A 72,089-nucleotide genomic window follows, 5' to 3' on the forward strand; every position below is an offset into this window, starting at 1 on the left:
GGGGCATCATCAAGCATAACAATATCTGCATCATAGGGTTCATGATGGAAAGGAGAGTGAGCAAAGGATAGAGAACCAGTTTGAAGAAATGCTGGTAGAAAACTTCCCTAACCTGATAAAGGAAAAAGTTATACAAGTTCAGGAGGTACAGGGTTCAGGAAGTACAGGAAGTCCCAACAAAGGTGAACCCAAAGAGACCCAGATGAAGACATGTCATAATTAAGATGACAAAAGTTAAAGACAGAGAGAATCTTAAAGGCGGGGGGAGGGGAGAGAGAGAGAGAGAGAGAGAGAGAGAGAGAGAGAGAGAGTTAGCTACAAGGGAACACTCATAAAGTTGTCAGCTGCTTTCTCAACAGAAATACTTCAGGCCAGAAGGGACTGGCAGGAAATATTTAAAGTGAAGGAAAGCAAGGACCTGCAACCAAGATATTCTAACCAGCAAGGCTGTAATTCAAAACTGAAGGTGAAATGAAGTGCTTCCCATACAAAAAAAATGGCTAAAGGAGTTTATTATCACAAAACCAATATTGCAAGAAATGTTAGAGGGACTGCTTTAAGAAAAAGAAGAAATAGAGAGGCACACATGTACAAATTAAAAATGACAATAACTAAGTACTGATCAATAATAATCTTAATTGTAAATAGATTAAGTACTCTAATAAAAAGATGTAGGGTAGCTGAATGGATAAGGAAACATGACTCATACATACGTTGTCTATAAGAGACCTTCCTACCATAGAACAAAAGATACAAACAGGCTAAAATGAAGGGATGGAAAAAATATTCTATGCAAATGAAAAAAAAAGAGCAACAATGCTCATATCTGACAAAATAGACTTCAAAAATAGCCCATAACAAGCATCATAGAGGGACACTACATAATGATAAAGGGGTTGATCCAACAAGAGGATATAACCCTTGTAAACATATGTACACCCAATATAGAAGCACCTAAATGTATAAAGAAAATTTTGATGGACTTTAAGGGACAGATGGACAACAATACAATCATAGTAGGTGAATTTAACACCCAACTGTCATCAAAGGATAACTCTTCCAGACAAAAAATCAACAAGGCAACAGAAATCTTAAATGACACATTAGATTAGATGGATTTAATGGAACATTTTTATCCCCAAACACCAGAATATACATTGGAATACTACACAGCTATAAAAAGAAAGGAAATCTTACTTTTAGAAAAAACATGGGTGGACCTGGAGATTATTATGCTAAGTGAAATAAACCAGTCAGAGAAAGACAAATACCATATGATCTCAGTTATATGTGGAATCTAATGAACAAAATAAACTGATGAATAAAATAGAAACAGGGATATGAGCACATGGAACAGACTGACAGACATCAGACGGGAGGGGGCAGGGTGAACTGGATTAGGTGAAGGTGAAGGGGTTAGCCAAAAAAAATGTATGCATAACCCATAGACACAGACAACAGAGCAGTGATAGCCAGAGAGAAGGGGAGCAGTGGCTGGGAGGAGGTGGGCAAAGTGGGGGTAAATGGGGACATCATTAATGGTATCAACAATAAAAATAAAGTTAGCAAAGTAGGAGTGGCTTCAAGGAAAAGACTGGGTTTATCCTTGGTGTATCTCCAGTGGTCAGCACTTATTTGTAATTCATAGAAAGATCTCAGTACATGTTTGCTAAAGATGTCCAATTGCCATTTAAATGATACCTTTCAATGGTATCATATTTTCAATATGTATTATGTATTTTTGCTAGCCATATATTAAAGAATACCTTATCTTTTGAAAATACAGCCACACAATCAGTTTCACCTGAAAGGACTTGTGAAGAACAGACTATTCATACTCTATTGAATTTTACTGTAGATACAGCAATGGCAAGCTTCTGACACAGTTTTTGAATACATTCTGTAAGTATTTATGAGACTGTATAAATATGTATCTTCAGAAAATTGCAAAATACAGAATAGAAAACTTTTACGCCTTGAAAACTGTTAGTAAAACTTTTGAGTGAGTGGTATTTAGGAATGATTTGAGAAAACTGTTCTCCACATTGAAAACAGGACATGATTATCATATACCATCTAAGTACACCAAAGGGGGGACAAAGCCACTTCAGTTCTTTCTCTTTTTGTAATTTTTCTGTTTCTTTACTTTAAAAATGAATGTGTACTTTCCATCCAATAGTATTATTGACAGAACAGCATACTCAAGCAAAAAGAAATCAGCTGCCCTTTACAGTTACCATTGCTGACAAATTTCCTCTGGCTGCATTTCCAGATGTTTATTACCATCAGCACAATCCCATTTGGCTAAGATCTTATTAGAGATTATATGTGTTGTGAGACCCAACATCAGCCAGAAGAACTGATTTGGGATACTTTCAGGATTATCTTGTCTTTTGAATACTGAAGAATAAGAGTTTGGGTGACCCAAGGTGCTGGAACTCCTCACTATCCTAGAGCTCACAATCTCAGAGTTTTTGGCTCAGAACCTCTGCCAGAGTGAGGTTGTGGTTCTCTGAGAGATGGGGTCATTGTTATTATTCTCCCATCCTCCAAGGCAAAATACATCGTGTGACCAGCCATGTAGGCAGTGCCAAAAACCACCTGGAAAGGACCCACAGTTGTCACAGGGCCATGTTGAAATGTGAATCATTGAAACTGCTGACCACTAAAAAACCATGACAATTTTCTTTTTTACCCTTAGCCAGATGATGGTTAAATAAAAGGACTGACGAGAAGGCAGTTAGAGGAAGAATTCAACTTGCTAAAAGTGACATTTATTTTCATCTGACTTACTATGGCCCACATGGTGTTATTCTAACTGACCTTTTTAGAAATATTTAAGAGTAATATAACAAGCAGTTGGTGGAGGATTGGTAATTTTCTTAAGCTGGTTCATGCGTCACTCTCCTTTTGTCTGTCCAGCTGCCAGGATAAATTATGATCTGTTGAAGTGGATCTTGCTTGGCACCCTCTGAAGTTGGCTGGAACATTTGGACAGTCACATGTATCTCTTTCTGAGCAAGTGCATCATTCAATGGACTCTTGTAGTTCAGATGATGCACAGATATTCTGTAAGCACAGAGGAAATCACTATTGGTGGGAAAATGTAACAAGAAGAAAGACCAAAGGACATTGGAGTCTGTCCAGTTCTAAATGTTACTCAGTGTGCTAAGACAGTGTGACACCAAGACCTCACTGATGTGCTCAGCCCTCTGGGCTTTCCCAGACAGTCCAACTGAGTCACTTTACTGCCATGTGCCCTACAGACTTTTGCTTATTTCCTCCCTATCAGTTCTTTCCTCCTCCTTTTCTGATGTGAACCTTCTGCAGGATTTGGCACGTGCTCCTCTGGCAGTTGGTCTGAATACGTCATGCAGAGGCTGAGAATGACCCTTATGAACAGCTGTGGAGACTGTCCCTGAGTTACAGTGGTTCCCTTTGACCCTCTTTTTCTCTCCTCTACTTAAATTCACACTCATTAAATTGAAATTTGTTCTATAACTGTTTTTTTATTATTTTCTCAATTATGTACGACAAAGAATATTAAAATATTGTAAGAACATGTGCATTTTTTCCTTTTATCAAGAATCTGGACATTCTCCTTTCTTAACTCCCTTGCCCTCCTGTTTCCCCACTCCCATGGTTTGCTCCCTATTTTCACTGTTCTTGAGCACCAGTAGAAATGCCTTAAATATACTGTGAAGTGTGTGTGTATGTGTATAATGTGTTTTCCACAGGTTACTTCTTTTCATTCACGTAAGAAAACTGTGAGGTAGATTATTAGCCATCTTCTAAAGAGAAAAATTTTTAGGTTTGAAAAAGCTTAGGTAATTTGCAGATAATCCTAGAGCTGGGCAGTGGTGGAGAGGGATGTGTGTTGGAGGGCAGTTGTGTTTCCAGAGTACATGCTGTTCTGCTATATTGCCTACATTTGCCCTCCAGGGTACACTGAAAATGTGTAAAGGAGAGGAGGCTGGACCTGTACACACTTAAAAGAAGAAGACTTATTGTGTGTCTGGTGGCTTACTTCCTACTGTTTTCTGGAAAAGAAAAAAATAAAATTGTCTTTATTACATGGCTTTTCAATTTTTTACTTTTCAGATCTCTGCTCTAGTGTTCCCTAAAAAGTAAGCTTAAGGATGTGACCCTCAGCCAAGAACACAGACGTGAAGGAGATAAGGGATTACTCAGCTGACGTTACACTGTAGTGGGAGTGTGTACCCAGCAAAGCTATTTAATAAACAACTAAAATTCGCAAGAAAAGTGGGTTATGATATGATTTTCCCACCACAATGTTGGGAAATTATTCTTTTTGCTGTAGTCAAAGATAGTCAGAGAGAGAGAAGGCATGTAGTCTTCTGCGCAAGTTTCACTGCACATGTTAAATGGCAGTCACTTAAAAATGGTACCTTTTCTTTAACTTTTTAGGAGTTTACATTATTCACAATTTAAACCTTTTTACATAATATTCTTTCACTTGTGGCATGAAATGTACTTCACATTAAACTATGTCCTTTTTTTTTTACTTTTGTATATCTAATAACTCATCAGCTAAAAGGTATTTATTGATTTCATGTTATCTACAAGTTACTTTTCTAAGTTCTGTGAGGCCACAGATGATGTAGTCCTTGTCCACAAAGGATGTATAATTGTGTGGTAGTTAGAAGATTAATCTACATAAGACAGAGAAAGAATAATAAATCAATTAATCAAATATAGAATAAAATGGTATCAGTTGCATTTACCTCATCAGTTACAGATGAGGTAAATGTTTGCCTTCATCTCATCCCCAAAGGCATTTGAGACCATTTGTGGAAGTAGTCTAGGAGGTTGCAGAGATTTGTGTAGGTGTGATTTTATGACATTGGTGACAGATCCTGAGCAAAGCCATAAAGGCTGGAATGGGTAAGAACATTACGTTATGTGAGGGCAAGCCTAGTGTTAATGAGAAATAGGGATAGATAGTATGATAAAGAAGAATTTATATTCAGTAAGTAAGAGTCTTTTGGAACTTTGAATAAAGCCATAATAAGATGTAAAGGTGTCTATGAAATTCTGAGATGAATGGATTGGTTATATAGCCATTAAGAAAAACTGAAGTCAAATAGTTGGTTAAACATTCATGTGAACATCCCATATCCAAAATGCCTAAGAAGGGGTGATCAAAACTCAAATGGAAAGTGATAAATGAATAGTCCTCTATTCAAAGGAAAATTGGTAGGTTTTGGCTACATTAGGTACTGTACATAAATAGGAGACTAATGGTGACACTAGTAGAGAGAGAAGGTAAAAGACAGTATTTTATGAAGCATGTGATAGTCTATTCTGGTATAGTTGAGTTTGAAGTCATCTAATAGAAGTTAATGCAAGAGTGTGAGGTTAGGATTTGAGTGAGAGGGTCAGTCTGAAGATAAAGACCTGTGGAGAGCTTTCTTAAGGCAGTATGAAAAGGTAAGGGATCCCCAGCCTGGGACTGAAGGCGTACTCAAATTATAAGGTAAAAGGAGAAGGGGGAAGTGGATGAAAGTGTTAGAAAACAATGCTATTCAAAAACTATTTTTAAATAAGCAGACTTATACTAATTTTGTGTCAGGGAATAGTAAACAGGTATAGAAAAAAACTGAAAAGCCTGGAAGGGAAGACATGAGATGCCTCATTTCCAAAATTATCCCTTTCAGAACAGTGAGAAATTAAGGGCACAAGTTTGAAGATTTAACATTTAAGAGAAAGGTAGCTCTTAGTCTAAGAGTAGAAGAGGAGGGAACTAAATTACAGAATGAGCATACACCTTTAAAAAAACAATGTATTTATATAAAAATAAGTGTAAATTCATTTACCCATTTATTCATTTATTCAGACCAAGTTTATTGTTCTATTAGGTAGTATGTCAGCTCAGTGAGAGATCAGGGATGAACAAGAGACAGTCTTCTCCTTACTTTATTGTCTAGTGAAGAAGTATGAAATTAACTAGCAACTCTAGGATACAAGTACCTACAAACTTCTTCTAAGTCAGTGGTTGTCATGGTGTCAGTATCATATGACCTGAAAATATATTAGAAAAGAACATTTATGAGCCTAATTCAGTCCTACTAAATCAGAAAACTGGACCAGCAACCTGTGTTTTAAAAGCCTTTCACGTGCTTCTGATCATGCTCAACTTTGAGAATTGCTGCTCCAAGGAAATTGAGATGATAAGAAGAATTACAAAGGTATTAGAATCCCCAGTCCCTATATGCCTCTGGGGGTAGGATTGGGTTTGGGTGGCCCTTGGGGCAGACTATCTATGCCTTTCAAGGGGTACATAGCAAAATTCATTAGGATATCAGTGTGCTAGTGAGGAAAGAAGACAAAAAAAAGTTTCTTTTAGATATCATAAAATGCATTTTACCATCAGCCTTTTAACACACATGTCTGGCATTTGTTGCCAATTTACTAAGGATTCTAAGTTTGGTCATTTTCCACAAGAAAAAGAGAAGGGGGTCACACCACAGTAGAGAATAGAAATATTAATTGGTAAGTAGAGTCTTCAAATTTCTTCAAAACATACATTATATTCAGTCACCCTATGTGGTTGGAATACCAGCCTTACACAAGGACACCTTTGAATTACTCAAGATATTTATTTTTTAACATGTTAGATTGCATAGTTTATTATATTATGTTTACTTATTTTCACATGAACTTTAAATGCACATAAGCTAGTGTGAAACATAATGTGTATGATCATGGCTGAACCAATGCCACCATGGCTCCTTCCACCATGGCTCCTTCCTCTGGTCTTCATCTTTGTATCTTTCTTTCATCTCATTCTTTTGATTTTCTCCTTTACACTTCCTAACACCTCATGTTTTCCAATGACTATTCTCTAGCCTACATATTTCTCTCTCTGCCATTGTGTCCTTAAATGGCTAGTACACTTTCAAGGATTTCAGTAGCATCTTTATTTTGAAGATTATCTATATTTATTTATAGTCTTCTAAGAATATTTTAAAGGTCTATTGATCATTTTTTGTAATCATTTAGCCTACTAAATCTCATGGGATATAGTCTCTGTTTACTTCCAAATGTACCACCCACTTATATGTAGTAAAATATAACCAGGACCTCAAATAAGAGATTGCATATTTTGGTTTTGTTCACCACCACCCCCAGATTTATTCCCATTTATCCATCTCATTGATACAGACTTTTCAATGTTATGCCTGCTTGTTGAGAACTGCCCTGCCTGGTCTCAGGAAGCTGTAACCCCCCGTGACTTAGGCTGAGTGAAAGACCTCCAGACCAGGAGCCACTGAAGGAGACAAAACTTATTTCCCTGGCATGAATGGCAGTCAGTGGCAGGTAACAATTCTCTTGGATAGAGAATGAACTTAAGATAGATGCGTTCATGAAGGAATGACAGGGCAAGACTCAAGGGGCTGTGGAAATAATGGGGTGATCGACATCAATCACCAATTTTGCCAATACCTGAGTCCTTGAGAAATCCAAGTCTCACAGCTGCCTTTGTCTCCTCTGCCCAACTCAGGCCCATTGGAAGTAACAGGGGCGGTACAGTCCAGACCAGAAATGGCAGACTCCTGGGGTAATCAGTCCTAAAACAATATGAAAGACCCTGTGAAATCTGTTTGCTGGAGGATGCTCTTTAATTAGAACATAAAGTCATGGGGAAGGAAACAGGACTAAGCTTTAAGTCCTGTAGTCTTTTTAAATGATAAACCCCCAAAATCTCTGCCTTAGGATCCCAGTAGGAAATCTGCCAGCACCTTTCAAAAGCTAACTACTTGTAATTTGCAAACTGTATTGGTATTCAAGAATAAAACCCTGCTTGTGCAGGGGGACTAGGCACACTCCCCACGAGGGGGAGTGGCCATGGTGCCCTCCAGGGGAGAGGGTGGCCAAGGCACTCCCCATGTGAGGAGTGGCCCTGCTGTTCCAATTCCCCCACAAGACCTGGTTGTCTCTGTGTATGTTTTTCTCGTGTTTCAACAAACCATCCACAGCATTCTGTGCTCACTGCAGGCAGGTGGGCACACTTCACCTGCTTCCTTGGCTGGACCAGAAGATGCACTAAGATGCTTATTTACATATTAACTAACTCTCTAGTGTTGATTATAGTGAACTGTAGTATATTCCACATCCTGCTCTCATTTACTCCAGCATCATAAATTCTGATCATTACCCAGTTCCCAGTCTCCAAATTTACAGGTTGATATTTCCAATCGGATATCATTTCAAATTCACACATACACACTAAGCTTCTCATTTTACTCCTGCTATGGGATTTTCTTCCCAAATTCTTGGTCAAGAAGATGTTTTTCCAAACTTTCTGGGTTAGAACTTTTGAGGCATTTGGACTTTATTATTGATCTACTTATTAAACCTTATTCCTTGACTATATCTAATCACTCTGTCCCACAGAAGTACTGTCTTTTATTTTTGTCCCATGCCAAATTTCTATTTCCCTCATGTAGAAGGGAAAGGCTCTGTGAAGTCTCTGCTTCTACTTCCATCAATTTTATTCTCAGCCATTCTTTATATTCATTTTATTTTTATTTATTGAAAAGAAACCTGCAATTAAGTTAGTATTTGCAGATTTCTTTCCATTTTAAAATTTCCAGATGACTTTCTTCTACTACATAGTACAGGGATATATTTAGTTATAAATTCCATTTTATAATTTTAAATAATTTAATACATGTCTTATTTCTACCCCAGTATGTAAGAACCTTAAGAGTACAGGCTGCTTGACAATTTTTAATTATTTCTGTTGTTACCTTTAGTGATCAACAAAGAATTGAAAATTGATGTAGTTTAGGTTCTTGCTTTTCACGACTTTGAATGCTTCTTGCCAGCCCCTTCTTGCCTGTAAGGTTTCCTTTGAGAAATCAGTTGATAGTCTTATGGGAACTCCTTTGTAGGTAATGGTCTCCTTTTCTCTTGCTGCTTTTAAGATTATCTCCTTATCTTTAATCTTGGGTAATGTAATTATGATGCACCTTGGTAATTATGTGTGCTTCCTTGGGTCCAACTTCTTTGGGACTCTCTGAGCTTCATGGATTTCCTGGAAGTTATTTCCTTTGTCAGATTGGGGAAGTTCTTCTTCATTATTTTTTCAAGATTACTCTATCCAGCAAAGCTATCATTTAGAATGGAAGGACAGATAAAGTGTTTCCCAGATAAAGTTAAAGGAGTTCATCATCACCAAGCACTTATTATATGAAATGCTAAAGGCATTTCATATAATGCCTTTTACCTAAGAAAAAGATGATAAAAAATATCAATAGTAAAATGACAACAAACTCACAACTATCAACAATTAAACCTAAAAACAAAAACAAAAACAAAAACAAACTAAGCAAACAACTAGAACAGGAACAGAATCACAGAAATGGAGGTCACACGGAGAACTATTAGCAGGGAGGCAGAGGGGGAGAATGGGAAGGAAGGTACAGGGAATAAGAAGCATAAATGGTAGGTACAAAACAGACAGGGGGAAGTTAAGAATAGTATGGGAAATGGACAAGTCAAAGAACTTGTATGTATGGCCCACATACATGAACTAAGGGGTTGGGGGGGAATGCTGGTGGGAGGAGGTATGTGGGACAGAGGGGAATAAAGGGGAAAAAATGGGACAATTGTAATAGCATAATCAGTAAAATATATTTTAAAAAAGAATTGAAAATTGAGTATCTGATAATTGTTTAAAAATTAATAATTTATTTATAGGAAGCTCACTTTGCTCTAGAATGATAGTATACTATATGAACTAGAGATTGGGCTTCCCCCTCAAAAAGATAAAGGTTTGTATCCTTTGAACATTTTCCAGCTTTGTGAACTTGACTAAATTGCCTAATCTTGTTAAACCTCAGTTTTCTTAGCAGTAGAAACTTTTTGTAGGTTATAGGTGGTCATGAGGATTAAATTTTATCTTAGAAGAGTTCCTATTATAGGAATTCTCAATATGTCATGGAAATTATTATTTGCCATTATTAAAAATATTGGGTGATATTTAAAATTAATTTAATAAATGAATAAGAGCAATACTAAATGAAAGGTAAAATCATGGCCAGCAAAAGCACAAATAGACCAGGGATATATAACCAGAAGCATACACAGATATGCAGCCATAGAGTCAGTGATGGGCACTGAAATTGACTATCAGAGTTTTGTTAATCCAGGCAGAAGGAAACAATCAATTATAAGTTTTTCAGTGGTCATAAAGGACAAACATACCAATTCTGCCATGGAAATGAAGATCATACTTTGCTGAGACTTATAGTGGAAACACTAATTGGTGTGGTTGACAATGTCCTTAACAGTATCCCTGGAATTACTGAGGCACAGTACCAAAACACAAGTCAGTGAAAGTGGTACTGGAGCAGGCTCAAAGAAATGTAGCTCTCTCGACATATGGTTTCATACAGAGATAACACCAAGACAATCTAGATAGATCCTCCAAATAATCCTTTAGAAGTATTGATACTCTGTTGGAAAGTTTATAAATTACCATCCAAGACTGTTCCAAAAATGTTCGGCTCCTTTCTTTTCTCTAATCTTCTCCCAAAGCCCTCACTCTGTTAGGTAGTTGAATTGGGGAGCACACATATCCTTAAATTTGTCAAACAAGGAATTCTCAGATGCTCATTGGTTAACTCTATGTGTTTTAGGTAAATGCTAAAGTTCAGCATTTCTCCTCCAACCTCCTACCCAAGATGATATCAAGGGTAGAGGAAATCTTGGATGATTTCATAAGGGTAGAATTTTTTTAAAGATTTTATTTATTTATTTTTAGAGAGGGAAGGGCGGGAGGGAGTGGGAAAGAGAGAGAGAGAGAGAGAGAGAGAGAGAGAGAGAGAGAGAGACATCAGTGTGCAGTTGCTGGGGGTCATGGCCTGCAACCCAGGCATGTACCCTGACTGGGAATTGAACCTGCGACACTTTGGTTCGCAGCCCGCGCTCAGTCCACTGAGCTATGCCAGCCAGGGCTGGGTAGAATTTTTAAATTATGTTTGTCTTTATGTCCCCTTGATCCTAATTTGCTTAAGTGTCAAAGTCTCCTCTATGCCTGGTAGCTGGGCCTTATATTAATAACTGTTCTTGAAACTGTATTAAGTGAAACTTGCATCCACCATGTAGGACAGTCCAAGTCCAATGGTCCTCCTGTTACAGAACAGACCCAGGGTGGGAGGGAGCGAATGATATACTATTACAGAATGGACCCACTCTTGTGCTCCAGGGGTCCCCCCTCCTATACTAGGTTTGCCTTGCCTGTTGCTAGGGAAAGACATCTCTCCATGCCAGAGATTGGTGAGAAGGAAAGGGATTACTTATTTAAAATGTTATACAGACTTAGAGTAATGACTTAACGTCTTCATTAAAAATACTAAAGTCCTTTAGAATACCCCCAAATGCACAGTCCTTCCTTCTCCCCTTTTCCAAGACTGGGGTACCGTATCTTAGGAAAAGAAGTAGAAGTCTGTGGTTCAGGCAGCCTCTTAGTTCTGGCACCATCAGTTGTGTTGCCGCTGTGATCTCCAGTTACTCCAAAACCATGTAGCACCTTCTCATGGCCCACCATCAAGAATCCTTTCACCCCTTTCCCTCCAAGCAAAGTCTCTCTTACTTCCTAAGCCACATAGCAAAAAGGGAGCACCTAAAGCTGCATGGTCCCAACTTTCACCAAAACCACATGGCCCAAAAAAAAGCCCAGCATGGCTGCCACGCCTGAGTTTGAATTCCAGTGCCAATCTTCCTCCACAGCCCTGTTTCTGACTCCTCCCACAATCAGTTACACCTGCCAGCATTCCTGTATTCTTCCAGCTCTACCGGGCTGCCAAAGTGAGTTTGGGCAGGCATGGCCCCATGGCATGGAGCCAATCATCTGCAAGCTTTCATGCAGGCACTGTAACCAGGCGGAGTTGCCTCCCAGTTGCATCATGGGTTGAAGTCACTTCCATCCCCCTGGCTCAAAGCATGGCCACAGCTATTTGACATATCTATGAAACCAGTTAAAGGTTATAGATATGTTAAATGCCCATTCTAGAGGTTATCTGCAAAACTTGCTATTCAAAACAAGCCTCAATGACCCAGCTCCTTTTGTCCCATCCCCCAGCTCAGACTTGTGTGAGTGAGAACATCCTAAATATATATATGTATTTTCTAATATTTCTGGGACACCCTGAGTTCTGGATCCCATTACAAATTCCCATTTAGGGCTCCCCCTCGGCTGCACAATATTACACTCCCTTGCTGATTTGCCCTCAATTCTCTAATTAGCTCTAATTGTCACCATAGGTCTTTTGAATTTCAACCAGGTTATTCTTTCCCACTTTTCACTTTGGCTCTCCACCTCCACCCACCTGCAGTTTCTGTTATAAGGTTATGTCATTCTTCATTATTGTTGCTCCTCTGAGCCCCAACACTCTCTGTCACTGGAGCATGCTGACAATTGCTTTCTATGATACTTGTGATCAGAGGGAGATTTATCAAATGCTACATTTGCTCTTCTCTCTGCTGAAATATGGCATGGTCATGTGTTGGTACGGGGACCCTGCAATGTGCTCTCCTCCTAAATGCCCAAACTAGAAGTGAGTCAAAGCCTTCCTACTTTTGGCTTTCTGCTTTGTATACATAAAGTGCTTATCTTTTGACATCATGTTTTATTTCCCAGGATTGTGACTTGGAGTGATGATTTAGGCTGTTGCATCTCTTCCTATTTGTCTTTTTACTATGTTCTCCAAATCAAGAGACTTTCTCTGTCTTCTGTCTACAAGGGATTTTTCTTATGAGATAACCTGTTAATCTTTAATGGATCATTAACCCACTCCCTTCATTGGGGCCTTAGGGGTAGACAGGCTTTGTGGGAACACAACTTATAGGAAACATAATTATTTCAGTTTATTATTTTCAAAATATTAACCCTTTATGTGTAATTTTGCTCAGCAGAATTTTTCATAACTGTTGATTACTAGATAGTCTGAGATTACTTTCAAATGTCTGAAATGGCACATTTTCAAGAAATTTTAATGCACTTCTCATCACCCTTTACAAGGGCAGACTGGTTGCACACCTCTAATCATGGTCTTTGTGAATGACAAATGATGTACTTTGTGATGGATATTACAGAATCTGCCTAATGGCTGCAGGCATCCTACTACCACTTTATCTCTTATCTGAATTTCTAAATTTTTACTGGGCAATTAATGAGACTTTCTCACAAAGTTTATCCAGACTTTCTTTACAGTTAAAAGACCAAAGAGAATTGATGACTTTGGCCAGAGTACAGATGGTGTTTGGAGAGCCTAAGTTTGTTCTGGCTGTGTGCTGAGGTGCTGGATTAGGAAAAGGTCATGATGATATAGCATTTGTTCATTTATCAGATTTAACAAACATCTTTTGAATGCCTACTGTAGGCAAAGTCTGAAATGATGCCATGCATAAATGCATTAAAATCTCTCAGTCTACCTGACTACAGCAAGGACCTCCTGGGCTTTATTTTGATATATTCCTGGCACATAGGAATGAATATGCTACCCTTGGGTCACTGTTCTATTCTTTTCTAGCATTAACTTTATCCTAAATATTAGGGGGTAATAAATAAATAAATCAATATTTTTTTTGTTGGAATGGAATTTTAGGGCTTTTCATCTCTACAGGATAACCACATAACTTCTGTAGGACCATACATCCAAGTCTTTTTTTCTTTCACTAAATAACCAATAGCCATACCTCCACTCCAACCATTTCTCTCTAATGTTTGGTTCTGTGTGTTTTATCAGATATGACCAATATTTTACACCAGAATTTACCAATGTATTTTTATGTTTTATCTGCTCAGCATGAATGTGATTTTTGTACCTCCTGGAGCCAGGTAGTTATACATGTAATCTTTCAGACCTAATAAAGTCCAATGGATATATAAGCCTCTTAGTGGATGGAGGACAACGGAGCTCTCTAACTGGCTGTTTTGTTGACACCCACACATGCCAGCTCTTTGTATAGTTCCTTCATGCCTGTCCTCTTTCAGGGCTGACAAGTCTATAAATGTATAAAGTCTAGTTAAGCTATGAGATTCATCTTGGTCCAAGAGAAACTTTGGTCTTAAGAGCCTAGAGATTATTACTCAAGACTTCTGAAGAATATCTAGAGAAAGTGAGAAAAGTATATACCTGTTTTAAGAATTGATTAAATAACTGACGGGGAGCCTTCATCTTTTATGGATCCTAAAGAAACCATGGACTATGGTGTTCATGCACTTGGTTTTAAGGCAACAACATAACCCTGAGATGTGAGTTAAGGCTACCTTTTTTTTTATACAGGGCTATGAAATATCCAGACTATTAACCCATCTTATCCATGGTAGCAACTGCTACATTCATTTTTACTCAGTTCCTCATTTCCTCCATTGTATCATACAAAGATGAAAACACAGCCTCAAACTCATTAGGAGAAGGAAGGCAGACAAGTATCCTTTAAAACATAAGAGGTTTATTATAGGAGTGAGGTTATTGCATTATTAAGATAAAAGGCTCTAGTTAAAACATCCTGTAACATAACCAACCCAGTGAGAGAGATTCTAGGAAACTCAATGTGGTTTCAATTTATCTACCTCTCCTGTTTTGCCATTTGCTTGTTTGCTCAGTAGATATACTTTAACCTGTATGGTTTATCACATTAATTTTAATTAATTCATTAACTTTTAGTTTAACCAGGTAGTAAATAATATACTTTTAAAAGTCAAATAGTTCTATAAAGTTAAAATAAAAGATACAGTACTCTCATGTCCTGACTTCCACCGATATTTCTGCTCACTGGAACCAACTGCTGTCACCTCTTTTAATAATTTCTTTTTGGTAGTTATCACCTTATTTCCAAGTAATCTGACTACTTGTTGATTTAAAAAAATAATTATTTTCTAAAAATGGTTTTTGGTAGCTTGCCTTCAGGAAGACCCTCAATTAAAATTCTTATACTCGTAAGGACACTCAAGCAGCTCTATGGACAGGTCCATATAGTGAGGTCCATGTGTGTTGGCCTTTTGTCAACAGCACCAACTTGCCAGCCAAGTGAATGAGCCATCTTGGAAGGCAGTCCTTCAGCCCCATTCAAGTTTTGGCCAACATCCTGACTACAACCTTATGACAGACCTTGAGCCAGAACACCAATGAAGCTACTCTGAAATTACTAAGCCACAGAAACTGTGAGATAATACTATTTGTGTGTGTGTTTTTAAAATATTTTACTTGTTTTTAGAGAGAGGGGAAGGGGAGGAGAAAGAGAGGGGAAGAAAGAAACATCAATGTGTGGTTGCCTCTCATGCATCCCCCACTGGGGACCTGGCCTTCAACCCAGGCATGTGCCCTGACCAGGAATCAAACCAGTGACTCCTTGGTTCACAAGCCTGCACTCAGTCCACTGAGCTATACCAGCTAGGCAAATGTTTATGATGTTTTAACCTCTAAGTTTTGGAATAATTTGTTATGTGATGGTTGATAAGTTTATATTACATTTTCTATAATATAAGGTGAACAGCTAGATTTTTTAAGCCCCCCCCATTGCCTATAAATATATAAATTCTCACTTTCTTCATCCTTCCAATAGAATGATTTCATAACTTTGGGTTCTAGCACTATTTATTATTTATATTATTATGTATATATAAATATTTATAATAGAGCCACTTAGTGTTCTGTGATTATATTTCCTTTCTTCTGCAATATTTTATAAATACATAATATGTTAATGTTAAAAATGTATCATGAAATTATCTATTTCATTTTTTTACCTTGGAAACACTGTATACTGAAACTCTTTGTTCTTCTTTTCCACTAGAGACTGGCTCTTCCTGGGCTAGTGAACCACTTTTGCTTTGGGAATGATCTCCACCATCATCATGGCAATCCCCTATTCTCATGTAGTAGCAATGATTTCTTGGATTCCATATCTACCTTCTTCTTGATCAATTCCTTTGTTTTGTTGCGGCAAATTTTTCAATAGCTTTCCAAAGAGGGTACATGAATGGCAAGATTTGAAAACATTGTATGAATATAAAACAACTTGTCCCTTTTTTAAAATTTTAATTGTTCTTCAAGTACACTTTTCTGCCTATTACCCCCATCCCAGCCCACCCCACAGCCCTTCTCACCTCCTTCCCATCTTCACACCTCCTTGTTATTGTCCATGTGTTATTCATACTAGTTCCTTCAAACCCTTCCCGCCTTCCCCTGAAATGCCCTCCCCTCTCCCCTCTGGTCACTGTCAGCCTGTTCTCTATTTCAGTGTCTTTGGTTATATTTTGCTTGTTTGTTTGTTTTGTTGATTAGATTCCTGTTAAAGGTGAGATCATATGGTATTTGTCTTTCACTGCCTGGCTTATTTCACTTAGCATAATGCTCTCCAGTTCCATCCATGCTGTTACAAAGGGTAGGAGCTCCTTCTTTTTTTTTGCTGCACAGAATTCCATTGTGTAAATGTACCATAGTTTTTTTATCCATTCATTTACTGATGGGCACCTAGGTTGCTTCCAGGACTTGGCTATTGTAAATTGTGCTGCTATGAACATTGAGGTGTGTAGGTTGTTTTGGATTAGTGTTTCAGGGTTCTTAGGATATAATCCCAGCAGTGGAATTGCCAGGTCAAAGGCAGTTCCATTTTTAGTTTTCTGAGGAAATTCCATACTGTTTTCCACAGTGGTTGTACCAGTCTGCAATCCCACCAGCAGTGCACTAGGGTCCCCTTTTCTCCACAACTCTCCAACACTCATTGTTTGTTTTTTTGCTTATGATGGCCATTCTTACCAGTGTGAAGTGGTAGAACGAATACTTCAAAAATTTATGAGGAACCATAAACAACCCTGAATAGCTGCTGCAATTTTGAGAAAGAAGAGCAAAGTAGGAGGGATCACAATACCTGATACTAAATTGTATTACAAGGCCACTGTAGTCAAAACAGCCTGGTACTGGCATAAAAGCAGGTACATAGACCAATGGAACAGAAGAGAGAACCCAGAAATAAACCTAAGTCTCTACAGTCAATTAATATTTGACAAAGGGGGCAGCAACATAAAATGGAGTAAAAATAGCCTCTTCAACAAATGATATTGGGAGATCTGAACAGCTACATGAAAAAAAAAATGAAACTCAAGCACCAGCTTACACCATACACAAAAATAAATTCAAGGTGGATAAAAGATTTAAATATAAGTTGTGACACCATTAAAGTCCTAGAGGAGAACACTTGCAGGAAAATCTCAGCTATTTCATGCAGCAATATTTTCACTGACATGTCCCCTAGAGCAAGGGACATAAAGGAAAGAATAAACAAATGGTATCTCATCAGAATATAAAAAATTTTATTCTACTCTTACATTAAATATTTCATTGAACAATTGTTTTTATTAATTTGTATGTATTTTGGAATCAACTTTTGTCAGAGACTTAAAAGAACTGTTTTGGAAACATGCTTTTTAGAAACATGATGAAATGGCTTAAGTTTGGCCACATTTTAAAAGTGTCAATTTTTATGCTTGTTAGTAAAGAAAGTTAAAAATGTCTTTTGTCACTTGAAGAAAAGTTGAAATAATCACACAAATATAAAAGCGATATTTAATTCCCAATAATTTTTTGTAAAAAAATACAAAAGAGAAGAGATAATGATGAATTAAAATACAGATACTTGAATCTGGTTTCACAGTGTTAGGTAATAAAATAAATCATAGAATATATATACACAAATGGTATTATGTACATATTTTATAGAATTTCTCAAATATTTTGAAAGTATAGTATTTTGGTATGATATTACATACTGTAATTATCTGCTTTAATATAACATAATATAACATATAACGTGTACACATTATGTTACAGATCATAAACATATATTATAACATGTATGTTTATAAACATAATATATTATAAACATAATAATATATAAACTATATGAGTATTTGTCACATATATGCTTGTACTATATATGTCATATATAGTATTAGACAAACTTTGAAAATATTTTGTATTTTATTCTGCGCATTTTCTGAATCCAACAAATTCATGATGCTCTATACTGTTACAAAGTAGAAATATACATCAGACACCAAAGCTGTTTATCATTCTCTCAAAGCTTCCACCTTTCATCACACTACCCCCTGTACATATTCTAAATTGATTAGTGCTTATAAATGGCTCAATAGTAAAACAAATAAAAACTTTGTAAAGGTCTTTAGACATCTGTATAAATTGATGATGAATACTATATGAGGCTTGCAATACAGTAATAAAATAATTGATTAAAGAGAGGTTAATGCACAAATAATACAGTGTTATCTTACTGTTTGCTAAGGTCTTTTATAATAACATACATTATCAGAGGCAAAAAGCTGCCACCCTACTCAATGAACACACACACATAAGCTTGTTAACATATTGACACTAACAGAAAAAACAGAGTGGTTCCAGGGCATGGGTGTGGCTGGAGCAGAGAAGTAGAAAAGAATGACTGCAGCCAATAAGGCTTGAAAAGTAAACTGATTATATTCTTAAGGACCTTGTAAGGCCAATGAATGCATTTGAATTTGATCCTATGGGCACTGGAGAATCAACAAAGAGTTGTTGTAAGTGAATGAAATGATTCAATTTGATTTTTTGGAAAGTAACCAAAGACAACATTGATCATGAATGAGAAGAGACATTAGAGTAATCCTAGAACAGATAATGGGATTGACTTTAGGCAGTCATAATAATGATAAAATAAAAAAAGAATAGATTACCAAGACATTTCAGGCGTAAAATTCCCCATGTTTTACAGGGCAAGTGGATTTATTATAAAACAATATAAGAAACAGTGAGAGACAGAAGATGATTTAGGCTTCTCTCCTGGGGATAATGACTAAAGTTATAGTTTCTGTTTATATGGCAATCACAATTTATAAAACACTTTTATTTATACTGTTTTCCATGTTTTCAACCACCTTGTAACAAATGAATATGAACAAGGGATGACCCCCCCAAAGTGGAATATATTCATGAAAAACTGTGTATTTGCTCGTGTTTAAACTTCAGTCACCTTCAAAGTACTATCCATTTGGTGCAATATACCTATTGAGACATTTTTCCAGTGCTTAAAACAGTTTTTGAACTCATTGATTTTGATGCTTTCTAGTGCTTCTGTTGTTGTTTCACCTCTTTCACATCAGCAAAATGTTTCCCTTTGAGGACTTTTTTCATTCTGGGAACAAAGAAAAAGTCACTTGGGCAAGATCAAGAGGGCTTTTTTCATTCTGGGAACAAAGAAAAAGTCACCTGGGCAAGATCAGGTGAATAGGGAATGTGGGGTATGGGGGTCATGCTGGTTTTGGTCAAAAACTGCTGAACACTCAGTGCAGTGTAGGCAGGTGCGCTCATAAATCACTCATCATGAAATGGGCAAAAGCTTGAAAGTGTCTTTAAAAAAATTCACTGTAGCTGAATGCATCCTCTCACAAAAATGCCAGTGGTACACTAATATAGATGGATTCCTAGAACACTCACCTGGTGGGGGAAGCCTGTGCTATAAGGGGCCCACCCTCCAGAAGGTAATTCCATTGTTTTTTGGGGTCCCCCTCAAATTAAAAAATAAGTAGGGTTTATGTAGTCATCTTAATAAGGCTCTGACCACTTTCATGTCTTTGTGAGATGCTGTACACAGTTATCTTTTTTCCTTATGAAGTAGAGGTTGACCTGTGTTCTGCTCTTCAAAGATACTTGTAAATATGTACATTGTCTTTGATTCTCCCCATTGAACCAGATAAAAGCACTTTTACAAAGAGTTTACTTAATGGGTGTGTATGTAGTAGGTGACGTCTGTGTGTCTCCGAAAAAAAAATTATATAGTACTCCTCAAACTTTGAGCATATGAATCATCTGAGGATTCTGGTAGAATGCAGATCCAGATTCAGTTCATCCTGGATGGGGCCTGAAATTCTGCATTTCTAACAACCCCCCTGATGTCAATGCCATCAGTCCATGAAATACATTTTGATTCAAAGTACCTTTGCTTATGCAGGTGTGTCATTCTGAGACAATTACAATATATTTAAAATCCCAATCATATTCTCACAGGTTTCAAGGTAGACATAGTTGCTCCCAATTGTATATGTATTTCCTTTTGGTAATATAACTGCATTCCACTTCTGTCTCAGTTGGCAAGCATTCCCCTGAAGGTTTCTAAATATGTCAGTGCTCTTTTTCCAAAAGAGATGTCATAAAGAATCACCTCATTGTTACTTATTCATTAATAGTTCTTTTACTGACAACTTGGATTCATGCCCCTTAATTTTGCAAGTATTTTATAATTAAAATTACTTTCAAAGCATTTTAAATACTTCTGGTAATAACATCTGCTTGGAAGCAGAATTCTTAACTCTCCTCACACAGGTATTTTTTTTATTTATGATTCCATAGTATTCTTAACAGTCCAAAATTCCACAATATAATCCATGTGTATTGAAAGACATCTGAAATCATTGACATGCCTCGGGGTCTTGAGATTAAGCAGCTGTCAGATCTGCCCTCATGTAATTGGGCTTGTTTAGGTCTGTCTCAGGAATTCTCTCTTTCTTTCTCCTCTTTCCCTTCACTTTCTCTTACAGGAAACCCATTTATGGTTCAGACACATTTCTCTAGGAACACGTTTTTTATTTGCATGAAAGTCCCTTAAGTCAAACCCCAAGAGATAGATAATACCTCTTTGTGTAAATGGCAAAAATTTAACCTTGAAAGCAATGGTTGATATTTGTGAGATTCTAAGCAAGAGTTCAGCCATCCTAGAGAAAAAAAAAATAGGCTTATATGCACTGCTTAGGCATTAAAAGTCCTATTGTCCCCTGTACATCAAAGAGCAGCTATATGACATATGTTGAAAAGTATAGGCTAATCAGTGCTGTCACCAATTTCTCAAAAGGTGCTGTTATCTTTGAGCTGGACAGCTGAGAATATGTTGTCTAACCTTCTATTCAATTTAGAAGTCATTAATATAGTACCCTTGGGTTTTATTCAAGGTACCATGAGTCCTTTCTAAAGAGGTGAGACCCTAGCTGGACAGCACCGGTTGTTAAACATCTGCAGCTGTGAGTGGTCATGTGCATTTCCTCCAGCTGCTCTGATGTTTCAGGCTATTCTTACTCACCTCCTACCCTGCTATGGTTTTGCCTTTTCAGGTCCACAGTGTTAAGTCTTATTTACAGCTTTCAGTATTGCAAACTGAGCTCTCCTAAAATGAGTTCATTTTAGTTAGAGCTCGCTACTCATCAAAATTTAGCAAAACCTGAACTTTGACACATGATATCACCATCTCTGACTGCATCTGGTCACTGTACTTAGAACTTCTGTGACACTTCTGGCTTCAAACATTTTATTGCTCTCTTAAAGAATGTTATGAAGTCAGTCTCACCATAGAATATGCACCTTTCCTCTCCCATTTTTTAGATGCACTAATAAAGAGTTAAACAATGTGCATCAGGCCACACATATTGCTGGAGATCCAACTGGGAATAAAGCCCAGGAAACTTGGCTCTCAGTCTGGTATACTTCTAACCATATGACTATCATTTCTGATGACTGTAAATTCACATAGTAGTCCTTCTGCAGAAATAGTAGGAGACAAGCACATCAGCACACTGAACAAGTCAGTGCATTGTTTTAAGTGAGTTTCTAAACTGATTAGTGTGTATTTTCCAAGATTCCTGTTGCCACTTGCTGTGAATGGGCTACATTTTTTAATGTTACCAGGACACATGGCATTTTTGAGGGTCCTTTTATTACAGATTTCCCTAATATTCACATTCTTGGCTCTTGCCTTCCTGGACATGGATTTTGCTCCAAAGGCATCTTTTTAAGAAGGCTCTTCTGACTGTTGGCGGCTGCTGCTACTGCTGATGTTAAATTCTTCATGGACTCTGTGCTGTGCCCTCCAACATGCTTCCTGAGAAGCTGAGCCACTCTGCTTAAAATTTCAACGATATGCTTCTAAACCTGAAACAGATGTTATCTTGGCTGCTGTCAATTGTCATGGGCTTCTCTACTTGCATTACACATGAGGCAGGTAAAAGGCAGGTAATTTGCTACCTCTTATTGTCATATTGTCAGAAAGAAAAAAGGGAGAGGGAGGATGAACTGACAGAAAGAGAGAGAGAGAGAGAGAGAGAGGGAGAGAATATAGAAATTTGAAGGATAAAGCCACATGACAGAGACCAACCACATGAGCACCTATTATCCTAATACCATATGCTATAGTTTGGCTAATACTGATTTCCCTGGGAACCCTCTTGAGCCATATTTGTGGCTACCCATATTAACTCTGTGAGCTGATCTTTTGATTTAATATTAGCCAGCTCTTTTCAGCTCCCATGTTATTTACTATCTTTAAAAAAGTACTCCTTGTTACCTAGTCATCTGTATTTTCAAGAACTCACATTCTTTTTCTTTCCTTCTTTCTGTATGGGAACTAGGAAGAAACTGTTAAATGAGGGAAATCAACCACTCACAGAAAAGATGAAAGCCCTAAGAAAAAGGGGTTTGTCTTTTATGGTTTGTATTTTGTAAGCTGTGGGTGTGACTCAATTTCCTCACCACCCACATAAAAAAGGTTGCCACCCAATCACTGTTTTTTTTTTTTTTTCTACCCCAAACCCCTCCCTTTGATTTTGGCTAGGAGAGACCCTAAGAAAGACTGCCTTTTCTGGACGTTGCTGACTGTGACATATAAAAGCTGTTAGCTGCTCCTGTAGCCAGCAGTATTCAAACCTTGCAGACTTTTGCTCTCTGAGAGTTTGTAATAAGACACAGTCCTCTTACAAGAGTTCATACTACAACCTAGCAAAAGCAAAGAATTTAAAGTTTTGGAAGAATAAAACATTCATTTTGGCATTGTACAGAGGTAAGCTATTTAGCTCAACAAGTTTATTTTGCATGCATTGATTTTAAAGTAGCTCATGTTTTTTTTTTTTTTTACTTTTAGAAATGAGATTGGGTGATTATGGCTCTTTTGTATGCTTCTATCACTTGGTGTCCATATATGTCTGGGAGACATTATCAGCACATTGTTTGTTGTTACCTGTCCTGTGATTCATTTTTTCCTCTTCACTCTTAAGACGAATTTTTAATTCCTAAAGATTTCCCTCTGAAAATACATATGCAGTCATGCATTCTGTGGTTCAGGCATTTGGGGCAAAGGGTTCACATTCATTTTAGGGTTAGTAGTTTTGCTGTTAATTTTCCCTTAGCTCTAGGAAATTCCTCTTAGAAATCTGCCTCATAACATCAAGTAAAATGTAGAGACTACTATATGTTGTCTCCTAGGCTTGGGTTCAACATGTGTTTGAATTTTTTGGAGAGAATCAAGTGAAAGAATGCTCCCAAATAATAGCTTGTAAACCCATACTCTCTGGCCCATTTTTTTTCTGTTCATAGACCCTAATTCTACCTTTCTAATTTAAAGCAAAGTGAACTCAGTGGCCTCTCCTCCACCCTCAAAATGACAGCAATCTCTGCCATCAGCAGTACTCTCCTGTTCTCCCTTCTCTGTGAAGTAAGTGCTGTTGTTTTACCCAATTCCACTGACTCATCCTCGCCAACCAATAATTTCACTGATATTGAAGCAGCTCTGAAAGCACAGCTAGATTCTGCGGACATCCCCAAATCCAGGCGGAAGCGCTACATTTCGCAAAATGACATGATCGCCATTCTTGACTATCATAACCAAGTTCGGGGCAAAGTGTTCCCACCAGCAGCAAACATGGAATATATGGTAAGAGGAATTTTTCTTTAAGTTCTGAGTGAGAAAGCTTTATTTAAATTGTATATTAGAAGAAGTCTAAAGAATGTTTATATGTTATGAGATGGAGGGCACTTTTTATGAGTTTGAACTCAAAAACAGTTTTTGTGTGCCTTGTAAACTTAAGCACTGTTCCATTATAGAATTAAAGGAGTGGGGGTCTAGTTATCTTTTGTGAGTTCCATGACCATTGACTAATCATGTCTTACATAAGAAACATAGGTAAAAAGTGAGGTATGTTTGAGTGATCACAATTAGTATTCACTTTTTAAAATAAAATCACATGGAAAATGGGGGGCTTTGTTTAGCTAGTAGTCATTTATCAGTTAAAACATTTCTGGAAAATAATTTTTTGAATTGTAGGTTTTGTGTGCACAATTTACTCTTTGGGTAGGTGTCTTTTCTTTTTCTTGGACAAAGCTCTTTCTGTGCTAATCTACTTGTATTCTCAGGGAACACGCTGACTTTTTCCTCCTTGTGATTTAATGCTTTGTCACTGAGATATCAGCGAAGCCAGTGTGCAGTTGTGTGCTGTTCCAACTTGCTGTGAACACATTCTTTGCTCTCAAAAATAGGCTCTGTGTGTTTAAATTATTTTACTTAGAATTTTTTTTAAAAGTAGGTATTGAAAGGATAGATGTGTTTAAAATTCTTTATTTTTGGTTTTGAATTTATGTAAGATTTTGATTTAAATTCCAGCACCTTCCAAGAGCACAGCTTGGAGCCTATTCCAGGCAACAAAGACTACCAACATGGTACTTCTGAGATGAGGTGGGGGTGGCAGTTCCACCAACAACTTTTCATAAGTGCTAACCTGAAATTTGGGGATTTCTGTCAGATTCTAAATTCATCTATTTTAATTAAATAAGCTTTTTAAGTTTTACTAATTGCAATTGTTAGTGTCACAGGAAAAAACAAAGACTAGCCAAATGTAAGACAGTCATAATTCATAGAGGTGAACAGAAATTTAGACTCTATAAAAATGCATGTTCCTAGAATTTTTAAAGAAAGGGGAAAAGAAGATGTAACCAGTCCTGATATATAAGGGGTTATATGGTTTCATGATTAAGAATATGAGCTCTAGCCCTGGTTGGGTGGTTTCAGTTGGTTGGAACATAGTCCCATTCACCAAAAGGTTGCAGGTTTGATTTCTGGTCAGGGCACACACCTAGGGTGCAGGTTTGATTGCCAGTTAGGGTTCCTATGGGAGGCAACTAATTGATGTTTCTGTCTCACATCTCTCTCTTTCTCTCTCACTCTCTCCCTCTCTCAAATCAATAAAAATACATATTCTCAGTTGAAGATTAAAAAAAAATAGAAAATGAGCTTGGGAATCTAAATGTGTGGGCTGAAACCCCAGTCCTGGAATACAAGCTGAATGAATTCACTACCTCATTCATTTTTGTCATCTCTAGAGTGAAAATAAAGGATGTATCTGCCAAACAGAGCTGTTTTGAAGAATGTATGAGTTGAATAGCAGAGCAATTAGAACAGAGCCTACTCCAAAATAGATGCTCAATAAATGTTAGCTTTTATTAGTTTCCATGAACATTTTGTGAAAGGCTCTCAGTGAAAACTATTCAAGATCTAAGAGTAGAGACAATTATACATATTGAAGAGGTATTTCTAGACTGTGATGTATACACATAGAAAGAAGAGAAATAGATGTTTTCAAAATTGCCATAAATTATAAAGTAATATGCATAAGATTCTATGTGAGCTCAGAAAGGTATAATACCCAGACTGCGTGTTTAGAAAGTACTTCCTAGAGTGTATCACATCACTATGAGACTAAAGTAAGACTCAAGACAACTGAACTGGCTTTGGAGACAAGCTCTACTGGATTGAAATCCTAACTCTGCTGCTTACTTTGTGGATAAGTTACATAAGGTTCTGAGACTCAATTTCCTTATCTGTAAAATTGGAGTGATAATTTACATAACAATCTGTCAGGATGTAATGCAATTCACTATTTTAATGATATGGAGGGAAGAAGTACCTTTACCAGGAGTAAAGGCATAGGTGGGGTACAACACAGTAGAAATGAGATTGAATAAAGCCACATTTTTCTAGTTATATCTTTTCCCACTGATCAAGAATTAACTTATTCCACATGTATTTATTTAATTGCTTCTATGTGCCAGGGACTTGACTAATTGTGTCCACCGATGACCTCATTTGATAGCTCACATTTTCCCTATGAGGTTAAGATCATGATCTACATTTTACAGATAAAATCACTGAGACCCAGAAAAGTAAGTATATGGATAGGCCAAAGTGGCATGGATCATGATTGATATGGACAAGATCACTGGAATTAGAATTTAGGTCTGTGTAATTTCAAAGCCCATGCTTATATTGGGGGAGCACTCTTCACTTAGCTCTAGCAAATGTTCCATTGGAGGAAACCCCCAGAAGTGTTAGAATATCTTTGTTTCCTTCTTTAAATTGATAACTGAAATCCTTAGCATTCATATTCTATTTGCTATTCCTTTCTTATTTGTTTTTCAAATACAAGAGCTATTATATACAATTCATTTTGTAAGAACCAGATATAGTATTGGTTACATAGTAGAAGCTCTATAAATCCTCAACTCAGTAAAATTAATGAGAAATAGCAGTTAGAACAGTTAAGTCCTATAAAGTAATACATGACTATTTCAAATTATCATGTATACCCTGCACATGGTTACTTTGCATAAGTATTTATTGATTTAATATTTATCAAGCACCTTTCATACATTGGGCACTATTCTAAACACTAAGGAAACATTTATTAATAAAATAGACATTCCTTGGTCATTTAAGATGGAGAATTAGACAGCAAACAAGATAAAGTACACAGTACATTAGAAGATAATAATTATGAAGAAAAATAAAGCATATTGTGGTGAGGTTGCGAAATTTAATAAGGTGGTCAGGGAAGAGCTCAGTGAGAGTGTCCTAGAGAGAAGGGAGAAAGTGAGCCACCATGATCAGTGAGTGGAGCCCATTCCCAGCAGAGGGAAGAACAAGTAAGGGCAAAGGCCTGGAGGCAGGAGAAAATTAACTAGTTCAGTTAGAAAAATATGCTTCATGTTTTGAAATTGTAGAACTCCCTGAGTAAACTGACCAATTGAAATAATTCATTGGTTTCCTCATGAGAGACTCCGAGAAACTCTTAAGAAAGTACATATAAAAAGTAGCTTATAGGCCACAGCACAGATGTTAAGTGACTTTATCTCTAGGACAGGTGAAAAATACAAATCTTAATCGAACACAGTTACCTTTATTTTAATGTATTCAGCATTGATTTGAATTGTGAGCAATTTGAAAATGAGTTCAGTTTGTAATTCTACTATGTATCTCAAACACTTGAGACATTTAGCTCACTATGGTCACCAGCCATGTGTACAAATTATTCCCATTCATGAGTGATATCATTACAGGAGCTCATGGAAGATGGTCTTCAGCTCAGAACTTTTCCTTATTGTACCAGCCAGATTTGTAATCTCTTTCACCCCCAACTTTTCTCTCTGAACCTTTTCCTGTGCCATTTCCTCTCTTTTTAATGTCACCTCATTAAAGTCTGCCATTATTTGCAATCCTACCCTTCAAGTTTTAAGCAGAATGTATGTCCTTTGTTATTTCTTATGATCACAACCACATATGATTTTTCCTTCTTTTAAAGCACCACAACCTATATATTTATTATAATGCTCTCATTAAAATCAAACTAGATTTCCAGTTATTTATATATTTCTTGCAAACTTCTTAATTTTAAGCTTCAGAGTTTTAAGTCAACTTTGTATTTCTATTTTTAAGTAGCATTACTTTTTTTAATGATTTTATTTATTTATTTTAAGGGAGGGAAGGTAGGGAGAAAGAGAGAGAGAGAAACATCAATGTGTGGTGGCTGGGGGTCATGGCCTGCAACCCAGGCATGTACCCTGACTGGGAATCGAACCTGCGACACTTTGGTTTGCAGCCTGCGCTCAATCCACTGAGCTACGCCAGCCAGGGCTAAGTAGCATTAATTTTGATATGATAGTCAGCCCTCCATATCCATGGGTTCTCCAACTGTGGATTCAACCAACAGCAGATCAAATACAGTCTGAAAAGATCTGTCACATTCTTGCTGACATGTACCATATAGTCAGACCTACAATGTATAGACTTGTTTCTTGTAATTATTCCTTAAACAATACAGTATAACAGCTATTTCCATAGCACTTACATTGTATTAGGTATAATAAGCAATCTAAAGATGATTTAAAATATAAGGAGGATGTGTGTGGGTTATATGTAAATACTAGTCCATTTATATACAGGACTTGAGCTCCCACAGATTTGGGGTCTTGGAACCAATCACACACAGATAGCAAGGGACAACTATATTATTTATATTTTAATATAAATTTTCTCATAATTTATAGTAAAATTCTATTCCATGCACTCAAAATAAAAGTTTTTTTATAAATTCAAAAAAGCAATAATATATATATAGCTTAAAATATGCAAGTCAAACTTCTTTACTCTGGCTTCTGTGCTCCAATTAGTTTACTGACAAATTTCCAGAGCTTCTTGGACACCAGCTGCTTTTCATTCTTCCTAAGGGCAGCTTAAATCATGACTCTAAACCACAAACCACACTAGTTTCTTAGAATAAGAATTAACCCCAAAAGAATGAAATTGCAAGACTCACACATGGAGTAAAATTTGTAGGATATTTTTTGAATAAGTCCAACTTAAAAAATTTGAAGTCCCTCCATGAGAACATGAGATCCAAAGATAACAGAAATCTTTGTGTTTAAATTGTAAATAAAACAGTAAAAAAGAAAACAAATGGTGAAAAAATTCACTAACTATATAACTCAGTATAATACACTACTGCATAAGATTGATGTAATAAAGAGGTTCAGATGAATACTATGGAGAAGTCAAAGAAAGAAGTGATAATCTCTAGTTGGCAAAATCACAAAAGGTTCCTTGAAGGAGGGGTGTTTGAGATCGATGCTCAGGAAAGGGTAGGGTTGGCTGATGTGGTAGGTAAAGCAAGGTATGAACAAAACTGCCAGGAGAGAAAACACATTGTATATCAGCCATATTTTTTGAGAAGTTTGAGGGAAGATTGAGGATCACTTAATACAAAAGCATTAGAGAGACCGAGGTTTAGAGCAGAGGTAAAGATTTATTTAAAGAAAAAATGATCCTGCCCTGGCTGGCATAGCTCAGTGGACTGAGCATCGCAGGTTCAATTCCCAGTCAGGGCACACGCCTGGGTTGCAGGCCACGGCCCCCAGCAACCGCACATTGATGTTTTTCTCTCTCTCTCTTTCTCCCTCCCTTCCCTCTCTAAAAATAAATAAATAAAATCTAAAAAAAATGATCCTGGCAATTGATGGAGTTCAGAATGGCAGTGAAAGTGACAGGAGAGGTGGCAACCACAGAGTCAGTGATGCCATTTCATTAGGCACAGGTATGGAGGAGCTGGGCACCTACATCTACACACAGTGACAGGTATGAAAAACTAATTGAAGTGTAGTGCATGAGACAGCAGTCTTCACATCTAGTATAGACTGGTAGAAAGGCAGATGAGGGGCTGCATGAAGGTAAGGATAGATATGAATTGAACAACTTAACACTGAAAATAAAAGGTGTAATGTAATTTCAAGAAGCCAAAGTAGCTATATTGACAATACAGCCTATTTCATTAGTTTGGTGCCTGCAAATGTTATTGGCAGAGCTAAAGGAATATGGCTTCCTATGCTTTCATGGAAAAGAGAAAAATACTAGTTACCAAGTCACAGCAGGTAGTAACATAAAGCACAAGTCGGATGAATGAATGGAGAATAGATTAACCCGCCTTTAGAAATAACCAGTAAATTGTTTCCTACAATAATTTATAACTTGGGAATAATAAAAAAACGCTGATTCATTTATTTGCCCTTCCTGTAGAAGACAAGGTAGATAATGTAAACTATGTTTTTTTTTCTTTGTTCAATAGCTGACTAAACACTTGTGATGTCTATTCTTATTACTTTGAAAAAAAATGAAACCATATATTGTCCCAAATGGCACATTTCCTCTCATTTGGGAAGGGAAACTCAATTTTCTTGTTATGAACATGAGATATTTGATGTGTCTAACCTAAATCTTTTCAATGAGTGCTTTTATGACTGTTAGAAAGCTGCCTGAAAGCCTTTGCCAGGCAGCAGTGGACTGAGAAAGACTTGCTGACATGAGGCATTTCTCCAGTGCTTTTGGAACTCTGCATTCTTGTTCTAGATGGAGAACTTTTCAAGTGTCTTCACTGCAAATGGAGACTTGGCATGTTTTATAGGAAGTTTCTTTCAAGGTGCTGAATATCACTTAGTGTCATATACAGCTCAGCCCCCCATGTATGGAGCCCACTGAATGAAGGTGAAAAGAATTTAGTTTGAGCCCATTGTTTATACAGACTCCACGAAGTGCAAGTGTAAGCACATGGACAGGATGTGATTCAGAATGTCACCATAGGTGGAATACAAGAAAGCTGTGACTCACACAGAGGCCATATACACAGTGATCATATTTCCCAATATTGAACACTGTTTTGTTTTAAATTTTTAATTTTTTTTGGTAGCGAATGGTATTTGACCAAATACAACAGGGATGGAAAAGAATTATATTGTATTCCTGCTGAGTATTGGTAGAATAGAGCATCATATCTATTCTAGAAGGAACACAGTAAATACCCATGGAACAACAGAATGAAGCCTTTTAACTTCTGGGCTTCTGTATAAAGAGCATGTGGCTATGGCACTCTGGTGGGCAAGAGTCCTTCAGTATTCAATCACTCATCCCATGATATATATTCAGGTACCTGGCATTTTGATGAGGGGACTGAATGGGGAATTAAGAATCTCTTCCTTAGGAGCACTGTGAATAGAAAAGTAAGTGGGCAAAGCAGAGAATTGAGTGCTAGTGGGTGCTATGGGGTCACATGGGGTGTACCTAGCCCAGACTTGAACTAGAGATACAGGGGCTGGGAAGGCCTCTAGAAGATAATGTTTTCAAATATTAAAAATGAAAAAAATAAATAAAAGTTATACAGGAAAGAGCTAAAGAATGAGAGAACACATTGTAGGTATGAGAGTGTGTTCCAAGAAGGTAGGTGCATAGTATATTGAAGGCAAGAATAAAAATTCAATGTGGCTTGAATGAAGTGTATTAAAGAAAAAGTGATGTTTGGTGAGGCTAGGGAAGGCATGCAGAAACTTGTATGGGATTTATTCCAAGACTGAAGCTGTATCATTAGTTGAAGGTTTTAAGCAGAAATATTATATAGTTGATTTACATTTCAGAAATGTCATTCTGGCTCCAGGATGAGGAAGGGCTTAGAGAGAAGCAGAAGTAAAGGCAGCAAACACAGTCCAGACGTGTCCGTCTGGGTGAACGATGATCCAAGCCTCAGTGAAGTTTGTTACAGGGTTGTGACAAAGTAAATTTAGGCATCAGATCAATAGGATGAAGTGATTTATATGATAGAATAGTGAAGGAGGCTGCCTTCATTTTTGACTAGGACAACTGGGTTTTTCTGATTTGAGGAACACAAAGTAAAGAGTGGGTGTCAGGTAGTTTTTAAGTGGCTGCGGGTGTATCATCCAGGTACACACCTGCAGAGATTGAAAGAAGAGCTACAGTAATTTTTCAACCAGTGTGCCACAAGAATTTTTAAAACATGCAATACCTGACTACTCAGGGGCACTGACCTCTTTTCTCTTAGATTTTCAAATTTAAAAAAAAATGGCAACAGGCCACACAACAACAGCTGTCCAGTGTAAATGAATCAAAATTATATCTATTTTTTGTCAGATCAGCAAAAAATATGATATATTGTTTGGTGTGCTGCAGAATTTTAGAAATTAGTGTATGTGTACCATGAGGTATAAAAGGTTGAAAATCATTGTTCTTCTACAAAGAATTTTGGGTGGACATATGTTTTGGTTATCAACATGGACCACTTGCATAAGGTATAGAGGGTATAATGGAGATAGCATGGATAGATGATTTTATGTTTAGGACTCAAATCAAAAAGTTTTGCAAGAAACCTTCATCTATTTTTTTAGAATAAGTGTTGAAATTTAAATCAACATGAATTCAAATCTGTTTCAGGGTTCTAAATAATACCAGGTTTATGGAGTCTTTTGACATATTAAGAATAAGGTCTTTCTTGAAATTAATCAAAGGATTTCAGGAAAATAGAAGCTAACTAATGTGACTGGTATGGTGTCCTGAGTTTAGTGTATCTGAAAACCATTTAATAGTCATTTGGTGGCCATGAAATAGTTCTGAACTTGAGATGTTTAGTAATCTATAAGAATTTCTGAAGAATGATGGGGGGACAAGGTGAAGAAAGACTAAGAGCTCAAACTGGCCATGAAAAATATGTTTGGCACAAAATATATCCCAGAGTGAGGTTTGGAGGAATGGGGTTCCAGTGTTTCCAGTCTATGCTACCTATAGTGTTTAAAATCAGGTTTCAAGCATTTTCTTTGACATGGACATGAAAGAATGCCTAACAAGCTGTGTTTTCAGGCTAAATTTTTCATGACTTTTAAAATTTCACACCACACAATTCAAACTGAAATAATTCAGAAATGTTACTTAAGGACACATATATTTTCCTCCTAAGAAGTACATCAAATTCATATTTCATAATTCATTAAGAAATGAAATTATACTCTACTAAAACTGTGTCTCTGCATACCAGGGAGATGATGTTTGTTGTAAGGAGCAGGTAGGTGGAAAGGCATTTGGATTTTTCTGACCCAGTGGACAATGGCAAGGTAGGGGGTTTGCATTGTATCAGAGGAGACTTTAATAATCAATAGTTTAACAGTCAAGACCAATTTTTATATTATTGTAACACTAAGTTCATGAAAAAAATTAACCACATGTGAAAATGTCCTGACTCAAAACTCCAATATGAAATGATAGCTGATGAGTATTACATTTCCCCAGAGAGGACTATTGCTAGAATCCACCAAAAAAAGGTCTTAAAATTTAAAAATAAAATATATGTAAAAGAGGAATTTAAGTTGGTGAATTCATAAGTTTTAAAACTTCTAAAGTGTTTCCTAGTTTTTAATCTTCCATTGTCTTATGTTATTTTTCCCTGGAAGAAAGCTCCTTGTTATCTATATACAATTCTGCTTCTGATTATTCAGTTGCTTTAGGGTTTGCCTGTTTTCACTTTATCTGATTGCAGGCTTAGTTGAGATTAAAGCTTGACATCTCTTAAACTTCAGGCTGTCAGATAACGTGATCAAAGGGTATCTTACTGCTTCCTAGTTTGCTAGTTCACTGACACCACTACCATCCAGGGCCTGAATCCCCAGCACTGATATATCCACCTTTACATACACACTTGTCCTGCTAGAGCTGGGCTCAGTGATCTCAGTCACTGACCTAACCTTCACAACAGTCTTGAGGGATGGTGATGATTTTCCTCATTGAGAGACAGGAAGCCTGAAACTTGCAGAGAATAAGTAAGTTGGCCATGGTCACAGAGAAGGTAAATCAAACTGGTGAGAACACAGTTCTATCTGACCACAAAACCTACAAAACCTACACTTGGAAAAACAATACACACCCCCTTCATGCATTCTTCTCCTGCTCTAGGGAATTTCCCTACATGCATTTCATCTGAGGACATCACTGAGTATTAGAAGGTATTTCTTCATGGGGAATCAAACATTGCTTCCTATACTCTTTCTTGGATACTATAAGGAAAAATTCTGCATTATAATAGTGCTTTTGAAGGCTATGAGCACCAGTGTCTTAGGCCCCTGAGCCCATCACCCTGCTCTTAGCTTCACCCTGCTCTTAGCCTCCGGAGTGTGGCCTACCAGGAAAGATTGCACAAAGAGACTGGCTTTCTTAAAACCCTAGGAAAGACAAGAGTTGTGTTATTAAGGAAATGGAGAATTGAGATATTGCATCACCACTACTTGTGGGAAGCAGTGTAGCCCTGGTCAAAGATGACCTTTCACCTGGTTGTCATCCATGCTTGGGTTCTAAAATGTGTGTTATTCTGACAGTGAGGTGCCTGGAATTGATGTGGCCTGTCCACTGTGAGGTAGTGATGAGTAATTTTTCTCCATTTGTTCTGCTTCTATGGATGCAGCCAAAAGTGAAGTTGGCAGATTTGATGGCCAAAGTCTCTTGCTGATCCATATGACAGTCTCATGAACTAAGTCACATGTAGGTCAAATGTGTGTTTTAAATATAGGTTTGATGTTATAATGGAAAGAGAGGGCCTTAATTTAAAAAATTTTAAATCTTGTTTTCAAGTTTTTTAGATTTTCAGGATGTATATAATTCTTCCACATGTTTTGATATCTCAGTTATAAAGCCATTTAGAGTTCCCATGATTTCTAAACAGGCACTATGAATACCATCTGTTATCTTTGTATTTATAACCACATAGCCAAAGACTACATGTTCCCTTCACTGGAATTATCATCCTCAGAATGAGTGATGTTAGCTTATTTGTACAGCAGCATACAGTACTATTTCTCTACCCCTTTCTCCCATAATTCTTTCATTTATACTCATAGCAAACATCCTCACAGAGTTTGGTACCCAGTGTGTATGACAGTAAAATACTTTACTGATGAGATGTTATTTTAATTTTTATTAAACTTTGAATCAATAACAGACCAGAGCTGAAAGAAAGGACACTAATGTAAGTGCTTATGAAGTGAAAATTAACAGACGTTTACTACCAAAAATGCCCCTTCCTGCCAAAGCCCCTCATGTGGCGAGTGAGTGTGGGGGAAGAGAGTGGTGAGTAGGGGTGTGAGAGGAGAGAGGAGGGCCAGAGTTCTCTGTGATCATAATGACACAGCACCAAATAAGGCTTTAGAGAACTTGTTAACTAGAAGAGCACAGAACTGCTTTGCAAGTAAATACACATTCAAGGTCCCCAGCTGTGAAACTTTGATTCAGTAGGTCCAGGGCCAGGCTAAGGCATCTCTTCTCGAAAGTTACCCTGGAGATCCTGGGGCAATTTACTGAGTTAAAACCCTAAAATGTGCTTTAAGAATGATCTTAAGTCACGGTTCAGAACACAAAACTGAGCTGAGAAAGGTATTTTGTGGCTCAAATATCCACTTATTTATTAGGAGACTATATACTGAAACAATTACTAGGCTAAGCCATAAAAGTTATTCCAGTGATAATTTCTATATTATCACAAAATTTCACTGAATATTCACTTTGCACCTGTTTCCAAAAAACATCATGTAGGTACTATAGGTGAGTTACCAACATCTGAAACATGGAACAATGCTTACATGGGAATATACTATATTTTGCTATGTACAATGTGCACTTTTTGGCCCAATTTTGAGGGAAAAGTAAGGATGTACATTATACCTATATACATTAATGATTATATGCCATGGGCATAATAATCTGGTATATAATGTATACAAAAACATGGATGTGCATACATGGCAAAGTACAACACCTGATTGACTAAGGACACTTCAAAAGAAAGAAACTTTTGGTAGCAGATAATTCTTTTGGAGCCTCTTTATGTAATGCCTCACATACATTATACAGGGGTGGGCAAAATTAGGTTTATAGCTCTGAGTATGTGAAACAGAGTTTATTCTTGTATTATTTATTTTTATTACAACTTTAAACCTATCATTGCCCACTCCTGTATATGTATAATGTATTATATACATTTAAATACTTTATTATAATTTGCAATTATTTATGTATTTCTTTGGTAGTGTTTTTGTTGACTGTCTCTTTCCTAAACTGTGAGGCAGAGTTTATGTTAGTCTTGCTGACAGTTGAATGCACAATATCCAGTGTCTCCCAATAAATGTTCATTTACTTGCTACATAGATGAAGAAATTACCTAAGATCTTATTATTAATGAGGAAACTCCCATTTCTTGGATTTTCTAGTTTTGAGGTCAAAGTAGCCATCCCTGTGTGGTTAGTTATTCTAAGGAGGTTTCAGGTAAATGTAGTTTCAGGATCACTATTTCCTGCTATCATCCTGGAGATGAAGAGGGAAGATAACACTGCTGTGTAGGTGTAATGGTGATAACCATACCCTTATCAGAAGTCATAAACTGTAGGCCCAGCAACCTCTCTAATTAGTAAGTATGTTTAATTTGCTCTGCATAATATTGAACTGTACACAATTTTACATTTTTTTAAAGTTAAGGTCAACATGTAAAAGTTGATATATTTCACATATCTATCAGGATTTTTAGATTATCCTGAAAATGGTAAGGTTTAGTGACATTGAACCAACTTCCTACTTGTCAACAATTTATTAGAGAGGAGTAGCCTCTTTGGGCAAATTTGCTCATTTCTGAGAGTCTGTCTGTCTGTCTCTCTCTATGTTCCTCCCTCTTTCTCTCCATATAACCATCCAGAGGTCAAGCAGCAGGTACACTTTGTCATCTTGTACCCAATACTAAGTCAGTCATCTTCATTACCAGACCATGCCCCCAAGGCAATAATTTAGTTTGATTATATTTAAATAGAGTTTGGGCATTTTCAAAGCACTTGGCTGGAATTTCACACTGAGCCATGCATATATTTAAATCACTGAACATTTTTCCATCATTTCCTAATCACCAATCCTAATTGAATACTCATCTCAAATTTTGAATTTTTTGGCTTTTATCCATGCCTTCATTATTTATACATATTGATGCACTCCCGCAGATGTAAGTCTCTTTGAGTACTCCAGATAACAAAGGATGGTGCCTTGAATCAGTTGTGGCAATAGTGGTGATAATCAGTGTTCACATTCTGGATATATAGTATTTTGAAGGTAGAATTAATGAGACTTGCTGATGGAGCAGATAAAAATTATGCAACAAAAGTGACAACTAGATTTTTAGCCAGAGGAACTACAATAGCAACTTGTAACTTCTTCCATAAAGGGGCAGATGGTATACATATTCAGCTGTGCAGGCTTTATAGTTTATGTTGCAGCTACTTAACTCAGCTTTTGTAGCATGGAAACAGCCATAGATAATATATGAATAAGCAAGGGGATAGATTGGTGACCTTGAACTAGAAGATGGGCAGTGTCATTCTCTGATAGGAGGAAGACTTCAGGATCAGCATGGTATGGGTGGGGAGCAGGGTAAAGTCATGAATATCTGGAGCTCAACTTTGAATGAATTAGGTAGAGGTTTAAAGTAGCTAGCTGGGAAACTTAGTTTGAAATTCAGCTGAGAGATGTAGAGATATAATTTGGAGGAATGATACCAGCAGCATATAAATGGTATGTCAATCTATGAGACTGAATGAGAATATGTAGGCAGTGCATACAGATAGATGAAACAGAAAAGAAAAAAGGAGTAAGGGAAGTGGACATGACCTGAGCCACAGGAATGCTCCAGTATATAGAGGTTGGAGAGTGAAGAGGAATCAGCAAACATATGCAATCAGCAACCAGTGATCAAGGCAAATATGGGATTATGAGACCAAGGAACTGGGGTGTGTCCAGGAGGATAAAATGACCAGATATGCCAAAGCTGCTCATAGACCAAGGAAGTCGGTGAGCAGAAAATGGCCTGGGACACACAGCTAGGTAGAATAGAGGTGGGGTGGGGAAACTGTCTGGGGTTTCAAAAGAGAATGGAAGAAGAAAAACTGGAAATTCTTTTGTTGAAGACAACTTTTAAGGGATTTTATTGTAGGAAGGAGAAGAATGATGCCATAATTGGAAGATGAAAAGGAGTCAAGAAAGGGCTTTTTTCCCTTTTTTTTTAAATGCATGCTGTTGGCAATGATCTCCACAGAAACAAGTGCACGTTATAACATCTCTTTACAGAAATTTATCTTTCTCAGCTACTTGCAAGGTGGTACTCATTTTACTGGGAAGTCTGCTTTATCTTTTTTTAAACATTTAAGAAATGCTTAGGACCTTAGTTTGATATTTTGTGGCAGAAATTTTCAACCTGTTTCATCTCAGGGCACACATAAACTAATTACTAAAACTGTGGCACACCAAAAATATATACCATAATTTTTTGCTGATCTGATAAAAATAGGAATAATTTTGATCCATTCACACTGGATGATTATTATTGTCTTGACTATTGTCACTTTTTATTTGAAAATCTAATGGAAAAGAGGCTAGTGTCCCTGACTAAATAGTCTGGGTTGCATGTTTTAAAAATTCTGTGGTAGGCCGGCAGAAAATTGTTTTGGGGTACAATGTAGTCCCATATTTTATACTTATTTTTGTGGCTTGAAGGATTTTCTTTTAACTCTCTACTTTTCTTATGAAGTAGAATCAGTCCAAAAATCACTTAATTAATCAATACCAGAAACTTTCTTTTCTCTATCTCTGCTCTGCCTCACCTCACCTGACCCCAGGCCTCTGAAGCCTTCCTTCCCAATGCTCATTTCTGCCCTCCTGTTGGGTTAACACTGGTACTTGTATATTCAGCTCTGAATTTTCTTTATTGGCATTTCACATGCATTTCTATCTAATGGGACTAAACCTACCAATTTCAAAACAGAACCACAATCGTGTCCATGATTTAAAGCTGTTTTAAAGTGTTTTAGAAACTTTTGACTGCACTCAGGGGAAATTATTTTATCATCATTTAATTTCTTTTTAATGGTTCTTTCTCACCTCTGTAAGTCAACACTTCTTTCCCAATCTGACTAACCCAGAAAAAGATCAAAAGTCCTAACTTAATTATTTTTAAAGAACTCTAAAACTTGTCTATCTAAACTGACTTTACTTTTAATCTTAATATATAAGAAATGACCACATAAATGTCCAAGAAAATAAATGTCTATTGCACATGCCATACTGCCATGCTGTCTCCAGTGCCATTGCTATCATAACTATTTAGAAATACATCTTCAAAAACCCCAAGTACCATATCATTATTTAACATTTTATGTCTTTGAAGATGGACTCCAAGTGCATAGTAGCTTTTTAAGAGGTGGCTTTTGTTTTTATTTTTAGTTTATTATTATTATTTAATATTCACCCAAGGATATGTTTGTTGATTTTAGAGATGGAGAGAGAGAAAGATACAGAGAGATATAGAGACAGACAGAGATTGATCAGTGCCTCCTGTATGATGTGCCCTGACAGGGGATTGAACCCCAAACATTTTGGTGCATGGGAGGACTCTCCAACCATCTGAGCCAAACTGCCCAGGTTTCAAATTAATTTTTCAAGTACTTCTACATTTAATTTTTATGTTTGAAATGGAAAGATGTTACCTACTTAAAAAAACAAAAAAGCAGTATGTCACCTCAAACAATGTTGGGAATATATCTAAGTAATTTTAGGTTGCAGACCAGTTAGACTGAATTTATTGTTGCCCAGAGACATTTACAGGGATTGAAGAAGGGAGGTTCAGAAGTCAGTGTACTCACTCAATTTGGCTGCCACTCTGTTGTGGATACCAAAACTTACAGAAACAGCTGATAAAACAACCTCATGTCTGGCTGGAGCATATCATCCTCTAATTCTCTGTCTGCTATGAAAGTCCACAGCCATCTCCCAAGCTGCAACAGTCTTTAAGTCAATCTTGTATTTCTTTGGCTTACACTCTAAAGATCTGTGAACTTGATGAGAATCTGCATTTTTGCCATACTTCTCCTATCTCTTGGAGCCACAAATGTCTCAGGTATTTAAATGACATCAGTTTGATTTCTAGATATCTCTCCTGACTTAAACCAACTATGTGGTTGCCAACAGACAAGGTGTTGAACTTATCAGCAGAATAGATCATGGTGAACACTTGAGTCCAAAGCTAAATTAATCAATTTATGAGCTGATCAACTAAATGGCTCTTAACAACAATGAATGGAAGAAAACCATTTGGGTCCATAGGGCAGAACTTACAAGCATATCCATGCTTGGACATTGCCTGAGCTATCTTTACTTTGTGATTTATCTAATGTAATCATGTCTAACATCTAGTGCATCCAGGAAATGTTTCATTTTGTATCCATGCAAATTCTTAATTTTTGCTTCATTTTTAGGAGGCAAGATCAGATTTTAAATGTTTACAACCAAATTATCTTTGAAAGTATCTTATCTATTTAGAGGAAACACAGAATGTTGAATCTGGTTGAATAAAAGCTAAGTAAGTTTCAAGTGTTCAGTTTTTCCAAAAACAGATAATAGTATGTTGCATATTCATTAGGCATTCCACAGGACACCAAAGCATGTGTGTCCTTCTTTGTTCTGTTATTATGTTTGTAGGAAATAATATTAAAGTAATTTCAAATAAATGTCACATATATTCAGAGAAATTAAGCAGATGCACATCAAGCATCTAGAAATATATATTAACTGAAATGTTCAGCAATTTATATCTTCAATATCCTTGAATTTTATAAGTTGTTAAAATTCTTTTACATGGTTATGCTGGCAACATTTATTGTAATTTAGAGCTTGTAACTGGAAATAGATCATATTTTACCACTCCCTACAGCCCCCCTATATTTTTGTTGAAATGTCCTATTATTATAAAATAAAGTAGTCATTGTTTGCTATTTTCAAACCTGAAAGACCTCTCATCATATTAATACATTTAAATACTACTGGAGATTAAGGGAATAAATAATTTATCCATCTTCTCACAGGTTACATATTCATTGGTTACAACTAGCTAATGAAAAAATACAGAGATAGCAAATGCAGATCTCAATTTTACCAATAGATGTGATTGATGTAGTTCCCAAATTTCAGCGCTCCCTATTCTGTGCAGGATGGGTATGAGTCCTGCTTGGGGACAAAGAGGCAAGAAAAGGTACAAGACCTTCTGACTTACCCTGTATTTGGCATTAAAGGGACAGTCGATCATCTCTTTCACAGGGAGGCAGAGTGACCACTCTCTGTGTGGGTCCTGGCCAGTGCCCCACCAGGGTTTCCAGCATCTTCCTTCAGGAACATGGACACAGGCAAGTTCTCTAAAAGTAAACATCACAGAAAGTGGTTATTCCTCCTCCCTCACAACTGTCCTCTCCAAAGTTTTAATTGTGACTTTTGCACATAGAAACACCTAAAAAATGTAGGCATCAGTAGTAAGACATTGTCTTCCTCTCAAAATCTCTTAATCACAGTTAACAAAGAATGCTCATGTAAGATATTTTCCAGGCATAAACTTTCATTTTATCTTTTTAACATACACAATATTTTGTTTTTAAATATATGAATGAATATAAAGATAGGATTATATATGCTAAATTAATTACTTTTAAAATTCTTAACTGCCTTAAATATTTATAAAATTTTGAAAAGAAGTTTTATTGTCTCTGTGGTATGGAAAGGGCTAGAACTGAAGACATCATAGCCCAAAAGAACACAGATCTTCTTGGCTCTATACTGGGGCTACTCAAGTACATTAAATCATGAGAAGTTGAAGATGAAAGGTACCCTAGAGATGACCTCATTCCATCTTATTTTACAGACAAGTTAACTGGTGGAAAGACTAGCTGACATGGCCTCAGTCACAGATGATCTTAGCCATAGAATCAGGGTTAGAACATAAGATTTTTTATCATTAGGTCAGTGTTATTTGTTCCATGCTGTGTTCATATTTTATGAGAATGACAAGATTCTCATTAAGTGTTTTTTGAGTTGTTATTGGTCTGAGTGCACACTGTATTTCAATATGTAAATAATACTTAAATGTATTTTTTTTTCAAGTGACTACAGTTAGTTCAGCACTCTCCAGGGGGGAAAAAAGGGTTGATGCTATTACATCTGGGATTGCTTTTAGTTCAGTTATTTTGTATTTCAATGAACTGTAGCCCATATGTCATAAATCAATATTTTATTCAAAACATCAGAAGAATAACTAATAGATAAATTCCCTAACAGCCAAGCAAATGCTTTTTAAAGTTAATTTCAGTACTAAGATTCTATGATGTTCATTATACATTTATTTTTTGTTGTTGGTATACTTTACTCCAATTTTTACAAACAAAACAAAGAAGTTTGAAGTAATAATTCATAAAATTTCTGTCAAATAATTATTTTACTAAGCTAAGCAATTATGAAAAATGTAATACAATATTTTTTTCATAACTGTAAAATAGCATGATATCCAGTCAGAGAAAAAAACAAATACATAAATAGACACCAGCTCATAATATATTATAGAATGAGTTTTATCCATTTTTGATACTGTATTTAACATTGAACATTGATTATTTATTTATTAAAATGATATTTTGTGATATTTCACCACATTTAATCTAATCCACAAAATGGGTGAATTATAGTCTGGTTAACTAAAATTGGTTCTTGCTATAGCTCCTTGAGTAATTTTAGTTTGTGTATAGCCAAAGGAGATGTGCCATTGTCACCTTAGAATTACTCTAAATCTTTTCCAAATAATTCTGCTTTTATATAAACTTTGTGAGTTTATTTCAATGGAATTCTAGATTAGTGTATGTGAAATGGTCTTGTTTTTCCTCATTTAAAACAACTTCTGAGTAACTAACAAATCTTGGAGGGCAGCTGCTATGGCCCTCTAGGGTGAAAATGTTTCTTGAAGAGTTTATTTGTTATTTTATTTTCTCCTATTTTATTCCCCAGTACTAAATTAATTTCCTTTCATTTAAATACATTGTTATATTAAACAAATCTATGTCTCCCATTATTCTTGAGGAAAACTATACCTTTCCAGTGTTATGGCCAAGCAGTCCTATGAGTTTGCTTGAAAGCTTGTAATGTATTGTGAACTAAGGGCTTTAAAGGCTAATGCATGTGAGTCTTGCTTAGTTACCCACTCCTGGTGGAAGAGAAAATCACCAGAAAGATGATAAGGAAGATTATGAAAGTAGGGAACCCAGGATTAGTATAAGGACATCCATGTGCCTTCATATACAGAGTTTCATGTGAATTTGAGTAATTACAAAACTGTTACTTTTTTCTTTTGTTACATTATTTTATTGTATTTTATTCATTACCATTTATCCCCCCATGCTATCTTCCATCTCCACCCACGCCTCTGTCTCCTACAATCATCACATTGTTATTTCTTTTTTCATACAAGGTCTTACCTTCTAAAATATATTAGTATGCAAAACCTTAGGAGATCTAAGAAGGCAGAGAAGTAAGTGGAAGCTGCAGAAACTTCCTCCCAGGACCAATATGGAATTACAACTAAATTGTAGAGGAATCATCCTAAAAAACCAACTGAACCCTGCCTGGAGAAAAGCCTTATAGCCATGGACAGACAGAAGAAACCATAATGGGACCTGTAGGGAGTGTGGACAAGGTGTAAGAGGGCTGGCTGGGTTCCCATGGAAGGCAGCTGAAATTCCAGATGGATATTTAAGCAGCCAGGAGATTCATCCTGAAAAGTGTGTGGTCTCAAAACCAAGCTGGGCTCCAAGTCTACAGCACCAGAGCCTAAAAGGAACCCGGAAAACATCCAGCTATGAAAAACAGAAGGGTTTGTGTCTTCCAGGGAACAGTGGCTGGAGACTCAGAGAACTTCTTAAAGGGCCAGTGCACAGAATTTTGTTTGCAGCCACTTATCCTGGCATCCAGCAGAGGGAGGACAGAGTGAACCAGAGCCACTTGAGGAGAATCTGGGGTTGGTGTCTCTGGAGAGAAAACTGAAGGAAGATCTGTCAGGGTCCCTGTGCTGAGTCATTTCCAGTACTGCAGAAACCATCTTTCTCATGCTGCACTCTTCTCCAAATGGCCTCAGCCTGAGCAGAAGCAATAGCCCCGCCCATAGGAATTACTCTGCTCCACCCTGTGGAGTTTAAACTGTGCTGCTGATTACAGTTTAAGGTTATATAATTGATTATCTTAACAATTAAGGCAGATATCTGGGAGCACTTTGAGACTTTAGCTGAACCTCCCCAAGGCCTGGTGCCGACAAAAACCAGCCTTGGAGACCAGCCTGGTTCTTTCTGCATACAAATAGGCCCAGCAGAGGGAGCCAAACAATGTGGATTAGCGATTGCTCCAAACAGGTTGAGCAGGGCAAGTTACAAGCAACTTCTGAAAAAGGTGTACACCAGAATTTTTGCAGATCTACCTAATACATAGTAACAAATACAAAGAAGCAGCCAAAATGAGAAGACAAATATACAGACCCCAGATAAAAGAATGAGAGAATTTTCCAAGAAGAAATAGATGAAATGGAGGCAAACAATTGATCTGATAGTTTAGAGCAGGAGTGTCAAACCCATTTTCACCAGGAGCCACATCAGCCTTGTGGTTGCCTTCAAAGGGCCGAATGTAATTTCAGGACTGTATAAATGTAACTACTCTGTAACAATTAAGCGAGAGCTCAGTGCTGCTACCAGGTAGAAATAAGATGCTGGGCTGGATAAAACAAAGTGGAGGGCCAGATTTGGTCCACAGGCCTTGTGTTTGCCACCTGTGGTTTAGAGTAATGATTATAAGGATACTAAACAGTATAAAAAAATACATAGGAACCATAAAGAATGATGAGTCAGAAATAAAGAATGTGATATCTGAAATAAACAATACAATGGAAGGAATAGACTGTAGGTTAGATGAAGCAGATGATTGAATCAGTGATTTGGGAGATAAGGGGAAAAAACAGATAGGCAGAGCAGCAATAAGTAAAAACAAGAATTTAAAAAAAATGAGGAGAGCTTAAATATTTCGGACAACATGAAGCATAACAACACCTGCATCATGGAAGTATCAGAAAGAGAAGAGAGTGAGCAAAGTTTCAAGAACCTATTTAAAGAAATGATGAGTAAAAGCTTCCCTAATCAAGTGAAGGAAAAAGACACATAAGTTCAGGAAGCTCAGAGAGTCCTAAACAAGTTGTACCCCAAAAGGCCTACACCAAGACACATCATAATTAAATGGCAAAGCTTAAAGAAAGAGAGGCTCCTAAAAGCCACAAGAGAAAATCAGGTAACAAGAAGGGAGCTCCAATTAGACTTTCCTCTGAATTCTTAACAGAAACATTTCAGGCCAGAAGGAACTGGTGTGAAATATTCAAGGAGATGAAAAGCAAGGACTTACAACCAAGGCTTCTTTACCCAACAAGGCTATCATTTAAAGTCAAAGGAAAATAAGGAGCTTTCCAGACAAGAAAAAGATGAAGGGATTTGTTAACACCAAACCAGTACTGAAACAAGTGTTAAAGGGCTTGCTTTAAGAAGAATGGAGAAGAAAAAGAAAAAGAAAAAAAACCAGACAAAAACATTTTAACAATAAAATAGAACAAAATATGTATCCATAAAATAATCCCTAGAATGTAAGTGGCTTGAATGCTCCAACCAAAAGATATAGGGTAGCTGAACGGATAAGAAAACAATACCCATATATATGTTGCCTCCAAGAGACACATTGCAGATTGAAAGTCACACACAGACTAAAAGTAAAGGGATGAAAAAGATATTGCATGCAAATGGAAAAAGAAAAAAAAAAAGCTGGGATAGCAATACTTACATTTGACAAAATAGATTTTAAAACCAAGGCTATGGTGAGAGACAAAGAAGGGTGCTGCGTAATGATAAAGGGGACCCTCCTACAAGAGGCTATAACCCTAGTAAACATATACACAGTCAACATAGGAGCACCTATATATGTAAAGCAAGTCTTGGTGGACATAAAGGGAGAGCTCAACAAAAATATTGTCATAGTTGGGGATTTTAACAGCCTGTTGACTTCAATGGATAGATCTTTCAGACAGAAAATCTACAACGAGGCAGTGGTCTTGTATGACACACTGGATTAAGTGGATTTATTTGATGTCTTTAGAGCATTTTACCCCAATGCAGGAAAATATATATACCTTTCAAGTGCACATAGAGCATTATCTAGGATAGACCACAAATTTGGACACAAAACAAGTCTTAATAAATTTAAGAAGATTGAAATAATATGAAGTATCTTTAACCATAATGCTATGAAACCAGAAATCAATCACAAGAACAGTGAAAAACACACAAAGACATGGAAGCTAAATACCATGTTATTAAACAATGAATGGATCAACAATGAGATTAAGGAAAAAAATCAGGAGATACCTTGAAACAAATGAAAATGAAGACACAACAATCCAAAATCTGTGGGAAAATGGGAAAGCAATCCTAAGAGGAAAATTCTTGCATTGCAGGCCTATCTCAAAAAACAAGAAAAAGCTCAAATAAACAATCTAATTTGCACTTAAGGGAACCTGAAAAAGAACAACAAACAGCACAAAGTGAATAGAAGGAAGGAAATAATACAGATCAAAGCAGAAATAAATGATACGAAGACTGAAAAAAGATACAAAAGATCAATGAATCCAAGAGCTGATTCTTTGAAAAGATAAACGAGATTGACACACCTTTGACCATGCTCATCAAGAAAAAAAGAGAAGTAAAATCAGAAATGAAAGAGGAGGAATAACAACTGACACCAAGGAAATACAAAGGATTGTAAGGAAATGTTATGAATAACTGTATCTCAACAGACTGGACAACCTGAACAAAATGGATAAATTCCCAGAAACATAACAACCTTACAGAGTGAATCAGGAAGAAACAGAGAATCTGAATAGACAGATTCACCTAGTGAAATTGAAGCAGTAATAAAAATAACTACCAACGAACAAAAGCCCTGGACCAGATGGCTTCACAGGTGAATTTTACTAAACATTCCAAGAAGGACCAACACCTCTCCTTCTCAAGTACTTCATAAAATTTAAGAGGAATGATAGGCTCCAAACTCACTTACAAGGCCAGAATTATCCTAATTCCAAAACCAGATAAAGATACTACAAAGAAAGAAAATTATAGGCCAATATGCCTGATGAATGTAGATGCTAAAATCCTCAACAAAATATTAGCAAACCGACATATAGCAATGTATCAAAGAGGTCATGCAAGGTTGGTACAACATTCACAAATCAATAAATGTGATTCCCCATGTAAACAAAATGATATTTATGATAATATCAACAGATGCAGAAAAAGCATTTGGTAAAATCCAGCACCCATTTATGATAAAATTCTCAGCAAAGTGGGAATACAGGGAACATGCCTAAACATAATAAAAGCCATATATGACAAACCCACTGCTAGCATCATACTCAACAGGTAAAATCTACAATGTCCCCTTAACATCAGGAACAAGACAGGGATGTCTCCTTTCACCACTCGTATTTAACATAGTACTGGAAGTCCTAGCCACAGCAATCAGATAAGAATAAATAAAATAAAAGGCATCCAAATTGGAAAGGAAGACAAAAAATTCTCATTATTTGCAGATGACATGATACTGTATATACAGAATCCCAAAGATTCAACCAAGAAACTATTATAACTGACAAATGAATTCAGCAAAGTAGCAGGATACAAAATTAATGTCCAGAAATCAGTTGCACTTTTATATGCCAAAACAAATGAACAGAAATGGAAATTAAGAAAATAATCCCATTCACAATTACTTTAAAAAGAATAAACCTAACCAAAGACATAAAAGACTGTACTTGGAAAGTTGTAAGACACTGAAGAAAAAAATTGAAGAAGATACAAATAAGTGGAAGGATATACCATGTTCATGGATAGAAAGAATGAACATCATTAAAATGTACCCACTAACCTAAGCACTTTATAGATTCAACACAACTTTTATCAAGAGTCCAGTGACATATTTCACATAAATAAAACAAATATTTCAAAAATTTATATGTAACCACGAAAGGCCCCACATAGCAATAGAGATCCAGAGAAAGACTAACAAAGCTGGAGGAATCACACTACCTAATAACAAACTGTACTATAAGTCTGCAGTGACCAAAACAACATGGTACCAGCCTAGGAACAGACATATAGATCATTGAAGAGTATAGAGAGCCTAGAAATAAATCCACACCTTTATAGTCAATTAATAATTATCAGAGGAAGCAAGCACATATGATGGGCTAAAAATAGTTTATTCAATAAATGGTGTTGGGAAAATTGGACAGATATTGCAGAAAAATGAAATGGTCACATTTTTACACAATGCACAATAATAAATTCAAAACAAATAAAAACTTAAGTATTAGACCCAAAATCATAAAAATCATAGAAGAAAACATAAACTGCAAAATCTTGGACATTGCTCAGAGCAATATTTTATTTCATATATCTTCCCAGGCAAGGGAGACAAAAGAAAAAATAAACAAAAGGGACTCCATCCAACTAAAAAGCTTTTTCACAGCAAAGGAAATCATCAACAAAATAAAAAGACAACCCACAGAATGGAAGAACATCTGATAAGGGATTAATATCCAAAATATATAAAGAAGTTACAAAAACAACACCAAAAAACAAACAGCTACCCACCCCACCAAAATGAATGGGTAAAAGGCCTGAATAAACACTTCTCCAAAGAGGACACACAGATGGCCAATAGGCATATGAAAAGATGCTCAATGTCACTAATCATCAGAGAAATGTAAGTTAAAGCCACAATGACATATCATTCTCACACCTGTCAGAATGGCCACCATCAATAAATCAACAAATAACAAGTGCTGGCGAGGATGTGGAAAAAGGGAACCCTTTTGTACTGTTGAGGGGAATGCAGAATGTTGCAGCCACTGTGGAAAGCAGTATGGAAATAACCTCAAAAAATTAAAAATGGATCTGCCTTTGGACCCAGCAGTCCCACTTCTGGGAATATATCTGAAGGAACCCAAAACACTAATTCTAAAGAACATAAGCACCCCTTGTTAATTGTAGCATTATTTACGATTGCCAGGATATGGAAGCAGCCCACATGTCCATCAATAGATGAGTGGATAAAACAACTATGGTATATTTACACAATGGAATACTACTCTGCCATAAAAAATGTAAAGATGGACCTATAAGTCATCATACTAAGTGAAATAAGCTAGTCAGAGAAAGAAAAATACCATATGATTTCACTCATGTGGAATCTAGTGAACAAGTAAGATGGAAAACAGGTTGACAGTAACTGGGTGTGGGGAAGTGAGGGGTGGAGTTATTGAACAAAAACAACAAAGGACTAATGGACATGGACAACATGATTGCAGCGGGGAGGAGGGTATAAGGGGACTAAATGGTACTGGAGAAAAATACAATAAAGATTAAATAAAATATATGTATTAGAATCCACTGTCTAATCACAATTTGAACAATTTTTTCAGACATTATATAAATATTTATGTATTTTAGAAAATGATGTTATGGTTTGGAATTAAAATATAAAAATTAAAACCATTTTCCCAACAGATAAATACTTCACTAAATTATATGTTCATTAGGGTGAAGTTCTGAAAGCATTTTTTCCTATATTTATGTACCAGAATTATAATATTCTCTAATTTCTGTTTTGTACCTTTTAACTTGCTAGAAACTAGATGATTGGGTTAGTGTTACTTTATTATTGGCAGGCCCACAAATATTTAGAGATTGATTTCCCCATAGAGCTTCAGACATGGGAATATCAATCCATATGATAACTAATATAAATGTATACTAAATCTAAGATTCATTTAAATTTTTTGCCACAAAATTTTTATCTATGGAAAAGCTATATATTAATAACACCCTTGTCAATTAAATTGTTCAAGAACAATTGCTATTTATTTAAATCACAATGTAAAATATTTTTATGGCAGCCCCACACAACATAGTCAAGTTACTTTTTATCATAGTTTGTAGCAACATAAAAGGAATTCTCATATTATTATTAGTACCAAAGATTCAAATAATATAAAATATGAAGGATCCATGGGATATATTACATTATAACATAGCTTGAGCTTTGAAAGTTGCAGTATATTAAACATTATTAATTTTGATAAACTGAATAAATAATTTTGATATTAGTTTTGGAAATATATAGATAGCATGGCTCCTAGTTGCTCTGAAGGCGACCCCTAGGGAAATCAATTGACTTTGGTGAATTCAAATTTCAGTGTTCAGTATGAGGTGTCCCAGATCACATCTAGTTATGGTATTTTTGTTAACCTACCCTTTACTAAAACTGATTTCTAGACTTCTGATATAGGAGTACTATAAAAGCAAAAAAGTTTTTTGTGGCACAATCATATTACATTATAGAACTTTAAGTATCAATGGTCTGAACTTGCTTTCTTTCAGTGAAAACAGTCTCAGAAGTCAGAATTCAAAGAACTTTAGTAAACAGTAGCACCATTTCTTTCTTCTTACTTTTACTTTCTTACTAGTAAACCTGGTAAAACTGAAGGCTTTTTCCCCTTCACAGGTTTGGGATGAAAATCTCGCAAAATCTGCCGAGGCTTGGGCAGCTACTTGCATTTGGGACCATGGACCTTCTTACTTACTGAGATTTTTTGGCCAAAATTTATCTGTGAGAACTGGAAGGTAGGAAGCAGTTTTACTGACACCATTCATCCACACAACTTTATTAGATTCCAAAGGGGAGTGATACACATTTCAAGTAATATCGACAACTATTTATTGAGGGCTTACTATGTGCCAAACATGGATGCTTGACCAATGACTAATTTAGATGTTTTCAAGGAGCATTTAACTGGTTAAAAGGGCCTAAGAAGATCAGTTCCTTCTTTGACCCTTGAGGCAGCTTCCTTAAGCCTGTGTTCTTCACTTACTTGCCAGAATCTTTGAAAGGATCAGGCATGTGCTATACCCTGTATCCCTTCTCTTCTACCTTAAAACACAACCTTTGACTGCGACAGAAACCAATCTTGTGTGTCTGCAACTTTCCCATGGTTTCATATATCTGCATGTGTGTTCTACAAATTATGCATATTTGCATGTATATGTGTATACACATACACACATACATATGCAAGTATATGCAACTATGGGAAAGCTTTTCCCATCGATGGGATAATTTTCCTTGCACTGTGGAGTGTTATCATCCAATTCCAAAGACCCATTCTCTTCCATCTTGGGGAGGAAATCAGGTGTGCTATTATTAAAATTAAAGTGATATAAGCCTAAGAAAAAAAGCACACTGAGTTCCAGTATTGCAAAAACTTTTATATATCAATTCTTAATTGTGTATAATATTCTGATGAAAGAAATTTTTGACATAGATAAAACAAGGTAAAGATGATGATTCCTGATATATTTGCATGTCTGCTTTTGAAATGACCAGACATATACTTACACAAATACAGGATCACTTGCTCCAGCCCTGGGCATTTTTATGTTGGCCCTATTTGAAGGAATAGAGGATTCTATGAGGTGGTGATAGTAATTGTGAGGGGTGCGTATACTCTTGATTCAGCATGAATAATATGCAAAATGCACAAGACTCATATTAACTTTCAACTTGAGTCTACCTGTGCCCTAAGTATTTTTTGTTTCTCTTGATACCTAGATACCGCTCTATTCTGCAGCTGGTCAAGCCATGGTATGATGAAGTGAAAGACTATGCTTTTCCGTATCCCCAGGACTGCAACCCCAGATGTCCTATGAGATGTTTTGGCCCAATGTGTACACATTATACACAGGTTATATCGATTGTCTCTTTTATTTTGGGTTCATACTTTTAAAAAATGGTCTTAACTGTTTTGGTGAACATGCATTTTCTTAGCTCTGACTTCAGTAATGGCATACTGCTTTATTTTCGCAGATGGTTTGGGCCACCTCCAATCGGATAGGATGTGCAATTCATACTTGCCAAAACATGAATGTGTGGGGAGCTGTGTGGCGACGTGCAGTGTACTTGGTATGCAACTATGCCCCAAAGTAAGTTCCAGGTGGCATACTACTTACTTGAACCTTTCATGATGATAAACACCTTCGGCATTTTAATATGACTAGGACTTAACTAAAATGGCTTCTAATCTTGAATCCTCAATTATTCCCATGTACCTAAAACATAATGAGCTGAAGATTTCTTTTAAGGACGAAAGGGATTCTGGCCTAAAATTGGTGGCAAAATATTCTGAGTATGGACATTAACTAAATTCTTCTTGCTACCTTTCCTTTGTTATGGTAATTGTAAAATGAATTTTGTATTTCCAGGCTTTTGATAGCTACATAAAAAGACATTGGAACACAATCTTCTAGGGAATTTCCACCACAAAATTTCCACCTCAGTGCTGGAATGTTGACTTACCTTTTCAACAGGAAAACAAAACAAGCCTTTCTTCCTTCCTTGTTTTAAGAATAAAATTTAAAATTATATTTTATTAATTCCATAAATGGTTAAGGAGGCATTCAGTATCACAAGGGGAAATTTACAAGCTATGACTTCTTTTTAAACTGAGGCTTTGTCATGATTTAAATTTCATATTAAAAGTATTCAGTAATTTCATCCTCTGGCTTATGTAAAAAGTATTGTGAAAGTTGATTAAAGATTCTAAAATATGACTATATCTACCAACTTTTTTTATAATAAATAAGCATGTGTTAACATTTGATAAAATGCCTTTTTGATAACAATAACTCTTCAGATGATAAAAGAGACCACTATTTATTCATGAGTCTGTTCCCATTTGGAGTAAATACCAAAATGTGCAAAGGATTTATGATACTCTTGGTGTTTTTCAAAGTAAGTCCCAAACAAAGATTTTCTCCAGTGTTGCCAGTGTGGAAGGGGAATGAGAACTGCATTACTCATTTATGTAGTAGTACATCAGTGATTTTGCAAAGTTAGAAAAATAGCAATTTCCCCGATGGACCCCCCTTCACAATTTTTAGAACAATGAGATTTGGAAAATAAAATGTGTCTGTTTCATGAAAAGCATTCAACTGTGCATTTATTTGATATTTTCACTCTCACTCTTTATATTTTCCTGTTAAGCTTTTACCTTTCTTTGTGACATAAATAGGCCAAGTAGGCCCCAAATGATGAAAGAGATTTTTATTTCATTCATTTAATTTTTCTGGTTTTGGCTAATGACTAGAATTTCTTTTTTTTTTTTTAAAGATTTTATTTATTTATTTTTAGAGAGGGAAGGGAGGGAGGGAGGGAGAGAGAGAGAGAGAGAGAGAGAGAGAGAGAGAGAAAGAAACATCAATGTGTGGTTGCTGGGGGTTATGGCCTGCAACCTGCAACCCAGGAATGTACCCTGGCTGGGAATCGAACCTGGGACACTTTGGTTCTCAGCCCGTGCTCAATCCACTGAGCTATGCCAGCCAGGGCTTAGAATTTCTAATACTATGGATGAAAGATTTGATTGTTTTATGGTTCCAAGAGATTAAGATATTGTGTTTACATGCTACATTTGTTGTAACGAAAACATTATTTTGAAACTTAGGCCATGAAGAAACTTTTAAAATTCTGACATGTGAATATGATTCTTCTGATGTCAGTATGAAGTTATCTCAAGCCTAATGTTTTTCAGGGGAAAAAATAGGAGAGAGGGAGAAAGACACAGAGAGATAGGGAGGGAGAATTTAATTACATGGACTAGGACAAAAATAAAAGAATAAATAATAAGTTTATTAATTGACTGATTTACTATTTAATATAATTATTTTCTATTAAATAAATCTGTGATTTATGTAAAAGTTTATTATATATAATTTTTACATATCATAAAATTATATTTCTAAATTTATGTTAGCAAAAATATGTGCTTTATAACTTCATAAAGTAATATAGAATACATAGAAAAATATATGTTTAAAGTAGCAGAGACTTGCTAAAGATAGATGTAGCTTTGGATAAAGATACATAAGGAAATAAATTTTGAATATAGCATGGGAGAGATTAGGAAAAATGAATGAGCTACACTCATAAGAGAATGGGCCCCTCTAACATTTCTTAGCAAGCTTGTGACATTATCAAAATTATGCTTGAGGAAGCTTATCTGGGGGGTCAGAGTGTAGAACAAAGGGGATAGAGTGGACAGTCCTGGAATCTCACTTCATTTTGTAACATGAATAATCAGCATGGTTTTGCTGTTTATAGTAAGTACTTTATGGATTAAAGTGTGAATTTTTAACTGACTGATTTAAGCAGATAGCTTCATGTCCTATAGATACATTCTGAGCCGCTGCTTGGTCATACTCAGGTCTTAAAGAAGATTGCAACCACCTGTCTCATATTCTTCCCTCTTACCTACTGTTGTCTCACATACTACCTTGACTTTTTATTATTAACAGCCAAATTGTCTCCTGACATTCAATTTCTTTCACATTGTTGGCTATGTTGTTATTTTCTAGTACTCTAGTTGCCAATCACCAGGCCATGGAAAATATATTCATTACTTTCTCTTTTATGATTAAAGGAGCTAAATAACAGTAAGGCATTGTGGCTGTTTTCTACTCTCATATAATGAATTGATTTCTGATTTTGACCATGGTCACCAATATAGATAAAGAAAAACATTAAGAACATAAAGTAATTCAGTTAAATGTGTTCATTATCAAAAAATGAATAGCATTACTAAAAAAAGGCTATAATTGTACATATGGGAAAAGGTGTTGAAATCACCTTTAACTTCTATGAGGATGGAGTTTTCCAGAATTCATTTTATAATGAGAATCTACAATATTTTACAACTTTATAAACAAATCTTGTGAACATTTATAACTATGTTTTGTACTTATGACAACTTCCTGCTTATTTCACCATTTCTAAGCATCCCAGGAAGTACTATGTGTGTGCACACACATGTGCACTTCCATATGTACACACATATGTACACAGTGCATATGATTTTACTCTCCTTATAATGTCACCAGTGTGATTGTTTTCAAGTGCATGTGGCCCATGCACTCTAGGTGACAGCTGCAGGACAGAGACCAGCATGGCAACTGGCAGGGGCCGGGTAATGGCTGATGTTGCCGTTCATTGTAGTGAGTCACTTGTCATCTATAAATTCAAACATTGTTAACTCAGAGAGGAAATACTTAAAAGTAAGATATATAGAATAAGTTACTGTATAAATAAGAAATAGACATAACTTTCAGTGCCTTTCAAAAATGAAAACTTCTCAAAAAGATCATCACATGTCAATACATGTGATCATGAGCTTAAGGACTATCAAAATTTTTTTAAATGACTTGGTAACATTAATGTTACCTTCTTTTTCTTTTTCTTTACAGGGGCAATTGGATTGGAGAAGCACCATATAAAGTAGGGGTACCATGTTCAGCCTGTCCTCCAAGTTATGGGGGATCTTGTACTGACAACCTTTGTTTTCCAGGAGTAACGTCAAACTACCTATACTGGTTTAAATAAGCTTATCTATTCCTCCAGGACACAGAATGGTTTCTGTGAATCATAGGTCTATATATATATTGAGTTTTGCACATATTATATATATTTTATAATAATCTTGTTTTCCTTTTAATATTCATTGTATAAACTAGTGTTTGCCTAGTATGTTGGTTTGACCTTTTAAGGTCATCAAAACATCCATTTCTATTTTCTGACCTCTAAGCATAAATTAAAATATTTTATATGTAGTATTGACATAATTGAGTCATCCAATTCTAAAACTTGTTTCCCCCAAAAGAATTATGTTATGTTCGTAAAGAATAAAAACTATATGTGACCTGTAAGATATGTGTGTGTGCATACACACATATATATGCACACACACATATATACATATATATGTATATATAGAGAGATACATGCACACACAAATGTAATAGATGATGTAACACATAGATAATAATATCATTTAGTAGTTAACTTGTGGGAAATTAAAAATGTTCTATTCCAAATATATGTGAGGTGGTGGGACATCTCAGCATCCACCTCTATAACAACCACAAAATGATAGTTTGCAAAATTACCTTCAGTGGCATCTGGATATAATAATTTAATTAAGCAACTACAAATTTCATTCTGGAGACATTTCATCTTATTTGGGTCCACAAAAGGATGTGCTCAAACTTATGAAAGTTTCACATCATGCCTTTTGCTTAAGCTCTTCTGTTGAGTCAATAGTCTTGTGCTGAGTGCTTACCACATGCAAGGCACTCTGCTATTTATGCTCTGATAATGCAAAGTCACTGAGATATGATTCCTGCCTTCAAGAAGCTCGCAAAATATTCAGGAAATAATACAGCCTAATGACTTTGCTGTAAAAATTATTTTTTAACATATTAATTTTCACGTTGCCTTAAGGAAGTGAATGAAACGATGTTTACCTGTAGGTTGAATAGGTGATAAGTCACACTGTGTAAAATATAAGGCTTTTGATTAGCATGGAATTTTACCTACAGTGCTTGGAACCAAAAGAGGTAGGGAAGAATTAAAACTTCCCAGAATTACTGGATTAGAGTAGATAGTTGCGACATTGGAAGGCAGAAACCAAGACTCTTAAGAAAACTGAAGAGGCCAACAGAAGTAAGATTTAGGAGACAGGTATGAAAGTCACAGGAACAGGATTATTGTAGAAAAACACCAGGTTCATAGCTTTGGGCCTACACTGAGGGTCTAGTGTATCTCGAAGCCTGTTCACTAGGAGGCACAGTATGCCCGAAAGAAACACCCAGGTGCCCAAAACACCTCCATTTCTCATTGTTTTTATTTGGTGAGAAGCAATGTGATCATCATGGATCTTTGTGCCTTATCTGCAAGGCCCTGAGTACACACCACAGACAGTTATGATTTATTTGTCAAATAGCCCTTTTCAGATGACTTTCTGTGGACTAATCACCAAATTTTATTACTATATCTAGTAGAAGAATATGTTCCAGTTATCAATTAAGTTTGATTGTAGAAGTCAAATCAAAGTCAGTATGAAAATTCCACTCATGAAAATATGGAAATTTCTCATTTAAGAAATTAGTTGCAGAGAGAACTCAATTATCTGGATCAAGACACTTAACACAATATACTCTGTGTGTTTGTGTGTGTGCGTGAGAGAGAGAGAGAGACAGAGAGAGAGAGATTGATTGATTTGGGTTATGTAATATTGCAATACTTCCATAGAATTACAGAATATGTAAAAATGGCTAGATCCAGAATGCAACTAACAGAAGGAAGCTACTTGTTTAAAATTCCCTGCACAATTGCCATTTCTTAAGACAAAAACATTGAAAGACTATAGGTAGTTAATGAAATCCATTCAACGGGGGAGAAATCCGCCATTTGGAGTTTTAGTTTACATGATAACAAAAAATTGTCGCAATTCCATTTACAAACTAGATATGGTGACCAAATGTTTTGATATCATACTACTCTGCTTCTGTGCATACATATATAGATATTATTAAAAATAAATATTTTGGAGACACAAATGAAAAAAAGAAAATAATTATATGATTCATGCTCCAATCCAAATTTTATATAACATATAGTAGGCAATTGGAGAGATCTCATTAGTAGGATATTTGCTTGATTTATGTAGAAAGTATCTCCATTGTTGATTTTGCTATACTAGGTCCACAGAAGTAGAAAAGAACTAGTACACCAAAAATGACTATTCTTGCTGGTTTACTTTTGTGGCTTGGTTTCTCACTTCTAAAAATAAATAATAACATTTGCTACATATTTCACAGAAGTTCCTAAAAAGGTAAAATTACCATACTAATAGAATTTATAAATATTTAAATTTTTATCAATGTGAAACTTTTATTTAAGATAGAATTAAGTTTTTCATGAGCATTTCCTCAGCAGAAACTTTAATTCTTTATATTTATCTCATCTTCTTATATAGTAACTATAATGTAATAAATGTTTATATGAATGGATTTTTAGAATTAACTAAAAAGCCTAGAACTGCAACAATTCAGAGGAATCCCACCTTTCTATGTTTCATTAAGATCAAATGTCTTCAATACAAAGCTTTGAATGCATCAAAAATCCAGATGAATCATCAAACATATCAGATTAAGACTAGGGTTTACACACAGAATTTATACAAGAGTCCATTCCAAATCACAACTAGAACTGTAAATTTATTTATAATTTAACAACTCAGCTGAAATATATAATGGGTATATTTGTTACTCTATCTGTACTTTTTAAAGTTGGTCATATGATGTGGCCATGTGAAATGTTTTATTTCCCAGGCTAAAGCAAATGACAGTTTACTAGTATCAACACGGTGTTTCATATTTTTATGGCATGCAACAATGGTGCTAGGATAACTATTTCTCACTGTAATTCCCAGAGACAGAAAGGGTCTGGGGATAAGCTATTTCATAAGAGCAGCTTGGAATAGTCAGTACTGGGTTTTCGTTTCCAACGGTTTCTTTCAAAAGATAGTAATTGGCATACATATTCCACAGCATGGATCCTCTCTGTGGTATAGATTTTGCATGCTACCCTTTTTCCAGTAGAAGAGTAAAAATAAAATCTGTCACAATATAGATTTTTTGACTTTCACGTCATCAAAAGATTGGGGAAATTATAATTCTTACTGTTAAACTGATGGATTTCTTTATAGAATTGTATTTGAACTGTATAGGCATAGTCTTAATGTTCCTGGTTATGACAGATAAACTTGCTTTGATTTTTTAATTAAAAATTTTATTTTATTTTATTTTTTACTTTTTTATTGTTGTTCAGGTACAGTTGTATGCACTAATGAGAAAACATATGAATTGTTTCAATTCAAATACTCTGAGTAAATCATATTGGTTGAGCTTGCTTTGGCCATTTGATCCTAAAAGGTACAGTTGTCTCCATTTAAACTGTTTTTTTTAAAGGTGGCAGAAGCAATTATTATTATCTTTTTTGCTTCTGTTCAGTTTAAGTATCGTCACTTCTCTGGACCATCAGATCACCCTTACCTACTTCATTTGACAGTAAGATAATACTCACTCGAAGCCATGGAAACATTCATTTGAAAGCTCTAGGTGGTTTAGCACAGAGTTGACCAAATGGCTAGAGCAAGCTCAACCAATACGATTTCTAAGTATTTGAATTCAAACAATATATATGTTTTCTTATTAATGCATGCTTATGTTAAATCAAATTGTAACATCTACCTAAGAAAATCTCATATACATTTAGGCCAATTTAAGTGTTTTGTGTTCATATCTGGCTTATTTTATGAATGCATAAGCTAAATACATAATTTGAATGTGTCCATGAAGGAAAACTAATGCTTAGCCTGAGGTTAATGATCTCCATCTGCCCCGTATAGAAATTTTCCCTAGATTGGGCAGTATCACAGGATGAAATTCTTGACATGAATGGAAGCCTTTATCTACCAAAGCATTTAAGGAGAGTAAAGTTAGATTTCTATCAGTGTAACATTCTCTTTGCTTATATATGCTTTTAAAAATATTGTAATTATAATTATGGGGAAAGACATATTTAAACACATGCGAAATGATTTTTCAAGACTGTGTCATGGTATAACTTTGACTTATGAGAGAGCAATAAAAAACTTAGAAAGTTTAATAATTAACTGATTAATGGTGCTGAAAACACATTACAACCACCAAAATTGCAACAATTTTGAGGTTTCTTCGCAATTAAAGTTTTTATTAAATGTGAACTATCATCTGTTTTGGTGCTAAATGTATGGTGCTAAAAGATTTGTTAGTGTTAATAGCTTTAGTAATGCTGTAATGCTCTTTTCAGTCATTGTTAAAAGTTATCCATTACATTCCTGATTCAGAAATAGTAATAAAATCCTGTTAATCTTAACCAGAAACAGTCCAGTGAATTCCATTTTTAATAAAACTGTCCAAAATTACTTAGGTGTTACTGAATTTAAAAATATACATATTTTTAGAAATTACCAATTTTCTTTTAAGGCGTTTTTAGCTTTGCAGAATCCAAATTCAATCATCTAAAGGTTGGATAACACCTACACCAACATGCTACGGGCACTGGCGCCCTCTGGTGGTTGTAAAAGCAAATTATTGATGGCTAGTTGGCCTCAAAAAAGCCTTTTCTCCTGTTCAATAAAAATTTAAGTTGCACAATTTTTAAATTCTCAAATAATTTCTAAGTCTGACAGCTTTACTCTTTTGACATGCTTTTCTAAGGATATAAGAGATATATTTTTGTATTTACTTTCCTAAATAATGTTTTTCATGATTTTCCAGTTCTGAGGTGCTTATTAGTGTTATTTTTTTCACTAGGCATTATCAAAATATTTTTCATTTGGTTTACACTATAAATATAATTAGAATTAGAATTAGCAAGCATAATTGTGTGTGTTTCACTTTCAGAAGCAATAATTTATTTTTATTTTGCAGAGTACATAAAACAAAAAGGAGATAGGTTAAAATAATTAATTTCATATAGAAAAGGATTACTTCTCTACCTTCACTTGTTGGTCTATAACATGATAATATTCTTTGATCACACTATTGAGCTAATGATAAAATTTTCTTATTTCATTCAAAATCATTTTAGCCTAATGTACATAAAGTTTAAAATCACATCACCTGTAACTAAAAAAGCCATATTCTTAGGTAAGGTTTCAGGTGAGGTATGTAATTGACTGATGTGATCATCTATTTTGAAAGAGATGTTTCTTAAACTACGTTAGCATAACCAAATGAAGTATGCTTTGAAGCAGTTTTCCATATTAGTATTTTACGCTTATTTTGAATCCAACCCTTCCCACGATCTTGGTCACACTCAGAACTGTGGCACACAACGCAGGAAAAACAGGCTGTTGGTTCCCCATGCCCTCCCCAGTGCCACAGTGTCAAATAGGCAGAAAACCATTAGTCTTGATCGTCCAGTTCCCTCATTGTCTCTGAAATAATCATCTAATTAAAGAAAAAATGTTTTGAGGCTCTAAATTATTTCAATAGTTTTTATTTTCTTTTTCCAATCTCTTTTCACTTCACTTTGCATGTGTTAGAACTCTCTTAGTTTGATGGAGAATTAAATGCTGACTTTAACTGGTGCTTGTTACAGATTACATCATCTTGTGCTACTTGACAATCAGAACTTTGGTACCATAATTTTTGGGAATTAGGGATCATTGTGATGCACATATGAAAATAGTATGTTTTTAAAATATTGAAACAGTTTCAAATATGTACATAAACCTAAAATATACTGTATCATTTTAGATATTTTATTAAAAAGATTAATTTGGATGACTTTTATTCATTACCTGACACTGTGGCAGTGAAAGGTGACTTCAGTGTTGTGATATAATGTCATAAGTATGTATATACATAAAAACCTGTGTAAACTTTGGTCCTTATAAAGCTTAACTAGTATAGCTTGTGGAGCTCAGTTACATTATTTTTTCTTTCAATAAAACATTATAATTAATTGCTTTGTTTTTCATATTTTTCTTGTTTCCAATAGTTTTAAAATAGATTCAGAACTATAGGGTATGTTAATTTTTGATAAGAAATGATCCATTTTTCTAAAGCAACAGTGACCATTTTTTAATGTTGTACTAAAATACATCAAGTCTCTTCTTTTTTTGCTTTCTTTCTTCCCTTCCCTGCCTTCTTCTTTCTTTTTCACTTAATAAAAAAAAATATCAAGAAGTTCTGGCTGAGGAAATTGCCTCAGTTGAACATGGATATTTCCATGCTTCCCACACAAAGGGCCTTGGGAGCAACCATCTGCATTCCTGGGTGAGACACATCATCTCTGGCCACAAATTGGCCCAAGGCAGTTCCCAGGGTGGCTCTGCCTTGCAGTGGGGTCACTCCTTTCTGATGCAATGGAAGATCCTACTGACCAGTTCACTGAAAAGAACCCAGATCTAGGACTGTAAATTTCTCCTTATATTTCACACTAGAAGAGAAAGCCTCACTAACACAAGACTTGTCAGATTGTCACACCCAGGAGGCCTGTGGCTGTCACTCAGCTTCTCTTCCTCTTGCTGGTCCTCCCTTCTCACTTCACTTTCTTCTCTCAAGTCTCTAGCTTTCCACCCACGTTTGGCAAGTTCCACCAATCTCCACAGGGGATGGGGCTTCGTTCATGGGTGTATGTAGGTAGCAGATTCTAGCCTCAGGCAGGCCTGATGGGTGCACAAATCTTGTCCTGCTAGACTTGGACACCTCTGATTGTGAAGACATGGGGGGCATTGTGGATACTTGGCCCTGTTCCTTCTTCCCGCTAGTGACAGCTGTGAGACACAAATGCTTGAGAAGCAAGCGCACCCTGACAAGGCAAACATGGACTTTTCCAGAAACAGTAGACTATACTATTGGGAGCAAAATCTATTCCCACTGTTGGCAACTCTGACCCAGTTCCTTTTGAAACAGTAACCTGGGTATTGCGGTGCCAGAGGCACCGACTGCCTTCTGAATCATGCTTATGCTGTTGAGCCAACACTGGCCCTATACTAGCCAACTAGAGACACTGTCACCTACCCTAGTTGAATTTCTCTTGCCCCAATTTTCATCTTTGGTGAAAAAGAAGCAAGGTCCTGGCATGTAGCCTTCATCTGTTATATTGAAAATTTACATATACACTATGCTTTGACTTAGCAATCTCCCTTCCACAAATTCATTTTGGAGGTACACTGGCAATTCACAAAATGACATGTGTTCAGCATTGATCCCTATAGCATCATTTATACTAGTAAAAGGCCAGAAACAACTCAAAGGTCCATCAGAAGAGGATGGGCTAAATGGTGTGTCCACATAATGTAGTACTACGCAGTTGAAAAACTGAATGAGAAAAACCTCTACATAAACTGGTAGAGAGAGGTCTCCCAGGGTGACACTAGGTCAGAAAGCATAGTACACAGGAGTATAACTAAGTTGCCGCCCTTATGAGAAAGATTACTGGAGATAATGCATTTATAATACATAACTGTTTATTTGCAAAAGAAAAGTGGAATCATAAATTTAAAATGAAGAAAAATGATTACTTCTAGATGTAAGAAGGGACAAAAATATTTCCAATATCTTCAAAACACAGTATTATAAGTGAACATCCTTGATGGAATATATTATAAAGACAGAGCTACAAAGAAATATTTAACTTTCTTCAGCAGTTTATCATTAGTGTTATTAGTCAGGGGAGGAGAAGTGGAATAATGTGAGTAGGAAATTAAGCTATGTTTTTAGACCAAAGTTTTCAATGTAAGCAAAAAGAGGTACAATTTCAAGAAAAGTTAAGTAACAATGAAGTATTAAATATTAAAATTTATATATCATTATTAAGTCACGATATTTTCTTTTTGAAAGTTGTTAGCTTCAAATGGTGAAAAGCCCTGGTGCTATGACAGTCCAGTAGTGGTAAGCACATTTATCGTCTGGATCATTGTCTCTGACGCCACTCACCACTGAGAGTGATGGTTGGCTTTCCCTGCACTGCAGTCATCTTAATCTAAGCCACCATCATTTCTCACTAGAGCAGCAGTGCCCAAAGAGGAATTTGTGCTCCCAGAAAGTACACACAAGAAGAAGAACCATTGAGAAAAGTGCTTAAAAAAGTGAGAACCTCTATTTGTATTTAATTGTACTGACAAAAACAAAAAAAAAACATTATTAAGATTTCCTGCAGGACAATGGATTGCCAAGACTGCTGTGTGAAGGTCTGTACACATAAAGGCAATGTGGCTCTTGTGGGCAGGGGGAGTTCTGAAGGAAGGTCAGCCCTCCCAAGTGTCCTCGTGCTGTTAGCTTTTAGGACTTTTCCACGTAGTGCATTTTGGAGACTCAGGTAAGAGAATTAATTAATTTCAAAACCCAGCCTCTATTAAATACTAAAAAATACCCTTAGGAAATTCCTTCAGAAGCAAGATTTAAAATAATTTAAAAATGAAGCACAAGTTAACACAAAGGAAATTTAACAGTTGATAATTACCTTGCTTATGATAACAAGTTTTTCATTAACCACATTATGAGGTAAAAACAATAATGATCTAACTGGGTTTGACCAACTGAATAAAGGATTAAAATTTTTAAGACTATCTGAAGTGGTAAATATTCTACTGATTATGCATTAATAATGAACATTTGCCTTGGTATATTAGCTGGTGACAGTTATACTCCTATAATTAGCAAATATTTTCAAAGCAACATAAATGTAAAATGATGCCTTAAGTTGTGTCCTAAATAAAACTTTTCAAAATTATTAAACACATTTTGTCATATTGCTCTGATAAAAATTTTAAATACTAGTAAAATTAAAAATTAATGTTAAAATGACAATAGAAATAGCAAAAGAATGTTTTAGTGAAAGCAAAATATTTTTACAACATTGATTAATTAAAGGTTTTTAAATTTTTTATTCTACATATTTTATTTGTTATTTCTATCTCATAATCCACTCAATGTATGAGTGCATAGTATCATGTTTAATATATATTGGCATGGGCTAAAATTTATATTAGATATAGTGGGCTGCAAGATAAACAACTCTTTATAAACCAGCATGACCAAAGTGTCTGGAGGCAGCAGGTCTGAACACTGGTAGCTTCCTAACATACGTTTTGGACAGCCTCACCACAACTGGACTGACCTTTGTGAGAGTAAAGCACATGAAGTGACTTCCCTGCACAAACCCTCCAATGACACTGGATGCACTCGATTGCATTCAATGCTTTACCTGCTTACAGAGCTGTATGAGGCTGGTTTCTGCCTCGCCCTCCCTCATCCTTTCCTACTTCCCTTCCTGCAGCTCACTCTGTTGGATTGCCATCATTTCTCTCAGCCCAGTTCACCCCCCTTTGAGACTTCTTTACATTGGTCTGCCCAATAGTCACACGACTGACACTTTTCTCACCTCCATATCTTAGGTGGCCCTCTCCATCTCCACCACTCTTTTCTTTTGCATTTTTGCCTCCATAATGTGAACACTATGATAAGTGAACTAGGATCTGTGGGTGAACATGATGATAAAATGCATTCTGTATATTGCTCATCTGGCTATCTTTCTCACTAGAGATTGGATGTCCCATTGGAGCTACCTGAGGGCAGGGCCTTTACCTTGTTTATTGCTATATTTCCAGCACCTGGAAATGTACTTAGTGCTTTGTGGGTGCTCCCAAAATTTGAATGTAGATCAATGAATGAATGGAGTTGTAAAGATTAAATGAGGTAATGCACATAAAGCAATACATACATTTTCTGATAGGTGATAAACAAAAGTAATAATTTTACCACTATCATTTTTTCATAATGTTCTGAAAAATAACTGGGAATCTATGGTGTCTATATCTTTAGAGAGTTTGTACTAACAGAATTAATTTACCACCAAAGTACTTAACTAAGCTTATTGTCCACAATACTAGTATCTGTCATCTGATACTTTTTAAAAAATCTGCAGTTGAAATAAGAATTAAATTAATATCCTTTTGGAACAGGTCTGTATATTCTGAATGGTCAACTTGTGACACAGTTGCCTAGGGAGACATTTTTATGGTGGTCTTGATATCACCTTTACATGGAAAAGAATGAGGCAAACAATGAAATGCTGAGAGAAATGCACCAGGTGATTCAGCTTCTCTTGTACTGTTTGTACTTAGGAATGAGAGAAGGCTACAGAAAAAAAAAAAAGAAGTACAAAGAAGTGTGTCATAGGCTGTGTTAGCGCAGTAGTTTCATGTAAATCAGACAGAGCAATCTGGAAATGACTGAGTTAATGGTTGTGTTTGAAACCTGGTACATTTCCCAGGTTTCACATCTTAGTGAGTTCACATTCACACAACATTGAGAAAGTGAGAATTCTGTTTTAACCTAATTCATGAACTTAAGCTATTCAACTAATTTGAAGGAGAAATATATTTATATAGAAAAAAATAAAGGCTATGGACATAAAATACCTTTTTGGGGATAGAAATAAAATGACAAATCATACTCTATAAATATATAAAGCTATAGTTATACTAGTACATTTTCAGATTAAGTACAAATCTTCTGTGAAGTGAAACACAATGTATGTATTTTTAATATTTTCCTATTTATTAATAAGCAGACATAATAATAATAGGCAATCCTTTGTGTTATCTTTATAAATAACAAAGGATAATTTTTTAGTATTATTTCTTGGTAGGAGTGATGTTGACATTTGGGTGGGAAAATATTTTATTATGAGGGCCATCTCATCCCTTAAAAGGCATTTATCATTCCTGGACCCTTGAAACACTAAATCCTGTCTATAGGACTATCTCCAGGTTCTAAAAATGTTGACAAAAAAATCACAAGTATACATTGTTAAATGCCCTCCTAGAGGGGGAGGATGCAGTAATACCCCTGAGTGAGAACCACTGACACAGACCTTCATCAGCAAACAGTCAAAACCCAACCAGTCTGATTAATGCATTAAACTTCTTGACAGTTGTTCATGCTTGTATTTCACTGCAATTATGCTACTAGTCACTCATTGTTTTCACAATATTTTTTGATTCCCAACTATCTGTCAGATTCTATTTTAGGTTTGTGTGGCATGCAGTGAACAAAACAGATTAAAACCCATGCATCATGGAACATTCCAGAGAGGAGACTGACAATAACAAATACAGAGATATGGGATATGTCAGAGGGTAACAAATGCTATGGAGAAAAATTTAGGTGGGATGAATGATACGGAATGCAGGAAGGGAAGGTACTCAGTTTCATATAAAGGGTCAGGAAAGACCTTACTAAGAAAACATCTAGGCAAATATATGAAAGTTTTAGGGGGACATGGAGTCTATACCTCTGCACATTCAGATGGTCCTCACTTATGATGGTTTGACTTAAAATTTTTCAACTTTACAATGGTATGAAAGCAACCTGCATTCAGTAGAAACCATACCTCAAATTTTGAATTTTGATCTTTCCCTGGCTGGGATATGCAGTACAATCCACCCTCTTGAAGCTGGGCAGTGGCAGGAAGCCACAGATCCCCATCAGCCCTACAATCAGGAGGGTCAATAACTAGCACTCTGCAGTGGACTGTGTTGCCAGAAACATTTTTGGATATTGTGTTCTGAGCACATTTAAGGTAGGCTAGGCTGAGCTCTGATGCTCAGTAGGTTAGTTGTATTAAGTACAATTTTGCCTTAGGGCATTTTTAACTTAAGATGGATTTATCGGCCATAGCCCCATGTCAAGTAGAGGAGAACCTATACTATGTGGATCTCTGGGGAAGAAGTTTTCAGGCAGAAGAAGAGAGGACAAAGCACTCATGCTAGACCAGACCACCATGTCCACAGGCATGCAACTGAGCTAGGGAAGAAGGCAGTATTTGGATGAGGCTGGGAGGTCCAAAGTGCCATGCCCTCACATCTCACATGTTTCAGAAGGCTCACCCTGGTCACTGTGTTAATAGTGAAGAGAGTCAGGGAGGCCACCCTTATAAAAACCTTGTTCTGCCCATTATCCTTTCGTTTGTATTTTCACTCTTCTGAGCCCAGAACAGCACGAGAAATACTGTAGTCACTGTCTTATTCGCTATTTAGCCCCTCACTATTCAGATTCATAAATGTGCTACCTGTATTCACTGGTTACCCACTCATTCTTTGGTGTCTTTTAATTCATTCATTTATTCCACAAATATGCATTGAGCACATTTTAAATGTTAAGTACTATTCATGATAAAAATCAGACAATGTGTCTACCCACCAGAGGCTTACATTGCAGTGGGGAGAGGGTGCGACATAAAGAAACCAATACATACAAAATAAAATGCCCAGTGGGTGCAATTGCTATGAACAATAAAGCAGGGGCAGAAGATAGGGGATGAAGGAACTGAGGGTACTTCAGATGGTGGTGGTCAAGAAGGGTTTCAACAAGGAATTGAAATTTGTGCAAACACTTGAATGTCTGTTCTTTATCAAATGAAAATGTCTGGGTAGGTTTCTTTGATCTATTCATTGAAAATAGCTAGCACTTCTTACTATCTTCGATCTCCCTGTTGCTCTCAAGGCAGTAAGTCATTCCCTTCTTCTTGAAATTCTTCTCCTCGGGTTCTGTACCCTCCTTGACCTCTCATTATCTCCACTTCATTAATACCACTTCAGGGTGGTTCAAGGGAAAAGTAATAGGTTCTCAACTATGATTGAGAAACTGACTTTACGGCACAACTTACTGCTAAATTTGTCTTTCTGAGGCCCACTCTGACACATAATTACCCTCTTCAAACATTTTCTTTTGCTTTTTTACCCTCTACAGAATAAAAGCAAACAATTTTTTTTCTCACATTTAATTTCTTCTGTGCTGAGGATACATATTATATTAAATATTTCAGTTTTTCCTGTAACACTTCACACATCATTTCTATAAATGAATAAAACTAATTAATATCATTCATACTCTAACCTACACATGTCAACATTTTTGTCTAGTCTCATATGGTTTACATTGTTCTGATGTGTGTACTTATGTGTGTTTGTGTGTACATATTATTAGAGTGTGCATGTTTGAGTGTATATATGTATCTGTGTGTACTTGTGTATGTACTCTCCATGACACAAATCCTTCTCACATTGCATTAATTTTACTTCCTTTGGGATTCTTTGGTTCCCCCATTTACAAGCTTGTTCTCTTTCCTCTCTGAGTACCAGTAGCACTTGAACTGTATCTTTGTTATTGCATTTATCTCCTTTCCTCCCTTATTGCATATTCATATAATTCTAAAATATTTCTAATTATACTACAAGTCTGTGGTAGGGTCATCTTTACATCACAAAGTATTAGCACAGGATATACATGCCTTATTGAAATAATTGATGCTTTTGTGAAAGACTGCAGTTGAGCTGTCTCATTGTTTCTGCTATAGTCCCATAACTGCAAGTATACGAGTGACCAACAGATGCCACTCTTGTAACTAGCTGTAATAGTATCATTGTTTTGAAAATTTATAGGAACTTAGAAGAGTTATATCATAGGAACATTATTACTTTGTGCATTACTTATATGAAATATAAGAGTAATAGTCAATGTGTGTTAAAAAATCTATGCAAAGAAAATATGAATGATTTTAAGTTTCTCAACATTTGACAAAGTGATACACAGTCTTCAGTTGACAGACAAATGGACGGTGATTTTCTTGAAGATATTTGAGAAGGAAGTTAAAGAGAAACACTAGCTAATTAAAGTTTCAGTAATTAGCCATGGCCAGGAGGCTCAGTTAGTTGGAGTGTTGTCCCATACACTAAAAAAAGAGAAAGTTCCTGGTTTGATTCCTAGTCAGGGCACATACATAGGATGTGGGCTCAATCCCTGCAACCAATTGATGTCTGTCTCTCACATCAATGTTTCTCTCACTTTCTCTCTCTCTTCCTTCCCTTTTCTCTTAAGTCAATAGACATGTCCTTGGGTGAAGATAAAAAGAGGTTCTTGAAAGTTAATTGATGATAGGTAATTTCTACTTTAAAAAATTTAGAACCAATTACAATCTAAAAGGAGTCCTTTGTTAGGAAAATTTAATATTTTCTTGGAAAAAATATAACTGTATAATGTAAATAACTTGTTCTTTACCAATTCCAGCAATTAAATACTATTCAGGGCATTTTAGCGCACCCATTTAAATTTCTAGTTTGCATTTGTTGTTACACAACAAAATACATAAACAAAACCAATCAATTAAAATGTGTAATGGTGCCCTGGGCACTTGGCTCAGTTTGTTGGAGCATCATCCAAAATACCAAAAAGGTTGCAGGTTCGATTCCCAGTCAGGGCACATACCTAGGCTGTGGGTTCAATCTTGGGGATCACTGATCAAGGTTGTATATAGGAGGCAATAGATGGATATTTCTCTCATTGCAAACAAACAACCTAACCCTACACCTACAAGAACTCAAGGAACAACAGCAGAGACAGCCTAGAGCAAGTAGAAGGAAGGAAATAACCAAGATCAGAGCAGAATTAAACAACATAGAGACTAAAAGCACAGTTCTAAGGATTAATAAATCCAGGAGCTGGTTCTTTGAAAAGATAAGAAAAATCAACAAGCCTTTAAGCAGACTCAACAAGAAAAAAAGAGAGAGGACCAAATAAGCACATTCAGAAATGAAAGAGGAGAGATTACAACTGATACCACAAAAATACAAAGGAATCTGAGAAAGTACTATGAAAAACTATATGCCATGAAAATTGAGAACCTAGGTGAAATGGACAACTTTCTAGAAAAATATAATCTTCCAAAACTGAATAGGAAAGTGGAAAGCCTGAACATACCAATAACAGCTAACAAAATTGAAGCAGTAATCAAAAAGTCCTAACACAAACCCTTGGACCAGATGGTTTCACAGGAGAATTTTACAAAGCATTTAAAAATGAGCTAACCCCTATCATTCATAGACTATTCCATAAAACCCAAGAAGATGGAAGATTCCCAAACTCTTTTTATGAAGTCAACATTATCCTAATCCCAAAACCAGGTAAAGACATAACAAAGAAAGAAAACTTCAGGCCAACATTGCTGATGAACATAGATGTTAAAATCCTCAACAAAATATTGGCAAACCACATCCAGTAATATGTTAAAAAGATCATATATCAGCCCTGGCTGGCATAGCTCAGTGGATTGAGTGCGGGCTGGGAACCAAAGTGTCCCAGGTTCGATTCCCAGCCAGGGTACATTCCTGGGTTGTAGGCCATAACCCCCAGCAACCGCACATTGATGTTTCTCCCTCTCCCTCTCCCTCTCCCTCTCTCTCTCTCTCTCTCTCTCTCTCTCTCTCTCTCTCTCTCTCTCCCTCCCTCCCTCCCTAAAAATAAATAAATAAAAATATTAAAAAAAAAAGATCATATATCATGGTCAAGTGGGATTCAGCCCATGGATGAAAGGACGGTACAATATCTGCAAATCAATAAGTGTAATACATGACATAAACAAAAGCAAAGACAAAAAATACATGATCATATCAATAGATGTGGAAAAAGCATTTGATAAGTTACAGTACCCATTTATGATAAAAACACCTGGCAAAGTGGGACTAGAGGGAGCATTCCTCAACACAATAAAGGCCATATATGAGAGATCTACAACCAACATCATACGCAATGGGCAAAAACTAAAATCTTTTCCACTAAGATCAGGAACAAGACAAGGTTGTCCACATTCACCACTTCTATTCAACATAGTATTAGAAGTTTTAGCCACAGCAGTCAGACAAGAAAAGGAAATAAAAGGCATCCAAATCAGAGAGGAAGAAACAAAACTGTTATTGTTTGCAGATGACATGATAGTGTACATAAAAAATCTTATAAATTCCACACAAAAAAACTGCTCGACCTAATAAATGAACCTGCCAAAACAGCAGAATACAAAGTCAATATCCAGAAATCAAGGCATTTTTGTATACCAACAATGAAACAGCAAAAGCAGAAATCAAGAAAAAAAATCCCATTTGACATAACAAAAAGAAAAATAAAATACCTAAGAACAAATCTAACCAAGCAGGTAAAAGACCTGTATTCAGAAAACTACACAACACTGAAGAAAGAAACCAAGGAAGACACAAACAAATGGAAACAAATACTGTGTTCATGGATTGGAAGAATTAACATCATCAAAATGTCCATACTACCCAAAGCAATTTATACATTCAATGCAATACCTATTAGAGTACCAATGACATATTTCACAGACATAGAACAAACACTTCAAAAATTTATATGGAACCATAAACCACCCCAATTTTGAGAAAGAAGAGCAAAGTAGGAGGGATCACTATACCTGATACCAAACTGTATTACAAGGCCACTGTAATTAAAACAGCCTGGTACCGGCATAAAAACAGGCACATGGACCAATGGAATAGAACAGAGAGCCCAGAAATAAACCAAAAAAATCTATGGTCAGTTAATATTCTATAAAGGGGGCAGCAACATAAAATGGAGTAAAAATAGTCTTTTCAACAAATGGTTTTGGGAGAACTGGACAGCTACGTGCAAAAAAAAAAAATGAAACTTGAGCACCAACTTACACCATAGACAAAAATAAACTCAAGGTGGATAAAAGATTTAAATATAAGCTGTGACACCATTAAAGTCCTAGAGGAGAATATAGGCAGGAAAATCTCAGATATTTCACACAGCAACATTTTACTGATATGTGCCCTGCAGCAAGGGACATAAAGGAAAGAATAAACAAATAGGATCTCATTAAAATAAAAAGCTTCTGCACGGCTAAAGAAAATAATATTAAAATAAAAAGAGAACAAACTATATAGGAAAACATATTTGCCAATGATACCTCAGACAAGGGTTTGATCTCCAAAATATATAAGGAACTTACATGACTCCACTCCAAGAAGACAAGCAACCCAATTAAAAAATGGGCAAAGGACTTGAACAGATACTTCTCCAAGGAGGACATACAGAGCATGAAAAGATGCTCAATATCACTAGCTATCAGAGAGATGAAAATTAAAACCACAATGATATACCACTTCACACCAGTCAGAATGGCCATAATAAACAAAGCAACAAACAACAAGCATTGGAGAGAATGTGGAGAAAAGGGGACCCTACTACACTCTTGGTGGGATTGCAGACTGGTATAACCACTATGGAAAACAGTATGGA

General features: G+C 36.0%; 1 protein-coding gene across 1 annotated transcript; it reads left to right on the forward strand.

Annotated features, from left to right (window-relative positions):
- The first annotated feature begins 22,735 nt into the window (after positions 1-22,735).
- On the forward strand, positions 22,736-59,577 carry PI15 (peptidase inhibitor 15). The gene is made up of 6 exons (XM_028518712.2): positions 22,736-22,911; positions 23,473-23,781; positions 50,035-50,153; positions 51,139-51,271; positions 51,394-51,509; positions 54,822-59,577. Exons 2-6 carry the CDS (start codon positions 23,509-23,511, stop codon positions 54,955-54,957), a joined length of 777 nt encoding a protein of 258 aa, XP_028374513.1. The 5' UTR covers positions 22,736-22,911; positions 23,473-23,508; the 3' UTR covers positions 54,958-59,577.
- The last annotated feature ends 12,512 nt before the right edge of the window (positions 59,578-72,089 follow it).

The sequence above is a fragment of the Phyllostomus discolor genome, chromosome 7, assembly GCF_004126475.2.
Source record: "Phyllostomus discolor isolate MPI-MPIP mPhyDis1 chromosome 7, mPhyDis1.pri.v3, whole genome shotgun sequence".
Classification (NCBI taxonomy): Eukaryota; Metazoa; Chordata; class Mammalia; order Chiroptera; family Phyllostomidae; genus Phyllostomus; species Phyllostomus discolor.

Coding starts and splice junctions, on each gene's coding strand:
- PI15 (XM_028518712.2), top strand. CDS start 23,509: ATGACAGCAATCTCTGCCATCAGCAGTACTCTCCTGTTCTCCCTTCTC. Junction 51,272..51,393: donor TGTGTACACATTATACACAG/GTTATATCGATT, acceptor TTATTTTCGCAG/ATGGTTTGGGCCACCTCCAA. Junction 51,510..54,821: donor GTATGCAACTATGCCCCAAA/GTAAGTTCCAGG, acceptor TTTTCTTTACAG/GGGCAATTGGATTGGAGAAG.